Source organism: Cebidichthys violaceus, unplaced genomic scaffold, assembly GCF_023349555.1.
Source record: "Cebidichthys violaceus isolate CVI_PGR_0920_01 unplaced genomic scaffold, fCebVio1.0.p SCAF_5, whole genome shotgun sequence".
NCBI classification, from domain to species: Eukaryota; Metazoa; Chordata; class Actinopteri; order Perciformes; family Stichaeidae; genus Cebidichthys; species Cebidichthys violaceus.
In genome coordinates, this window is record NW_027176705.1 from 5,113,689 (window position 1) to 5,185,777 (window position 72,089).

The 72,089-nt window shown below is 40.1% G+C and overlaps 5 protein-coding genes across 7 annotated transcripts in view; 2 read left to right on the forward strand and 3 right to left on the reverse strand.

Moving 5' to 3' along the window:
- Positions 1–10,506: 10,506 nt before the first annotated feature.
- On the reverse strand, positions 10,507–24,982 carry LOC137887687 (AN1-type zinc finger protein 3-like). 2 transcript variants are annotated; one of them, XM_068730838.1, is made up of 6 exons: positions 24,616–24,982; positions 19,245–19,285; positions 18,763–18,963; positions 17,240–17,302; positions 15,238–15,447; positions 10,507–12,634 (listed from the first exon to the last, which is right to left on the reverse strand). In XM_068730838.1, the coding sequence occupies exons 1-6, from the start codon at positions 24,696–24,698 to the stop codon at positions 12,480–12,482; spliced, it is 753 nt and encodes a 250-aa protein (XP_068586939.1). In that variant the 5' UTR covers positions 24,699–24,982; the 3' UTR covers positions 10,507–12,479. The 2 variants fall into 2 exon arrangements, with proteins under 2 accessions (XP_068586939.1, XP_068586938.1); XM_068730837.1 differs by having other exon boundaries at positions 17,240–17,305.
- An 11,684-nt stretch (positions 24,983–36,666) lies between these two features.
- On the reverse strand, positions 36,667–44,672 carry slc7a9 (solute carrier family 7 member 9). Its single transcript, XM_068730676.1, has 12 exons — positions 44,538–44,672; positions 42,736–42,883; positions 41,620–41,862; positions 40,686–40,811; positions 40,472–40,571; positions 38,945–38,989; positions 38,671–38,794; positions 38,344–38,447; positions 37,975–38,071; positions 37,544–37,693; positions 36,982–37,156; positions 36,667–36,829 (listed from the first exon to the last, which is right to left on the reverse strand). The coding sequence occupies exons 1-12, from the start codon at positions 44,670–44,672 to the stop codon at positions 36,768–36,770; spliced, it is 1,509 nt and encodes a 502-aa protein (XP_068586777.1). The 3' UTR covers positions 36,667–36,767.
- Positions 44,673–48,873: 4,201 nt separating this feature from the next.
- nudt19 (nudix (nucleoside diphosphate linked moiety X)-type motif 19) lies at positions 48,874–52,650 on the forward strand. Its single transcript, XM_068731096.1, has 3 exons — positions 48,874–49,769; positions 50,034–50,241; positions 50,929–52,650. The coding sequence occupies exons 1-3, from the start codon at positions 48,981–48,983 to the stop codon at positions 51,147–51,149; spliced, it is 1,218 nt and encodes a 405-aa protein (XP_068587197.1). The 5' UTR covers positions 48,874–48,980; the 3' UTR covers positions 51,150–52,650.
- A 3,935-nt stretch (positions 52,651–56,585) lies between these two features.
- si:ch73-167i17.6 (regulator of G-protein signaling 9-binding protein) lies at positions 56,586–58,763 on the reverse strand. Its single transcript, XM_068730728.1, has one exon. It carries the CDS (start codon positions 58,143–58,145, stop codon positions 57,405–57,407), a length of 741 nt encoding a protein of 246 aa, XP_068586829.1. The 5' UTR covers positions 58,146–58,763; the 3' UTR covers positions 56,586–57,404.
- An 8,851-nt stretch (positions 58,764–67,614) lies between these two features.
- Positions 67,615–72,089, forward strand: part of zdhhc7 (zinc finger DHHC-type palmitoyltransferase 7) — an 11,690-nt gene continuing 7,215 nt past the window's right edge. For both annotated transcript variants that reach the window (XM_068730876.1, XM_068730877.1), the window contains exons 1-2: positions 67,615–67,759; positions 68,812–68,907. The gene's annotated coding sequence lies outside the window, so the exon portion shown is untranslated. The remainder of the gene's footprint in view (positions 67,760–68,811; positions 68,908–72,089) is intronic.

A 72,089-nucleotide genomic window follows, 5' to 3' on the forward strand; every position in this document is an offset into this window, starting at 1 on the left:
GCCTGACATGTAACACAACATATAGGACCACCAAAGGACAATGTTAAAGATCTCTCAACATCAAATAGCCTACTCAAGACCAGCAAGAAAGGGTGCATTTGTCATCTGTTGAGCAACCTCATTCTTGTAAACATTGTACATGCAATCCAAAAGTTTGTCGTCTTGTTTCCTGTTTGTGCTGTGACTTCTAGGTAAGATTTGGGAACGTGTAGTTTTGTGCTGAAGTCTTTAAATCCAATTGCTGTCCAGACCGTTTCCCCTCCGAAAAGAAGACATGAAAAGCAGAACAGGGCTTTTCTGTTTTTCTTTTGAACCACTCGTGGTTAAATTATCTTTTTTCTTGAGATATTATTAAGTCATCCGGTCGATCTGGTCCAATTTTTGAGTTTTTGCTTCAGGGGTAAAAGGCTAAATCGTACAGTAGTTAAATAATCCACACGAGTCATACTGTTGTAACGTTAACGTTAGTACAATTTCAGTCCCTCTTTAGCTAGCTAGCAAGACGTGCACACACTTGCGCCATTTAAATCAACTAATGGGAGGCTTTTATGGGCCCTGGCCATCAGGCCCAACTCACTATCTGAAAGTTCAGGTTGAACGAGCGCACACGGGCGCATACGGTTTGTCAGTCTCGAGCTACAAATGCAGTAAGGCCAGTTCTGCTGGGCCCCACCAAGCGGAATGATGAAAATGATTGCAAAATTTGCAAAATTGCAAAAAATGTATGAAGTAGACAAAGTTGAGTTTGCCATTATTGTGTCCGAAGTAGAGAAAAACCTATAACTTCTTCTGTACAACAGCGCCCTCTGGCGGGGTCGTGCCCCACGGGCCTCTAATGCAAAAACGCTGATGAACATGTGTAATTTAGTTCATTGTTGGGACAGCCACGATAACTTTATTCTACAACCTGATAATGCTGATTTTTCAACCAGCAGTTATGGCATCATAATGCCAGCTCGGCAGAATAAAGCTCCGTCTGTCATGACAATTAGTAGAACTCAGTGACGTGCGCTGAGGTTCGTGGCTGGTGAGACACTGACACTACATAAATCAGATTTACAAATATATGAACCCAATAGAGTAGCTTAAATCACCATTCAATTGGCAGCTTGCACATTGACTACTGGTTGTTTTTCATATTTCATATCAGCATTCTTTACACACACATAGGTAAGGTATATATTTGATTCCACCGGGAGCGTGTGCGCTGCGACCTGCCCCACCGATCTGCCCCACCGGGAGCGTTTGTGAGATTCCGCGATAATCTGCGTAACAACCACGGACGTACAAAGAGAACAACAAACACATAAAAGGTTACTTTACCTGTCCGACGTTGAATTGCTGTTGATTTGTTCATATTTCCTTGTTTTTTGAGACATTTTTAAGCTTGGATATATAATCTTACATTTGTGTGGTCAAAGCAAATTATAAGAAGAAGAAGAGAAGTGTAGAAGAAGAGCAACGACAGAACAAGCTTTTGCCCCTCTGTGCTTTTTCACTGCGGTTTAATGTCAGATCAGCAACACTAAATATGTCCTACACAGACGTGAAATACATTACATATTCTATGGAAAGAAAGGACATATAATAAAAGTGTCTACAAATATTACAGTGGTGACAAACAGTGAGAAAGCAGAAGGCACGCGCTCAACCCAGTTTGTGAGGGATTGCGCAATCTGAGGTGAGGCACAGCTCATCGCTGCCTCACCTCACGTGTCTCCTCTGTTTGAAATGATTGGAATCATACAGAAATCACATTTATAGCACAGATCAGTAGAGAAATAATAATATTTATTTTATTTTGGCATTATTTGTTTTTTACTTGTCGTGATGACAAGTGAAGCTCTGCCTCACCTGCCTCCTCTGACCACACGTCCCTGGTAGAACTATATACTGAAGGCCTTTCCCTACCACTGGTGACTCTCTTTGCAGCCATCTGAAGGCAGGAGGTATCTGTTCTATCGTCCTGTCAAGCCAAAACTACGCATAACAGATCCGCTGGTTAGATATTGTTCAACCAGACCGTTGTAAAATACTGTAAAAACAGAACCCTCCGTGCTTATGTGCACATCAATTGTGATGTTTTTATAAATAATTCTACACAATTTCTTCTGCACTTCAATGCTGTAAAACCAAAAACAGAGTTAAAAGAGAACAAATATTGGACATACATTCAGGTGTACAGAATCGCAACTCCGTAACTGCTGGATATGTAACTAAGCAACTAATTGCCATATCGACTTGTTAAAGTTGTGTTTATAACTTGTTAATGTTGTGTTCATAACTTGTTAATTTTGCCCCCAAAGGGCAAAAAAATCAGTTATGCAGGTTTAAATCATTATATTTGTGCCATCCACATCAGACTTTCAAAATAGCCCAGAGTGTAATCTGCAGTGAAAAGGATTGCCAATGGCGTATTGCCAAAGCACATTATTATGCTTTGGCGATGGTTGAGGGTCATAAATGTTACCTGCTCAGCAAAGCGGAGTATTTCCTGGGGTGATTACTGGGGTGTTATTATTTATGATGACCCTCAATCATTCTTGTGCAGGCAGCTGATAGTAGAAAAATAGGTCAATGACGTCACCTGTTTTGTGTGATCAGCCATAGTGAAACACAAAAAAGGCATCACAGAGCCTCAGAGGCTACAGAGTGATGGGTTCTTAACATCACTGAAAAAACTCACCCAGGCTGATATTTACCACATATATACTTTAAACGTCCACACATACACACAAAGAGCAGATGCACTTATATGCACTGAAACATATAGACACAAATACACACACACTTCATGGGGTTTATCCTGACTTTCCTGATCCCATTTCAGGAGATGGGCCTCTGCTTGGACCGGTTTCCCACTTTGGAGAGAGAGAAATGGAAATGGATTGTAGTGCTGTCCTCTGATTGATAAACCATGTATGTGGTTTTCACGGCTAACCCTGTGTTTCTAAAGGTGAGGTGGTAAAATGTCTTGGTCGTAAAATGTCTTAGATAAAGCTGATACTGTAGGACTCTTGATGTGATGCAGCAGTGTGTGTATGTGTGTGTGTGTGTGTGTGTGTGTGTGTGTGTGTGTGTGTGTGTGTGTGTGTGTATGCATACCGGTGTGCGTTTACACACTTATTTCATTCAGCTCTTGAGTAGCTTCCTCTATCTAAGGAGGGAGTAAACGCAGCAATGCCACTCTGTTGTATCTTGCATGTCAAACAAGGACATCAAGTCGCAAGAGTTTTATGAAATGGATTTTTTTTTTTTCTTTCTCAGCTGTTACCCTCTGATAGATCACATGCACAAATACACAGCTTTGACGCGTGTGACTTTACATGAACTAACAAAATGGCAGTGGATTAATATTTGGTACTGTTCTCCTAGTATGATTATATAAAATGTGTGCTCAAAGAACAGAAAGAAAAAAAGAAAGGATAAAGAGGGAACAGTGAGTTTTATATATTGATGTACTTGACATTTCTGGGAATGGATCATGAGCACAGTCTCAGAAAGGACTGTATAGACATGGTGAGATACAAAGGATTTTTTTTGGGGCACAGACAATGATTTCAGCTAGGAGCATTTGAAGGCATGCAATACTCCCACATTCCTACAGGAATCAAGAAAGACTTTTTACTTTCGCCTCATCAGAATCGTCAGGGTAACTCAGGACATACAATATCCAAGCTGCAGGTATTTTGCAGCCACTTTTATAACACCAGCTGTGCTCAGTTCAGTGAGAACTACAAAACCAATACACTTTGGGAGACTTGAATGTAAAGTAATCAAAAGCTAAGTAAAACTTTCAACAAGAGTAAACACTCAGGTTTTCACAAAAATTCCCAGCACCATTCAAGAATCATATCTTTTAAATGTGAGATGAAGTGAACAGCATTTGGTAACATTTTGGGGGATGAGATCAACTAAGCATGCACTATGTGCTCCCCTAAGCACATGAAGTGTGATACACACAGGGATGATCACTGACAGTGAAAAATCATTGTAATAAAAATCATACCAGTAGGACAATGCCAAAATACAGTTTATGTTCAGCGTAAGACAGGAAGTGGTTCAATGGCTACCAGAGGGACACTTGCAGACAGAAGATGTGACAATCCAATATACGAATGGTGTCACCCAGTGCTGATATTCAGACAAAATAAATGGGAGTTCAGATCATCTCCAATATAGATCTCTCTTTTGTATGTCTGTAAAATACAGATTTTCAATCTTAAAGGAAGGGTTTTAAGCACTTTAAAAGTATAAAAAAAGAAGAAGAAAAAAATCTATCATCAAAGGCTATGGTATTGTGTTCTGCACTATAAGCAAATAAAGTTACTGAGAAATATAGTCTGTTCTTCCAGCAGCTGCTCCGCTCAGGTGCTAACAGTGGATTGTGACTCAGCTGGATAGAGGTAGTACCCATATGTGAATGGCTGTAGGTTTTGCATGGAAAGACCAGCATGTTCCTGAAAAAAAAATGACTGCAAATGAAAAATATCTTTCAAAATCTATTTCTTGTCATATAGTGAACTGATCCTCTCTAGAGGACATTAGGTGGGTGCAAAGCAATTTTTATTCTAAATCATATTATGAAAATATCCAAAATACAATGGTAAGAAATGATTCCTATGAGTCCACTGTTGCGGCTTTTGATTTGCAAATACTGATCACAGATGGAAGCTCACACCATGAAGATTACCTCCATCAACAATAAACAATAGCAAAAGTTTGTAACATTTTATGATGCACGTATCTATAATATAATACAGATACATCCATACTGCATTATAACAAATGCAAAATAGATGTAAAGAATCTGTTTCAATAGATACGTTTCAATAGAATAAGCCTTAAAGCCTTAACAAATAATTGCCTGTATTTGATTTGTTTTTCATAAAAATGTAGCCTGCTTGATCAAATTAAAATTGCTATACAGGGTTTGAAAAATGACACACTTTTGGTTGCTTCAAAAAACTAATAAGAAATTACACGTCTGCTGCTCGTGAAGTTGTACACATGCACATATCCTTATCAAAATCAGTTCCATTTGGCAAAAGGTTAGAAATAAAACCAGTTGCAGTATGAGACACTTCAATCCACTAAAATTCTTTCTTGTATTTTCTGATGTTATTTTTGAGACATCCAAGAATGTGGGGTCTGTGGGTCGCAGACCGACAGTATTCCCAGTCAGTTGGTGATGTTCTTTTAACATGGCTGTGTAGGCTGTGTACTTGTGCCACCACACTTCCACTTTGAAAGCCTGTCATGCTCTCTCAAGGTTATGAATCTGGACTCTGGTGTTGGGATCAACAAATGGCATGATTTGTGTCCGGTCCTTGTCAGAGCCCTACAGAAAAGTGTGTTCACTGGATTCAATCCAACACAGCCTGACTTAGCTTGAAGCAGAGAATGACCTTTACACTTCTTAATCCATTATGGCAACAGAAAGCACACTGATGTTCATAAGACTCAATGCAACATGTAACATCTTATAAACGTTGTATACGTCGTACGTATTAACAAGGTTAAATGTCATTGTTTTAAACCCCCCCATAATAAGAACTGGATTTTGCAATGCTAATGCTAGAAGTGATAGCAAGTGCTTAGCACAGTCTTGAATTGTCTTCTGTATTGTCACTCTTAAATGGTATTGCTTCAAGTATTATAGTTCCATTAAATATGAAGACTTTCAAGAAAACACTTTTTTCTTATATAATATGCAACATTCACAGCTTTAATATAGCAGCTAACAACTATTTGCGATGTAAAGAAATAGTGGAGTAATGTCTATCTGAGCAGAGAATCTAGTCACTCTCCCTCTGTGTATGTTGTTATCCGAGATTCCATATTCTTTGTTGACATAGTCGGGACGGCTGCATGTGCTTTTGGTGCATGTTAGTGCAAGAGTTGCTCTGCAAGGCTCTCGTATGGCGGTTACAGCTGATAATGCCGTCCCAACTGACATCATCGTTGGAAGCATAGCAACCATCCTCTGGTTCCCCCTCAGGTAAACACTATTAACTCTGCCAGCACTTGTCGTTGTTGGCACTGTCACTGTACAGGCAATAAATTGCTCCCAAACTCGTATAATTACAAAAGTGATAAAGCAGAGGCTAGGATATCCTTACTTTTAGTCATGGGCCAAGCTCCAAAAAATGTTTGAAACCATTCCCTAACATTACCGTAATGCAACTTCATGGCATATTCTGTTAGACCCTCCCTGCCTGGTAAATGTGCATATCCTTTAAACTCCACAGGTCTGCATAAAAATACCAAGTCTTGTGTCAAATCATATGATCTGATATCTGACATAATCAGAGTTGTTTTCTCAGCTCAAAAAAAGCTCAAAGCCAAGAGCCGGAGAAGAGATCATACACTTGTTTTCACAGGCAGAGTAGGATTATTCAAATGGAGTTAATATTTTAGCATGTTATTTTGTCATTTTCATTGCATGGTAACACTTAAGCACATGTAGTGTTTACTGGACAATACGTGGTACTAACAAAAGGGATGCATTACAGCTGCCAATTTTAAACAGATGTCAGAAAGTTGATAAAAGTGGATATTCTGCCCCCAAAAAGCCAATGTGGTTGTTTAAATCCACTGAAGCACAACGTGGGCTGTATGTTTTGCTCCAGCTGTCAAAGCTGCTTCTTTGCTCCAAACTGGATTCAAATTTTTTAACCTCTGGGTCTCGGGAACAGACCATGGATATACCAGCGGCAGAAGTAGAGCAGAACATTACACCAATGAGTAAGAAAGAGCGGAAAGCTAAGAGAGGACAGTTTAGAGATAAGGCTTTGGAAGACGAAGGATAGGTGAGAAAGACGAGAGAGAGACGAGAGATCCATACAAGCTGCACATTTTGGCTTCTGTTTAGAGAATTGAGAAACAGGAAATCAATAGCGGCAGCCACCCAGACAGTCAAATAATGGAGGCTTTAAACTGGCACACTGCAAACGATGACTACACATTAATAAGGAAAATGCTATTTGGGGGGAATAAGATGCTATCGTTGGTTTGGGCCTTGTTGTGGAATGAGAAATAGACAAAGAGTGGGTGCTGCAAAAATATGAAATGCAACGCAAACATATCTAAGCAAAAATGCTCCTGCTGATGATAGCTCTCTCTCTCTCTTTGTGCAAGTGATTAAAACATGACAGTGTGCTGTTTATCCTATAGCTTTACCTCACAGTGGTCTAATGTGAAATCAATATTACTATGTGCAAGATTGAACAGCAGAAAATGTTGCATAAAAAACCTTAACGATTGAACAGAAGGTCTTCAAGATATCTGCAACCAGTACAGAGTTTTCTGCAAAGCCTTGAACCCTTTTTAGTAAGGGTTGAATTAGATTAGTCTAGCAGAGTTGTTTTAAATGTTATTGACTGTGGGGATTGTTTAGCCTTCGGTTTTCTTAAACTATAAGGTGTGAAGCAGGTCATTAATCAGGTAAATACAGGCTGATGATATAATACGCCTCTCTCTCTCTCACTATACTGAACAGTTTGATTGCAAAATGGACATAAAATCAAAGCAGAAAATTATACACACAGCCGTTAACACTTAAGATCAAAAAAGCTTTGAGAAACTGAGCTCACCTTCTTGCAATTTGAAACCTTTCGCCTTCTCTCCTTGCGTCCTATAGAGGCCTCTCTCGCTGAAATACAGAACTCCCAGTTCGTCAGTATTTCTTCATTATAGTCTCACCCTTTCCACTGGGTTAGCTCACTCTGTTAAAGTCATCCTAAAATTGAAGAGAAGTGTGCAGTCAGCTTCCTCCTTAAAGGTCACATGGAAAAGAATGTCCGACTGACAGTAATGGCTACACTGGGATTGGATCTTCCACGCCGCTGTTAATTTCCTCTTAAACCTGACCAAATGTCAGCAGCATGCCTGTTTGAGGTTCCTGCAGCATATTGTCAGTTTGTGGTGGTTAAAGATGGTTGGGATGGTAATGAGCGGTGCTAGAGTCATTAGCTATGGTTTTGGGAAGGGATTATGCCGTATGTGTCTCTGGATATAGAGTCACACTCAAAGAATATTAAAGAACGCATCTCAACTCATAATGCATGCTAACAATAGGTAGGCATCTAAGGCAACATCTGCAGGAATGCATGGCGATGAATGCATTTCAAAGTGATTATTTAATGATAGTTAGAATATTTTAAGACGCTTACAGAACGTTACCACAGTTTAATATGTGTGAGGCACTCGGGGCAACAGAAAGAAGCTGTGAACACCTTTATGGTAAACTTGTTATAGCAAATAATGGCAAATTATACATCTAACCCATACGGTCCATTATCATTAATTTGGAGTCGCGATTCTGGATAGTTAATGAATGTAAGTCCAATATCCACTCTCTTTTAGCTCCTAAGGGAAAATGTCGGCACACACGCTGCTAAATGCTCCACTATGTTCACCAGCTAGTCTCTAACTGTGTCTGTCTGCCGTTTGGTGCTGGGCAGGTAGTGGACCGTGTGTTTACAGCATCAGAGCTAAAAACAGCTGCCGACTGCACCTGAACACAACACCAAATAGAGCAGCGAGAGTGAGGAAAGAAAAATGTGTTGGTTTTGGCATCATTTAAGCAGGAATTTAGACCTTTATGTTGTCTTATAATTTCATGACTCATTTTCTCTGCAGCTGTTTTGTAACTGTAACTCCTGAATCGATTAAGTGAAATTCAACCAAAGCGACAAAGCCTTTTACTCCTATGGTGTCCTGGTATATTCATGGCTAGATTCCTATTATGACACATTTGAAGAATAGTATTATTAAATCTTTTTTATTCCATAAGCTCTGTTATTCGTGTCATTTATTTGCTTAATAGATGAGGAAGAAACATCACGTCAAAGTGGATATAATTAATGCAATTACAGACAGTGCTCAACAAACTCATGAAGACTAATAAGCGACTTTACCATTACACTGAGTAAGATCAGCGCTGCCTGGAAATAAGACTATGACGCATGAGACGGTGAAACTGATCCTGTGATTACTTTGGACATTGTTACCTTCCATTGTGTTTACTGTATATCTGAGATCATTCTCCCACTAATGTAGGAGTCAAAGTGGTGCCTTCTTTTTGAAGTAGAAACTAAAACACCCGTATTTCTCTCACTGGTGTTCACTCACACTTGTTCAGCACAAAATACTGGTTTCAACAGTGGAGACATGAAGGCACAGATAGAGTAGCAAGAGAGTCTAAGAGTGCAAAAAAAAAAAAAAGAAGCAAAATCCAATACAAGGATGGTGTATAAAACTAATGTTAGCCAATCACGGCGATAAGACTAGCAGGCGTCCTTGTTTGTTGAGCTGTAAGGAGATTACTTACCACTGGCCACATCATCTTATCCCCCAAATCCCCCTCTAAAACTAGGCAGCCTCCAGCAAACATGCTTCTCGTTCCAACCCAATCCTGGCACTGAGCTTCATCCTGTGTGTCAGGCTATAATCAAGACAACATAAAACACAAGAGAGTGCACACACTGACAACCAAAACAAAGAGAGGGCTCAAAAAAGCCAGAGGGAGGCTTAAGATTATAAGAAAAACCCAATGTATTCCAGCCAAATTCAAAAGAATGAAAAACAGGTCCATGACTACTCATTAGAAATAATCGGGAGTCGGGTCAGAAAAGATATCAGCATTTAGAGAAGTTCTGTAAGTCAACATAAGGCATGCTTTTGTACAACTAAGAGCATAGAGGGAGCCCCAAATTGATCATATAGAAATTATATATTTGAAGTAAAAAAAAAATTATCAAACAAATCAGTCTTTGAGATCTCCTGGGATACTGTCTGCATGTCAAATAACACCAAGGCTGAGAAACTGATGGAAAAATTGACACGGATGTAAAATGAGAAGGACACACAGGACTTTAAGATAATTAAATGCTGTCTGTAACCCTTGTAACACCTCGACAAAGGAGAAACTTCACATTTAGATGCTAACTTCCTTAGTTTTTGCAGAGTTTATGTGAGAGATTACGCTCAGGCTGACGACGGGCCAGCTTCAACGTTTGAAGATGCTTTTTGATCATTGCTACATGTGTTTCCTTTTTCCACAACATTAATTAGTGCAGCCGGCCCACAAGGCTCATTGCCACACACACACACACACACACACACACACACACACACACACACACACACACACACACACACACACACACACACACACACACACACACACACACACACACACACACACACACACACACACACACACACACACACACACACACACACGTAAATGAGTGTTTATAACAACCCTCTGTGAGCATTAAACAGTTGTTTACATCACTTTAAAATGAATTGGCAGGATGATGACATGCTGCAAGAAGGCTTCAACTCTTAACCCTAACCTCAACTCACATCCAGTGCAAATGCAAAAAGTGTATATATGCTGATTCCACTCTTAAATTTCCTCTTGCAGAGAGCGACTGCAACATTGACTCTTGTCCTTCATCTTTCCATCCATCAATAAGCACACTAGAGATGTTCACGCTTTGTCTAATCCAGTTTATTCTTTCTCAGTAAAAGAAAAAGTTGGAAAGGGAAGCATAAAGTAAAAACAATGGAAACAAAAATATAGAATTTTCCACGTTCATCTTCCCGTTTTATAACCACATTACAACCAAAAAAAAGCAGTTCTACACTAAAGTGTAAGTGAAAAGCAAAAAAGGGGTTAAATAAGGGTTTCAGAATATTCATTCATTATGCATTTTCTGTTCATTCCTTCCATAGTCCACCAGGAAAACGTTTGGGAAGTAATTATTTGCTGATTTTAACTTTCAGCGCACTGCTCACCCCGGCCACCCCCTCCCTCCCTCCTCTACAGCAAGAAAGAGGGAGGGGGAGACAGAGAGGGTGACATACGGAAAAAGTAGAGCAATCAATAAGGTGAAAGATGAGATAAGAAAAGTGAAAGGCAGGAGGAGGAGAATGCTTGTGAGCTCATCGTGCTAGCTGGAAATGAAAACACGGGGCCTAAAAGGAAGGAGGGAAAGGAAAGTACTGACAACCAAAGAACAGTTCCGTATCAAATTACCTAAATGTGGATAATTGTAATGAAGGCCTAAGACATGATGCGAAACCTGAACTATAACAACCATCACACGTCTTGAACAGGAACCTCTGAGTGGCGCTCTGCCTTTTCAGCTTCAGTCCAAACTCAACAGCAATGTCTGATCTTGCCTGCTTGTGCTCAATGTGAACAACAGCCGAGCACATAAAACAACAAAAGGTGTGAGAGGGAGAGAGAGAGTGCGTATTTGTAAAAAGTATAGAGACGCATACAACGCACACATTTCAGGGTCAGTCATAAATCGTACGCAGATTTCCATAAACGTCCGTCCTGTTAATGTTGTCGTCCTGAAGTTTGTACACATCCAGCACACATAATCCACATGTTGGTAAAAACAGACGTGTGGAGAGGACACGTCTTCGTGCGGGAAATAGGGAGATGAAGAATGAGACGAAAAGAGGACGACAGAGAAAATCTGCCACAAATTAAGTCTCGATCAATCACATCCCAACGTTGAGGACAGATCAGTGTGCAATCCAAGGACAACCAGCTCACTTCTACGCGTTTGAATCCGGCTCACACTGCAAGTTCTGAATCTGGAATTACAATAATCACCCCAGTTTAACAGAGCAGAAACACCTTCTGAATAATCTTAAAAAAAACAAAGGAGTAAACGGGTGTCCTGTAGAGGAAGGGAGAAGGATGCAAGTGGGTGAGGGGAGGGGTGAAGATTGGGCTTTGATATCCTGATATCCTGAGGTGGATGATTAACAGATGTTTCTAAGGGATATATGGGGTAGTGGACGGCCAGGGGGTAAGACACTGACTTAAACTGAGGCTGGCTTGCTTGGTTTGCTTCACAAAGTCCATACTTGGCGCAGAGTACAAAGCAGCTCTGTCTGATTTTGAGGTAAAGAGCACAGTCTATAAACAGCGCCAAAGCAGAAGTGTACACAAAGGGTAACCATCCTTTTCTCCTCCTTCTCCTTGTCAATCTTTGTTTTCTTGTTTTGTTTTGTTTTTTGAGGTAAAGAGTATAGTCTTAAACTGGCTTCCGGGACAAACATTTGTATAAAGCATTGTATTTTCTTCTCGTCATCTTACTCTGCTCACACTTGTGTAGTCAGGAGCTTGCAAAAAAAGTTAAGAAATTGTATATTTCCTTTGCTCTTTATTGTTCCGTCATTCCTGGGTTGCGATTTTTCCAAAAGGCATCTTAGCAGCAGGGATATGATCAAGCCAACAGAAGCAGAAAAACAACGGGGGTACGGGGTAACAGTGGGATTTAAAAAGAGCAAGCATAATTTAAAAGAAAGGGTGGAGGTTCGTATCCAAAAAACCTGCAAAAATCTTGAAAAACAAAATGAGAAGAAAACAAAATAAAAAAAATCAAATCCCTGTCGGTGCTAAGACACCGTCTGAACACTGAGATTCTTCTTAAGGGGGCGGCCGCTCAGGAGCACTCTTCTCCGATACGCTGGCATGAGCGGCCCACCTTGCGGTCGAGCTTGACCATCTTCAGGACCGCCTCCTGGCGACCGCGGCCCAGGTGGTCAAACAGACACTCGTGCTGCTCGGGAAGTCGATGGAGCATACAGAAGACATAACCTGGGGGGTGGGTGAGGGGGTATGGGTGTACAAGAGGGAGAGTGTCAGCAAATATACAAATATCACTGCAGCTGTACTTCCAACTTAGAACTAAAAAACAGAACGCAAAAGAATATAGTACGATGTATAAACAGTGCATTAAATGTAGATTTCTACATACAGCCAAATTATTTGAACATGTTTTAAACCCCTACAAATTATACAAAAGGTAAAAAAGCACTACAGGTTGGCGAACACATCTCTATCATACAAGTCTTTTTAAATGGCCAAGGACCGATAATATTTACTGTGCTGCAACCACGCCTTTGTAAAAAGGTCTGGTTACCAGAGAAGACATTCTGGTTAATAGCTTCCTCTTTTGACTCCATTCAACAAAAGGCAGACAACCCTCATCTCTCTCATTGACTCTCTGTCTTCTAATGCAGCACGCTCAACAAAAGGCCCGGCCACTGTAGGAGGCTCGTTAAGCTCAGAGAAGCTCGTTAGCTCTCATCGTCTTAAATTCATTCATTAATACACATAATAACACTGCTGGCATTCAGCGAGTGGTGATTAAAAACACAGTTTGACAGCTGGTTGCTATGCAATTAAAATCTATGTGATTACAGTGCACGTGAATGGAGTGGAAGGGAGAAAGTTGTGTAACATTTTGAGGCTTTTAAATAAGGGATGGGGTGCTAGACACTGGGGGAATCAAAAGTACTTCCAGTTGCTTTACTGCAATGAAAGTACAGAAAAATGCCTTGATGACAGTACAAATGTAGAGGACCAATGGAAGATACTTGCACAACAAATACTATGTACAATATGATGTACATATCACTCTATTTTAAAATGTAAAACAAACAAATTCAAACGATGCCTCAAGGTATTCATTTTCAGGTGCCAGAAAACAACGGATTTCCATTCCACCCTTTGTACCAAATTTAACGGCACCAACTGATGATAAGCAAGCTATTTAGGACTTTTTTACTACACTACTTTCTAAGTTAGAGATACTAGACTTATTTTGTTATTCCCTTATCAGAAACCCCCAAAAGTTTCCGCCAAGCTCACTGCAGGTGTTTTTGCAACTGAACAGCGAATCGAGTTTTAAAACATCAATGAGCTAGGAGGAAATTTAGGTTTTCAAAGTTTTTATTGTATAAAATCCAAGCTGTCTTAAATATATATTCTACCTGAGGTGCAAATGGCAAAAAAGCAATTTCATGAGAGCGCGCACACACACACACACACACACACACACACACACACACACACACACACACACACACACACACACACACGCACACACACACACACACACAAATCCTTTAAACATAACCACTTATTATAGTTAAGACATTAATTAAAAGGCTAATTATGCTATTATAATATATAACTTTTTACCATTCCTGCTGTTGCACAACGTGCAGCATGCTGGGAAGGCCAAATTGATTGCCGCCATTGTCTGATTATAACGTACCGTATAACTGAATGATTTCTGACTTAAACTACAGTAAATTCAGAAGACTTATCTTCACATGCTGGAGTGATTATCAACGGTTACTGGTTATGGAAACAGCATTTCTCTCATTTTCGGACCATTGCTTGCAAAGTGAAAGACAAGGGAAAGTACCAGTCAGGAATAAGGTTCTGCTTCTGTTGGATCTCAGACGAGAACCTGACGATCTAATTAGCTTTTAAAGTTCCGTTTCATACTAAGACCTAGTCAGATGAATATTATAGCCACTGCGGAACAGCAAAAGTCTACCGAGTGTGACAACATTGGATCAGATACTCCATCAGAGCTTTATTTTCTTCCCCCATTTACTATCTGAAAAGCGTCCGTGCTTTCAACTCATTATCAGACCTTCTTGGCTTACACTGTGAAACATTTTGCAGAAGCATTAGCAAAGTAATCTGCAATTAAAGCAATAGACCGATATCACCATAATTGCCACCATTTCCCCTTCAGTCTGTAAAAGCATGTTTTCATAGTGAGCATTGGACTATTAAGGATGGATGGCCCGTGCATTAAGCAGCGCCTGGTGGAAAAAAAATGCAAGTCAATTTCCAATTTAGAAATTGTTGCGTGGGTTTAAGCAGATGGTCTTTAAGCAGCGAAGAGCTGTGACTTTTTAAGTACTTTAATTTGTATGCAAACAAGTTGATTAGCAAGCTAAGTATTGCTTTAAACTACATTAGTGTTCGTGGTAATTGGCTTATGTTTTATGTGCAATGTGAAGCATTCAGGCTTTCTGTAATGGTCCCCCAAGGCTAGCAGAGGCACTCTTCTGATCAGACATTTTCGTCAACACAAAAACACATGGTGAGGGAGTGATGCATTTCAGTGCACTCTATGTAAAATCCTCAAAACTATGACCAATTTAACCAACACGTAGTGTGTGTATTTAGGAGGGCAATATTAACCACTGAAAAAGTAATTTACTCCCTTATGCACATGCAAGACACACAAGGTCTTTAATAATAGCTACCACTCCTTAATGCGTGTGCTCTTGTGTGTGAGCCGGTGCATGTACAGGTATTAGCGTACATCTGGTCATGGGTTAAAATATGTGTGCCGATGTATTGTTTAAGTGTGTAAAGTTGCATCATCGTACCACAGCGACAGGAACCCAGCTCTTGCTGAACCAGCTCCAGTTTGGTTTGGCAGCGATGGCAACGTTTGCGGCTCCGCTGTTTAGAGCCACTGCGAGACGAGGATGATGATGATGATGCAGACAAAGATGACGATGAAGACTCTTCACCCTCTGGCACGTCACCCACTCTTGCTCTCTTCTCGGGTGAAACGTCACTTTCCGACTCTGAGGCTGGAGAAAAAAGAAGGAGAAAAAGCTCCATAAGCTATTTTTCATATTTAACAGTAAGAAAATATAAAGCAGAAGTTTCTGTATATACTGTTAATGCAGTGGACATCTGGAAGTTTGGAACAAAATGTAAATGAATAGTAAAACCTTGACTGCTCAACAGGGGGTATTAGACTCTTCTAGATATCTTTTTTTCCATTTCTATTTGGCTAAAACTTGACTATGCAATGCAACTAGACATCTCCATCCCACCTGTTTATACTCTACTGATCAACAAAAGGTAATAATGGCAAATTATTGTATTATATTTTGTTTTCTGTAGTAATTAATCAATCTGCAAGAAATGGTTTTGAATAAAATCTACCAATATACTTAAAGCCAAACCTTCTCCACCTTTTATTATTCCTCCTACACACATAATAATCCCAAAAAGCATTCATCTCCTGAGTGTCCAGGACTAGAATTTCAAGAGAAAATATCCAATAATAAGCTCCATAGCAAATTTATTTTAATATAAACTGGGAGAGAACAGTTGATGGAACGCTGGAACAAAAACACCTCTTTGTGTTAAATAAAAAGCTGCTTTGGAGACTAATGATTCTCCTGCATGTGACGACATTCAACCCAGCACCTTAGACCGGGAGAGCATGTAGCCAGTTTTCTCTGTTCGCCTGGAATTTCAACTCAGCTTTTTCTCATCAATCCTGAAGACTTTTTCTCTGGCTCGGCCGAATGCTGATCAGCACTCAATAAATCTCTGAGAACTAGGCCAAGCTGAGCAGCCAGATCCCCCTAGCAGGCCCCATCGATCCCTAAATGTGCTAGAGCGTGTGTGTCTGTACATGTGTAAGTGCATGTTGTGCCAGCCTTTTCGTTATCCTGGCAAATCTCTGTGGCCAATTTAAAGCGAATGAAATGTCAAAAACGCTCAAGTTTGACTGATTTGTTAAAAATAATTTGAACCATGAACTGATTTAAGAGTGTTAAAGGTTGCACAATAGTGCATCCGGGCTTTAAACCAAAACACATTCAGAGAGACAGTAAAAAAGTGAAAGGTCCACTCAGCCACATCACAAGGTTTAAATGATGCGGTGTGTGTATGTGTGCGCTCACATGATCCCGCTGCATTAGACAAGGGATCTACATGTTCACACACCATTGCTAAGCCTTGCCTGCTCTGCAGTTGTCTTAAGTCATGTGCAAGTTTTCCCATGTGTTAGTGCAGCAGGTAGTGTCAACCAATGGTGGAAGCACAATGAAGGGAAACTGTTTAGACACTCGCCTTGTTCAACTTATTTTAATAAATAATAATGCTACAGCGTACACCACCTCCATGTTTCAGCTCTGTCAGAAGAGCGTCACTGCGACCCGTCTTCTCACTTTCTCTTTAATAATGCAAGTCTATTTCTTAAATTGGTAGAATCAAACAGGCCCTTCTTCTTGTGATGTGACAGTGATTTAGATGTACACACACACACACACACACACACACACACAGACACACACACACACGCACACAGACACACACACACACACACACACACACACACACACACACACACAGTATATATAGTCTAGTAAGCGATTTACATTTGCACCTTTTTGCAGATACATTGCATCCCCAAAATCCTTCCCACTGCTGTTTCCACTGGAAGCACAATTAACCTGGCTATTTTGGATCAATTTGTTGACGTTTATGCTAATGGCTCCCCTATTCCAATACCTTAAGTGGACATGACAAGCACACAGTGCAAAACACAATAATGGACATTGTAATGGCAGAGCGGAGGCATACCTGACTCAAAGGAGCGTTTTGTGGGAGTGGAGAGTGAACTGAAGACTGTGTCTGTGCTGGATACTTCTGAAAGAGATACGGTGAGAAAAGGGGAGAAGATGAGAAAGAACAAATGAAAGAAAAGAGAGGACATAAGGACACTAGTTTCTTGTAAGACTTTGTTGTAATTTCTCTCATTTAAGTGTAAAACAAAATCAAATGTCTTCAGGCTATATTGATTTAGAACAGAGCGTTACATAATTCCACAATAAATCATCTAAAAACAGAGAATATTGTGGTACCGTTTTCTACGAGGTAGCAAGATTTTTTTTAAATCCTTTAATATGCCTTGAGCTTTTTTTTTTTCTTTCAGAAAAAGACTGCGATAGATATCTGGGAGGAAGGGGGCCGCAGTGTGCGGGTTTGTCAGTTAGTGAGTGAATAGAGTGCTGCAGAAACGAGTCCTAAAACCCAGAAATAAGTGAGAATGTTTGCACTTCTGCTTCCCTTGTCCCAAAGTCAATGGGTTTTTGGTTAGATGCCTGAGAAAAGATCTGTGGTTAAAACAAGCAAAAGAGATTTAAACTTTTTGTTCTATGACATAAAATACATCAGTAAATACCCGTCTCGTGATTTCGGAAGCTTTTGCGTGACTTAAAAAAAAAAAAAAAAGTGTTGCTTACAAGTGGCTAAATGAGGCGACAAATTGACATCAAGCCGATCGTCTGCCTTAACAGCTCTGGTGTGTATACTTGTGTGGTGCTGGTGGAGCACATTTACATTCTAATGTTAGCTTTTTACTTCTGCCGATTGTATTTATGCTTCAACAATCATAAAAGTAATGTTCATTTGTGAAGATTATCTTGCTGAACAAATCACATAAGTATCATTAGCTTATATTCTGCAATAATCCACAATTCAGTAAAAAAAAAAAAAAAAAAAAAAAATCACATTTGCTTTTTGTGCGATGCCAACTTTCGGGGGTTGGCCAATAAAAATATGTCGTCCCTGCAGCACTCTATTACCATGAGGGTCTTGTCTTTTTTTATCAGCTATAATCGTGTATTAGTGTATTGTACTAAAAAGCAGAGGACCACGTTAGTGTGGGGACGTGTTTTCACATCTATTTGGTGGCCATTTTATTGGCCCGTCCTGGATCGGCCTCTACAAATAACCTTGTCACTGTATAGCAATGACCGATGAACTGGCAATTGTAGGTGTCCTTTTAAAACCTTCACTTCTAAATGGATACCCTTTGCTATCATTCTCTCTATCTGTGCCACGAGGACAAATATAGCCAGGGCAGGGGCACTGCAGCTGCTGCTGGTAGAAACTAGTATCCGTCTTCTGCAGAGATGCCCTGAACTATGAGCTGCAACACTCTGGTCACTAAAATGAGAGATTGAGCATTAAAACACATTTCATAAATCTGCAGCACATTAGGCAAACGATCACTTCACATAGACTTTTGAGTTCTACACTTCAGAGTGAGAGTGCTCTATAGGTTCATGAAATAAAAAAAAAAAAATAAAAAAGAGGATTACCTGGTGTCCTACCATCCTGAGCAGGTAGAGATGGCGCTCCCGTCTCTCCTGGCAAAGGGTCTTCTGAGGAGTTAGGCATCGACATCAGTGACTGACTAATGCTGCTGTTTGTTTCAGTACAGAAGATGTCTGCTTGGTTGCTGCTGGAGCTTGAGGAGGCCTTTGGGGCACAATCATCATCTGGCTGTTTCTTCTGAATGTCTATGGAAAAAAAAAAGGTAACTGGTGAGATATTTGTGTGCATATGTGAAACATGTTTGGATACACCGATCAGATTTGGGGTATGCAGTGGTTGTTAACTCGGGCAGCATGCAGCAGTGTGGCATAAGGGGAACTCAGGTGCATCTTTGGATGCTATTCAATTCTATTTATAAACTGTGGTACACTGACACAGTTCTGTTTGAATCATATTCAAATGGATATAGTTTTAACGTAGCACACAGAGGGTATGCCAACCAGCACACAGAAAAACAAGAACTTACCTGCAAAACATTTTGAGCAGAGATTCATAGTTTTGCTCGATCTGAGGAAAAGAGCAGAGAGAGAAAACAACTGTGTTCATCAAATTGCTTGTGTAAGAATCCAAAAATTGCAGAGTGGGATGCAAAAAAAAAAAAAAAAAAGAAGTGTTTTGCTGATGGGTATCCACACAGCAAGAGTAACAACATGTTTCCACAACCCCCAAGTCCCTCGCTAAGACTTCATTTCTCATTTTTGGATCCTGGAAGGGAAACATTCAAGATGAAGCATTAAATTATTCACCGAATCTAAAACTGCGATGCTGTGTATGAGGCTGTCAACGCAAAAGTAGCAGACTAGAAGGGAGGCTACATCAACTGAGGTGTGACTTTCCTTTAGATCTAGTTCTGCACATCTTACAGGTACAGGAAATGTAAATATACAAATTCTAGGTACAAATTAAAAATCACTTGTTTTAGGGATTTACTCTGTCCAAGTTGTACACAGCTAACACGGCTAATTAAAAATTTTACGCCAAGATTCCTGAAGTCACTGTAAACAAGTGGTTGGTGAAGAAAGTCCAGCATCTCCTACAAGCTAAAGATCTACAGGAGTTGGTTGACCGAACTAGCAGGTAAATACTGTATTTGATAAACCAATATTGTGTGTTTGAACATTTCCAAACACAGACTCTTTGGAGACTGTTTTGGAATCTCCCTGCTTCTAGCTTTTAAATGAGCAGAATAAATTAATTATAACAATTTAAACAATTCTATTGATTTAAAGTCACACTCCCATTTATTATGTTTATAACTTTTTACATATGTAATGAGTTTAACCTTATTGATAGTAGTGAATATATAACATAATCAAATAGTTACATTGTCTAGATCAATGGTCAGTTGTCTCCGACTCATAAACATTGATTCTGTACAAAGTAGTAGCAGTACGGTGAAACAAGTCGGTCCGATTTTATTCAAATGAAAATCATAGGGCCTCATCTGTGTTGGCAATGTACACAACTGGTCTGATGAAGGTGAGCAAGAGGCATGAACGGAGAGCATTACAAACCTCATTAACTTGCCCTTTTTACCAGCTACAAACGCTTCTAAACATACTTTTCCCTTCCAAATCGTGGATACAGACATAAAATAGCTGTCGTTATGGGGTTGATTACCGAAGCCTTGCTGATTTCAGTGGCACAACTCTATCACAACAGATGGCTCTAGCTTTCCTCTGAGAGGGCTCCTCTCTCATTTCCTCCCCCAGCCCTCGTCCTTACTGTCTGCGCATTGAGTGTGACGGTCGCCGCTATCAGTCACATTCTATTTATTTTGGGTGCTTCGTTGCACACCTTTGTCCTCATTTCTAAATGTAGGGTCAGCTGCAGTCAACCTGAGGGCTGTCAGTCAGTCTGTTGGTGTGTGTGTGTGTGGTCTTGGGTATAAAACAGAAAAGGAGGAAGCAAGAAATAAGAATAGAGGAGAGACCTTAATCATGAGACACGGGCAGGGAGGAAGCCGGTACTGGGTGAACAACAAGTCATATCCTGTTGTCACCATTATAAATCAGAGGCAATCAACTCACGGATTAATTAAGGAACTAAAAGGGGTGAGAAAGGGTGAGAAAACGAACATGCTGCATGCTTGTTATGCTGAGTGGAGTTTGAACAGACAACACCGTTGGCCCACTGCTGTTACTAATGACAACATCTGATTGGAACAGACAGGAAGACGGGCTTGGTCGCCTTGGTGATGCAGTTTGAGTGACACGAAGGAGCAAAAGCCTTGGATGGGTGATAAACGTTTTGAAGGGATTAAGTTTAATTAAACACTACTGACAATAAAGTACAGAATAATTTCAGAAATGTGGATAGAAGTCTGTTAATAGAGAGTGCATTGTGCTGCTTGTGTACATGAATTAATTAGACAATGTTAAGTTTATCTATGGGGAATAAGATAGCGACAGAGAGAGGCTCAGCTGTGTTTAATGTTACAGGGGGAGGAGAGATTATACATTACGGTTCTACATTGTAACCTGGAAACATATCCAAAAGTTTTGCTTTGCTGATGGGGCCTTCAATAAAAACTGGAAGGGCAGCACGAGCTTTTTCAACACGTCCGTCAAGGATTAAAAATGGCAACTTCAATGTAAAAAACGCATGCATTCAACACCTTTAATATAAATCATTTTTGTTATTAATAGCAATATGTGGCCAATTAATAAAAGAGAGACAAGTCCTAGTTGAGCTTCACTTGACAAGGAGCTACAGAGACACATGTACACAACTAACAAGAGACCAACACATGCAATCCACACCTGCAACCAAAACGAATCTAACAACTGATAACATGAAACTTGCCCAAGCAGATTGTAAATAAATAGGCTTAAATCTGACACATTTGTGATTACTAATCCCGGATCTATTTCAGGTTCATCCTATCTGCAAATAAAAATCTCCCTCCACCAAATCAGGCATGCTACAATCTTAATTTCAATTTTACCAAAGAACTCTGCAAAAAGATCATCGTTAGGAGACGCAGAGAACTCCTCTGACACCATATAAAGAAAGGTAAACATAAGGAGTGAGTAACATTTTCTTTTTCCTTCTTCCATTGCCTGCTGTGTCAAAGATCACTTTGAGACAATCAAGCCTTCTGCTCTCGGGGAGAAATAACAAAACGAAGAAGAAGCTGCTAAATGTCAGATGTATTTACGGTTTATGAGCCACAGTGCATCAATCACAACCATACATGGTGCACCTGAATGTGCCTCTTCAACCAAGTATCGAGGCAGAAAGAGACATGTGGAAGTCAAAAAGAGACGACGCCATAAAACAACCTGAAGGAACTGCTGTCAAACATTAGGTCTGGAGCACACAAAACAACTCACAGGTGATCAACCACTTCCCACTAAATGACATAATGCAACAGTCCTCCTGTCCGACCAACACACTTTTCACTACAAAGCATGTGAGCAGGATGATCCAAGTCAGGGGCCGGATTTCTAAACCAAATCCATCATAACCAGACAATAAGGCCTGCTTAATATCACAGGCCTCTCCTAATACCGCTGACAAATTCAGCATCAGTGCATACTTCTCTCAGTGTACCCTCAATATCCCACAATCCATTGTGCTCTCGTCAATTGTGTAATGAGACATCCTGTCAGACTAATAGTCAGATAATATCACCACATATGTTTTACGTGTTCAGGTCCTCGTTAATTACTGGTAGATTATCACCTTGAAGGGAGCATGAACATGTTCCAGATAAATGGAAGTTAAACTGTATGGAGATATTAAACATTAGCCAAGCACACTGTTAAGATAAGGTTTATCTTTTAGTTAAATCAAACATCACAACTTGCACTGGATGATCTGGTGTCTTTGCCCATGTTTCCAGTGTCCGTGATCATAAACTTTGAAATATTCCATTTTAAGCGTTGACAGAGACTACAGGACTACATATTTAGTGTTAAAAGCGCCAGCTCAGCTTGGCCTTCATATCCTCTTATGTAGCAACCAACAATCATTTCCATTATGTCTTTGAATAAGGTATTTGATTAACCGATTGATTAATTGTCTGGTCTATAAAAATGTCAGACAAATTAGAAACCAATTATTCTATTAAAATATAAAATGTTGTTATGCCAACAGTTCATACTAGTGAACTTTAGCAAATGTTGCTTAAACTTAAACGATGAATCGGTATAAAGAATTGTTGAAGATACATTTTCTAGCGATTGATTTAATCAACTCATGTTTTGCTGCTAAAGAGGAAATAAACTCTACTACTGATGAGCTCACCTCCAATTATCTTTAACCACAGAAGTAGACAATGAGGGAGGTGCATCTTATAACCAGGGTTGACTCATACTCAGGCAACACTGTAACTGACAGCACTTCCAATTTATTTAGAGTTTAAAAATTACAGATAAATTAAAAAAATCGTCTCTCACATAATGTCTGAACATCATCAACTAACAATTTAATCAAACCAACACTGGAAACTACTGCATATATTAGGCATTCTGCAATAGTGACTCTCAAGGACGGACAGACTGATATTACAGTGAGAACAGTAGTGACAGAAAATTAAATAATCAGGGAACATATCACAGCGACCAGTTATAACAGTCTGGTGTAAATGTGAAGTTACGTTTAATGCAGAAAGTATAAAAGCTTGTAAGCAAACGTGGAACTTTTTGTGCTAGTTGTAATACTGTAACAAGACGCAGACATGCCATGACTTTGGTGCGATACAAATATGTTGAGGCCTGATGAACTCTGATCAAGTAGGTCATCAACAACACGGTCTCTGGTATTGAGATCGGTGCCCTGGTGTAAATAGAGAATTAGGTAGTAGAGAACAAACAATTCTACAAAAAAAATGTCCTTCATTGACCTGGTAAAGAGATATAATTTCCTTTTTCTTTTTAATTTAATTTGATGTAGAATGTATTTAACCAGGAAATGCCTCATTGAGATGAATAATCTCCTTTACATGAGAGCCAAGACAGCAGTACAGCATATAACAGTTGCAGACAATAACATTTCTTATCTTAATTCTCTCATTGGACCCCAAACGTGTAACGTTACAAACATAGTGCAGCAAGCCATATCTAAAGTGGGACCTCTGTACCAAACTTAGCTCATGATAACATTTAGGTTAGCCCACCATATACAAATAATCTCAATTTACAGTGCAATTGTGTCTATATATCCTATATGTAATACGTGTTACATTTTAAAGTGTTTACCTCTGCAAATGGACTGATATATGTATCAATTAGCCTCACATTGCAGAGTAAAATGGCTTTGAATGGTAACAGAAACACTTGCCTCAAACGTATACAATCGTGTGAATTGAACGTCAATTATTGTCACGAAACCTCAGGATATCTTGGGCTCATGTGACTGTCAACACGTGTCCCAATACACTAGACACGATAAGATGATTAACGTGCCTTAGGAAAACTAAAACAAACGTGTGTGCAACTATGAGTCAGTATATTAGCACATTTCCTGCTTTACAGCTAATTTGAACTGATGAAATGGCTAGTTTCCACCCAGGTCCAAATTAAGGTTTAACAAATGCCCTGTGTGATCTAAGTAACTGCTTCGTTATTAACTTTAAAACTAGCTAGTTCCTTACCGCTGTCACACTACCTGGGGGGGCTTATCCCCTCACCCGTACCCTGCTCTCTACCTATAGGTTACCGAGGCCAGCTGGTGATAGCTAGCAGCTAATGCTACAAAACAATGGGGAGGGGGGGTGATAACAAGAAAAGCAGCTCATCCCTGTTTGAGCTGCTAACGCTAATGGCTAGCGACTCTGCTAGCTGTTGTCAGAGAAAGAAAGCGCAAGACATTTGAGAGGTAGTTCGCCTTACCCCCAGAAACCACAGGGGCAGCGCGGGGGTACAACGTTAACGTTACTCGGTGGCTTGCTGCCCTCGCTCCCCGTGTCCCCCATGTCGGTCTTTCGTGTTGAGGCTCTCCGCGTTAGCAGGTGAATCCGGGGTTTGGAGTGAGGGCCTCGTATTTGTGTTCAGATCCCCCCCGGCTGTGACAAGTACAGAGTCAATGCCCCGGCCAGATTATCCTTCAAACGTTTCACTGGACGAGGAACGGTTTGCCGACACGAGCGGCCACTGACTCCGTAGAATTATAACAGCTTAAAATCGGCGTTGAAATACCAGAGCCGTCAAAGCCAACGACGGGCAGAGCCACCGGGGAATCCTGGGCCGATCAGCTGGAGTGAGGCGCAAACCACTGCTGTACAGGGGAGGTGTGTCGGTAACTAGACGGACAAATGTTACACTGATGTGACAGAAAATGAAAACAAAATAATACAGTTGTAATATTTTGAGTAGTATACATGATAAAATACCACTTGAACTCGGTCAATTATCCATTTTAAAGGTTTCATTTTAAAAGGTACTTGCGTTAACATGGTATGATCCGTACAAAACTATCTTCCTACAACTAAAGCCGTTAACACCATGTTACAGTATTCTCTGCTGTTTCAGGCACATTTCATGTCGGAAAAGATTTAATTCAGTCTATATTTTCTTCACTTGCCTCAGTAATATCTTCTGTTTTTGAACTGGACCCACATTTTAGTAGTAATGATATGCCACACCCGTCATTGTGCCTGTGTCTGTTGCTTTGAAACACATGAAGCTTTTTGAAAAGCATGTTTTCTGCTTCCTGAAAGCAGATTCATGGTGAAAATATGCAATATACCTGCATGTTCTTTCATTGTATGTAGGCTGATGCAATTTACATAGCAACATGTGTGCAATAGGCTGAACTTTATTTTTTGTTATGCAAAATGTTTTAGTTTTGAGTTCAAACCAAATTCCATTTAGCTGCATTGGTTTCAGAATTCTGATGTTGTAGATGTTGCCTGACTGTCACAGTGTTATAGTTTACTTACACATTTAGGCACAACTCTGAAACCCATTATTTCCTACGGCTTGCACTGTGCAACGGTGGCATTTCGCCGCATTAAAGCATTTCCAAGTTTATAATATTTTCTTTTCACCTAAAATTACCATAACCCAAACCTTGACAGATTTCTGAACCCATTTTTATACTTGTTGGCTTTAGGATGGCAGTGTCTGCCGGTCATTCAGGATGTCCTTTTGTCTGTTTGTTCAGCACTTTATTGAACAGAGTTAATTAATATAACAACTGTTGGATGAATGGCCTCGAAATCTTTCTTTTCACCCGATGTTATGGTCTCACGAGGATGAATCCAAATAAGTAGCTAGTGATGACCCCTTGAATTTAATTTAGCACAAAAATCAGCAGGTCAGAATTTCCACATGTCCAACACAGTTCATGACAAGTCACATCTAAAGATCAAATTCCTCACAGCCTTAGCTGTAGGCTTATAGGCCTACTAACAGCCTTTACATGCAAAATGTCATATGCTAAACATCAACATGTAGCATCCATTAGGCCTCTCACATTTTGACTCATCAGGTAGATGCAGTGTAGTACCCAATTTTGGTCTTTGTCTCCTGGGTGATGAATGTTTTTGTGCCTATAGACCATTTCACAGGTGCCAAAGTAAACATTTCAAATGTGTCCCAGTTTATTTCCTATTGCAGTGCAAGGAATATGTGAAAGAAGGAAGGGTCATTATGTCATGAAAGTCACATTGTAGTATTCTGTAGTACTCTACATGAATTTGATTGTAATAGAGTTAGTTTTTTTTATCCGCATCAGCTGATAGCAAACATGGACCTCAGCTGTTGCCTATAGCAATGCAATTCCGCTGAAATGGCCTACATCAGTGGTGCTTTGTGATGGTGATTTGGCAATGCCTAATGAAGATCTCTGTAGGATCAATTAAAATAGCTGGGAGCTTTTAATACAGTGCAGATCTTTTGTTTAATTCTTGCCTCACTGACATGGCTTACTTATATAATAGAACTGAGACATTATTATTTTTATTAGATAGATAGATATATACTTTATTCATCCAGCAAGGGGAATTTTGTTCATTCCAGCAGCAAAAAATATACTTAAGCAATTAAAGTAACAGAGTAAAAAATAAAAATATTAAGTATTAAATGCACAATATATACAATAAAAATAACAGAGTAAAACATATTAATATAAAAAACGCACAGTATATACTGTTGGAGAAATTTATCATACTGTTCTCTTAGTTAACTTGTATTGCTTAAACCTGCAGAAATGCAGACGAGGCCAACTAGAATAATTTAAATTATCTCATGTCAAAGGTATTTTAGCATTTCTTTCTCTCTGTAGTGTTCTTTCTTATGTCACCACTTAAAGGTATTTTAGTATTTCTGACTTGCAGTAGCATCATCCTGATCTCACCACCTAACCCTCTCCCCACCAGAAGGCTGAGGACATGGCCTTGGTGGGTGCATCGGCAGACAGAGGAGGACGACATCTGTGAAAGGGGGGGGGAGGGAGAGGAGACGAGATAATGTGTATATATACTCTGTTTTGTACATTCATTGTTGTTAGACCTCCGAACTATCTGTGGTGAAAGAGCTCTATCCATTCAGCTGAATTATTTCAAACTGTCTGTTCTTTAAATATGATTTAATACTTTAAGAAGTTCGTCATCTGGTTATTTTTCACAGGGAGGTTAAAAATATTTTTTTCCACCACATATACAATTAAATAGTATAGTATTAAATTAAATTAACTAACTAAACAATAGTGAAAAGATTAACCACAGCAAACAAACAACAGTGTAACGGAGTTATAGTCTTGTGGATGATTTGGCCAGAGGTGATTTATTGAACAGTCTTATTGCAGTGGGCAGGAATGTTTTCCTGTATCTGTCCTTGTGACAGCAGAGCTGGTTGAGTCTGTTGGAGAAAGTGCTCTGCTGTCCCTGCAGTAGGTGGTGGAGAGGGTGGTCCGGGTTATCCAATATGGATAATAGTTTTTTCAGCGTCCTTCTCTCCACCACTTTTTCCAGACTGTCCTGTTTACAGCCAATAATGGAGCCGGCCTTCTTAACCAGTTTGTTAAGTCTGTTGGTGTCTCCGGCTCTAATACTGCTCCCCCAGCAGACTACGGAGTAGTATAGTGCACTGGTCACAACAGACTGTTAGAACATCTCCAACATCTTGCTGCACACGTTGAAGGATCGAAGTTTCCTCAAGAAAAAGATTTGACTCATCCCCTTCTTGTACACAGCGTTGATGTTGGTCTTCCAGTTTAGTCTGTTGTTGATGGAGACACCCAGGAACTTGTACTCCTCTACCATTTCCACATCCTCTCCCAGAACTCTCAGCGGTTGTGGAGCCGTCGCCTTCCTCCTGATGTCGACCACCGTCTCTCTGGTCTTGGCCACGTTCAGAAGCAGGTGATTTCTACCGGCCCACTCCACAAAGTCATCCACTACTGCCCTGTACCCCTCCTCCCGTCCGTCCCTTATATACCCGACCACTGCAGAGTCATCAGAGAACTTCTGCAAATGGCATGACCCTGAGTTGTACTGTAAGTCAGTGGTGTTCAAGGTGAACAGGAAGGGAGACAGGAACAGTTCCCTGTGGGGCTCCAGTATCACTGACCACCGTATCAGACAGCACACTGCCCAGTCGGACAAACTGTGGTCTGCCTGTGAGGTAGTCAGTGATCCAGGAGACGGTGGAAGCTTTAACCCCCACCACCCGCAGCTTCTCACTCAGCAGCAGTGGTTGGATGGTGTTGAAAGCACTGGAGAAATCAAAGAAAGTGATTCTCACAAAGCCACCGGTTCCATCCAGGTGCGACTGAACTCGTTGCAGCAGGTAGATGATGGCGTCGTCCACTCCCACATGAGGCTGGTATGCAAATTGCAGAGAGTCCAGTGAGAATGTCACCTGCGGTCGGAGGTGGGCCAAGACCAGCCTCTCCAGCACCTTCATCACATGAGATGTGAGGGCAACCGGTCGATAGTCGTTGAGGCCAGATGGAGCTGCAAACTAGGTGTGTTAACCTGTATGATGATGTTAGCACTAAAATAAAATCACCTCAATAATATGAATTTGAAATTGGTCTATATTTTTCCCTCATTTTTAGTTGCAGGTATTTACTCCACAAAACGTCTGCAACTTGTAATGACTGAAGAAACCAGATTCAGTATTTTGCTGACATCAAAGATGATTACAGCTGTCTGGTTTCCTGCTTGGGAATGGGGTTTCATGTACACAAATATTGATAGAGATGTCTGCGACAACAGAAATAGCATCAAAGAATCCTGTTTTTCACCTCAAAATGACTTTGAGAAGAATGCAACTCTTTACTTTAGAGCCAGGAGGTTTGGATTCCCCTCAGTAAAACCTGCCAAGGAGTAGCTTCTGTCTGCAGGGAAGGACAAGTGGGCCCTGGGTGGAATGAAGATAGATAGCTGATAGTTCATTAGCTAGTTAAGCACAGGGAGGGGTATACTGCAGAGGATTGCAGAATCTCATTTTTCAGTGTTGCTTAGAGCCCATATTCCAGTGCAGGGCCAAACAATGCTAGCAAAGGCATTGTTGTTATTTTCCTCTCAGTCTCAATCAAAGCAAACTTTTCTCTGTTGACCTATTGCTGCCTTAATATTTTGTATTTCGGATGGGATATTGTTTAAAATAAACAGGTAATGGTAATTCAGTGTAGAAAACATGGCCATGGCTGGCCCCAGTTTTGGCCCGTAGTGGAAAAGCGGTTGTTGCTTTTCTCCCCACAGTCCAGCCTCGGGCTGGTTATCCTCTTGAGATTTGCAGAACACCACTTCAAAGACAGATCCCCTCTCCCCTCATACTGTATACCCTCTCTCCCCTCCCCTGCTATAAACACGAGAACTTAAGGAATTAATTAGACACTGGATCAAACACGGGTTAGTAAATTCAGCTCACTGAAGATACCAGGAGTAGTGTAATCACATGTTGAGTATCGCTTGCCGTGCGGGGTATCTTTGAAATGCACGTGGAAGCCTGTATTTCATTTCAGATCCAGCATGACAGTATACACTGGCAGTCTCTTTACCCCTCTCTTATTCACTGAGGAATACAGTTATGGATATGTAGGCTTTGCGTCTTGCACTGAAGGACAGCAGCACAGCTCTGTACAAATACAAAAAAAATGTCCTTGATACAGCAACTGCTCCTTGAAGGTCTATTCTTTAAAGAGAGTTTCGGTCACAATGGCAACTCCCAAGTTCGGAAAATCTGTGAAACATTACATCATCCTGTTTATGCCAAATGTGAAGTTGAGTGAGTTGTTTTCCAGAACATTTTAAGTTTGAGTTTGAAGTAACCCAGTATGGTCTAATCTCTATCCAAGGTGTTACTTCAGCTCCATCTAGCCCCAGTGTAACCAATATAACATCTTTATTTATGGGTAGAGTAACAGATCGCAGCCTGCACTGTGCATCCTGATCACCCAGCTACACTTGCATTACTCCATGTGTCGATAAAGAGAGTTGATTCATGACTGCTAATATGAGAGGCGAGCTCTCTACAACAAGCTATAGATGGATTGAATGGGAAATCTATGTGAACACATTTGTCCATAAATGAAAGTCTTTCTTATCTTTTAATGCCATGCCGAAATAGGCATGCTGTGTGTTATTGACTGGTGGACAAGCAACATGTCAGAGCTTGTAGATTTGTTTTGATGGGGTGTATCAGGAAACAGGATTACCTAGTTTAGTCAGATAACTGTGAACACAGTATTATTGATTTGAATAAGTGGGCTGAATATGTGGACTTTGTATATTGTTTCTAAAATTATATATCTAGTGATATTTACTGTTGGTCAAGTTTTAGGGATGATTCATAATAACAAAATTACATAACAATCCTGCTAGCAGTAAAAAAAAAAAACAATCTGATGTGAAAGACGGCTAATGCAGTCCATCTTAAATCATTATTCAAGTTCAGTTTCTCTTGTCATTCCTCTCGAAACATTTTTGCAATACACTTAGCAATGCAGCGTAATGTAAAGCTGTGTTTTGATTGAACTCAGTCAAATGATGCTAAGTGCAAATGCTTTTTTAATCAATGTGACATTTTTAGCTGCACAAATTCTCATTGACAGATGAGGAAAAACATATTTGACAAGAAGATCATAACTTGGCTGTGAGGCAGCAGTGGCTGTAGGTAATGTTTAGAAGTACACCTACTCTTACAACACAATGTCTTTCTTTACCTATTCGTGTCTATTAACCTCTTCCTCTCTCATTTTCCATCTCGCTTTCACTTTTACACACACACACACACACACACACACACACACACACACACACACCATCCAGCCCCCCACTGTGTGCAGAATGTGTAGTGAAGCCACCCATGCATCAGGCGGGGGAGCCAGCATAACCAGCCTCCCTACCATCTCACTATCTGCTGATCAAAGAGCCGCTAAACAGCAAGAAAGTACAGCGGGTGCAAGACTGGAGCATGCACAGCAACACAATTAGCAAGCACCACTTTTTAAAATATATTTATTTAAATTCCTCTCTTGATCCCTGACATTTCCACACACAAACACAGGCGTGCATATATGTGCATACAAATTTGGAAAGTATAAACACAAACATGCAAATACCTCTACTTGTATTACACAATTTTTACACACACACACACACACACACACACACACACACACACACACACACACACACACACACACACAGACAAAGATGAACTGAGGTTTCACCTGAGAGTGACTGTTCACGATGGCATCCACTGATCTCTAAGTTGCTCAATTAAAGTTAGTGAAGAACCTTAACAGGGCGAGGAGAGGGTAGGAGGAGGAAGATCAAAGGAAATACAGAGAAAATCCTGGCAGGAGAAAGAGAGAGAAAGAGGAAGAGGAATGTGTGAGAGAGGGCACAGGGAGTCGGTTGTGAGTGAGAGAAAGGCAGGGATGAAGACAGTGAAAGTGATGGATAGTAAGAGAGGCAGAATGTGTACTAAAAGAAAGAGAGAGAGAGATGGCATGGCAGCATAGACAAAAAAGTCACCCTGATATTCAGGTTTCTGTTGTAATTAATTGTCTCTGATGTTGGAGTCATTGCAGAAGTCATTTTTATTGTAAAACCCCCTAAGCTGACAGACTGAGAAAACAGAGGTCAATTCATGTCATTAGCAATTGATCAGCAGCAGTATCCAACGCCTTGGGCGTGACTCTTCCACACCTGGAAATGGTTGAAACATGAGGCAAACAAACAAATCCACATTTTAAGATTGGTGAGCAACTGTGTTTTGTGTGTTTGACAGAGAGAGAAAGAGAGAGAGAGAGAGAGAGAGAGAGAGAGAGAGAGAGAGAGAGAGAGAGAGAGAGAGAGAGAGAGAGAGAGAATAGGCAACTCAAGGTGCCAAAATGATAAATTAATAGAATATTTAATAAATGAAATCAATATGTGGCTTCTCCCACACAATGCTTGATAATTAAAGCAAGACTATATGAGTTTGCAACACAAAAGAACACATTCATCTCACAAACTTTACATAATCGCCTTTTGAGTAAATCTGCAGTTTTTTCCATCTGGCTGGAAAAACAAGACAGACAAACAGGCATTCACAGTGGCAAGAGAAAGGCTGTCAAAGTTATTAATGAAACATTTGTGAGAGAACAGTCATTTGAAACATAATAATTCAAATGAAGAGCATTTTTTCATAATGTTCTTAACACTAAAGGCAATGCCAGGACATTTCTGGGAGCAGTGCCAGGTGGGGGTGAGCCACAAATCTGGGGAATGTGTCTGGGAGAAGTGGATGTGGATCCTCTACTGTAAAAGGATCACAGTGTACATGAAACGGCTCTGCCTCACTTCACTCCCACTGCTTATTCAAGTGTGCCCTCCAATGGAGGAAAACAGGTCATGTTGACAAAATAGACTCCTCTACTGGATGTTAAAGTGATACTTGGCTCTTTTTTCCCACCTGTGTTAGGGCTCTGCGGAATTGTTATTTCTCACTGTGAGACTTAATTCGCTCTGCCCTCAGGTGACAAATTCAGTGAGCTGAGTATATTTACAGTTAAACTCTGAATTTGCAGGCACTTCTAACCATTAGGTCTAAATGAATTCAACAAAATGCTCAATGGAGCAAACAGTGAATAAGTCAAATATCAGAATCGGAAGGACGTGAGATCAACCCTGAGCTTCTGTAGCCCAGGAAATTAGAAACCCAAACTTTTGGAAATTGAATTATCTTTCTTGAAGTATTATTTCTGATAATCCAGAAACAATCAGAACAAGCGACTTCATTTGTAGCATATGTTCATTACTGACACATTATAATGCAGTTTTTTGGAAAGGTCGCTGAATGATTGCGGGGTTCCAAATGCTAATTCAGTAACTGATTGGAAAAGCTCAGTAATGTGATGATAATAATATGCAGATGAGTCCTCATCAGAGCTGTCTATCCATTAATGAGATGATATTTGAATGTACTGTACGTGTGTGTGTGTGTGTGTGTGTGTGTGTGTGTGTGTGTGTGTGAGTCCATTTAGGCATAAGGCCACATACATATGTACAGAAAGTGTGTGTGTTCAAGTGCACATTCACTTTCATCAGAATATTTAGCATATTAATGTTCAATCAATCTACCACTGCACTAATGCAAAGTGTAATTAAGACAAGCCATAGCTGGAAATAAACAGAAAGGAAGCAACTGAACTTGATTATATCACAACCAGCTTACACGACCAGTTCATCTCTTTTTAGGAAAGTTCTACAGCCTGGAAAACTTTGAAGAGTTTTGCATGTTCAGAATGGGTTGTAATGCAGGTCAGCGTTAGACACTGTATATAGCGTTTTTGATTATCTCATTTTTCAGAAAAAATAAATGCTGGTTCGTATTAAAGGTATAATATGTAGTCACATAATCGCCCCTCCTCTCCGGCTGAAATAAACAAATCCACACCTCCTCACACACCTGCGAGGAGGTGCCGGATTTTTAATGAATGTATCCCAAGGCACGCCTCGTCCTGCTGTGTCCTGTCTGCTGTCTCTGTCTGTCTGTGTCAGGCCTGTGAGGTCTGTAGTGTCGGGACACCGAGGGGTGTGACAAAGCAGCAGTGTTTGACCTGGGAATGAGAACAGGCTGCATAGCCAGCTTTTTGGGTCAGGGTTACACCTGCACGTGAGGTCCAAATGCTTTTTGCCCGAAACACAGCAAAATAAGAAAAAAATTTAAAATATAGACAGAGGGCAGTATCCCTGTAGATACAAACACTGACACACATTTCTAGGGGGTCATGATGATTGAGAGGTAATATTTTTGTATCAGTCGATACATTATTTTTAGGATATTGTTGCAATGTAAACATTAAAACTAAATTTCTGAATGTGAATTCATAGCAGCGGTGGAAAGTAACTAAACAGGCTTACTCAAGAGCTGTATTTTAATTGATAATAGAATATTAAAATGTCTTTGAAGTCACTATCTATCGCCGAATGAGGTGACACAATGAGGTTTGAGCCTTTATGGCCCAATGGTGAAAGCAACTGCATTTGCAGTGTTAAGAAATGGGCGTTTGTGGCGACTTTTGGGAAAAGGCGACACTGTTTGGATCCTAGAAAGATTTGTGGGCTTTTTTCTGATGGGTGACAATGTCAAACCAACAAAACACAATTTGTATGCACCTGATCAATGTAGCAGGCCTGTATTCATGACACTGAGCTGAGCAGTAATCTGCTTCATCTGCCTGGCCCCCACACCATCAGCAGTGGGATGAATGATTCCTCATATTGTCAAGCTCGCTGAGTCATTCATGACAATTCACACATATCCAACAGAGCCACAATTCCACTTCCCTGTGATCTAAGTGAGTTTAGTGTGTATCTTTGAACATGAATAATTATATTTCACAACCACAAATAGGTATCCTTCTTTAATGCCATCAAATCCCTGAGCTTCATTGACACTGAATGGAGAATTGTCTTGCATCGTCTCAAAAGCACCAAAACCACAAAGACACATAAGCATTAAGTTGTTTTTTTGTAAATTCAGAGTGATTTTACTTTTTTTCCCAGGACCCAAATGAAAAATGTTTTTTCTTTCATCTTGGGACCCAATGCCCATTAAAGAGTGATGAAACACAGTGTAACTGCATGTCTCTGTTCAGTGCAACATTTCAAAAAGCCCAAAAATATAGGAGGAGGAGACATGATTAAGCCAGGGTATTTATGTTACAGCCACTGTATGTGCACTGAATCACAACTCCATCTTTGAGCTGGCCATTGCCAAGAGAGTCCAGCAATCTTCTCAATACATACTCAGTCTTCATGTGGAACCTGTTGATTTCATTCTGCAGGACAACTGCATTCTTTGACAAAAGCAACCATGAACTATTAAATGGAGCCAAATGCAACAGGCTACATAACCAGGATGCTGCTTCTCTGAACAGTTCCAACCAGATTTTTTGCGAATGTCCTCTCATTCAGCACAGCCAATGTGGATTTAGTGTCACCTAGAAATGCTTCACTTTTAAACCCCGGGATTGCTAATAAGAAATCCTGGTTTACTCGATGGGTAGACTGTGTGCCACTAGAGGGCAACACAGACCAAATGCAGTTTCTGCAAAGGCCTGTATTCTTTATGAAACTACAGTGTTAACCTATAATGTGTACTAGCCAAAGACATATTACCTTTACTCAGATCTCCTCATTCTACCATCCAAGGTAGGATGTATGTATTATGACAACCAGGAAGACTTATGTTCCCAATCTTCACCCTTTGAATACAATTACAGCTTCCACTACCATTAATCATAATAACTTTTAAGTAATGTTTACATATTATTGGAAATATTAAATATCCATATATTGCTGCTAAATACAGTACTATTACTACTGTTTAAATATGATAATGAAAGCACATTATCAACATCATCATTTTGCAGTTCTGTTTAACAATGCTGTACTGACATCTGGTGGACAATTGGAACCTTGGTACAGTCAAATCAATCATTTTATAGCTCCTAATCATAACTGTGGCCACACACATGAGTAAAGATCTGAAAGTTCCCCACATCAAGCATCACACATAGCCCACAAATCCACAAATTCATATAAGTAGACCACAAAAGTTATTTGCATTTGCACTTGGTGAAGTTCATAATGTTTAGATTATCAGAAGTAGAGTCCAACATATTTTTGGAGAGTCTATTTGTGGTGTCTAGTCAAAAACATATATATCTCATAATACTTCATAATCACACAGCACTAGCCACGCTTGACTGTATTGCTAGTGAGCTTACACCCTACAATAGAAACAATGTCTGTTTCGCAAAGGATATTGAGCTAAATTAGCAGTCAGGTCAGGAAAACACAGGAGGGATATTTTTTCCAATGTCCACTTTATGCTCAACAAAATGTATACATTTAATAACCACCATAGCTTACACAATGCAACATTTCTTTCAGTATATTCCAGTGTGAAAGCATTATTAAATAATGCACAAACATCCTAAAAGAAACTCTGATGTTTCAGTTTACAACCACAGGAGCAACATAACATTTCTTTTCCACATTTTGTTGCATGATCTGCTGAGCCTCCATGTTGTCTTTGCAATGCATTTAAGATGTTTCCCCCTTCCCTTTGCTCAAGTGCTGATTCATGCCTAAATCAGCTATAAACAGCTATACATCATTTGGCCCAGTAAAAACTTTATTGCACGTTATGAAGAAATGTTTAACATATTTGCTTAATGATTCCTTTAAGTGCTGGTTATGTTCATAGTAAAGTTGTGTTTTTGTCAATGATTAATTTCTTCATGTGGAGAAAGACACCATGAGGATATGGTCAAACCCTCAGACTCATGCGCCTTTTAAATAGCATATCCAAGTGAATTCTAATAACAGCAGAGGTGTTCCTATAGGGCACTCTTAAGAAATGTGAATCCTCTTTTTTGTCCCTAAACCCACATGACAAATTATTTCATCTTACACTTGTACGTAGGTTTTTGAACACTGTGCATCCCTTTTTCTTTTGACATGCAGCTATTCAACAGAGGAGAGCTCTGATTTTTGGCTCTGGTCTGACCTGGTTGTCAGTTCGGTCCCCTCTCATTCAGTTTTCTCAGGAGGAACTACTTCCATCAGCAGCTGGAGATGCATGGTGATGGGCCCTACAGAGGAATGTAGGTCATGACGTCTCCATGACATCAGCACAATACAACGCTGTATTCAATTCGTTACTTTTCTACCTTTTAAGCACACTATTTCCAAATGTATTCTATACTGATGGTCAAGAACAAATACATATATTTCAATAACTTACTCATCAGTTTGCGTGCCCAGTTGACCTTCCGGTGGACGAAAGGGTAGTAGAGGAGAAGTCCACTAAAGATGAAGATAGTACAGTAGAGGTACTCCAGTTGTGGCTTATCAATGATGGGAGCCATGACTAAGTAGCAGGACACCAGGACTATTAGGCCTGGTATGACAATCGGCACCTTTGAGTAATCACACATTCACACACCCTCAAAACAAAATACAGCTTCAAATGGACACTTTCACTATTTCTGCAACTGAAAACTAATAATGCAATAGCCTATTGAAAATCCAAAATCAACTTGGTTGTATTTCAAACAACCAATAAGATCATTGCAACTGCATATGGGTGAGACAAAACAATACAGTATTTGCAAAAGATTATTTTAAACTTTCAAAAATAATGAAGCCTATACTTAGGTTTCTATTAAAAAATCTAGACCAGACTTGACTGTGTATAAAGATTAAGATTGCAGTTCCAAGTTAACCAGAACTCATAGTGTTTTGACACCTATAGTGTCAAAACACTATAAAAGAGGAGCTTCCTCCATAAAGACAGCAAGCCTCACCTTTACTGGTCGATGGAGCTCCTTCCTGGTGAAACGCATGACTATGAGAGCCAGTGCTGTCAGACCGTAAAACACCCATTGAGCAAAGCTGAAGTAGTTTATGAGGGTGTTAATGTCTGCTGGGATAATGTAGAAAATCGACAAAATACCCTAAAACAGACAGAGAAATGTATTGTTAACTGGAAAGGAAGTGAATAGATCAATTATCTGAATTTGAGTGATATATTGTAATATTGATAATATTGTTTATATATATATCATGCACTGTTGAAATTACAAAAAGTTTTTTTTGAGGAGCTTTGAATTGTAACAAACTGTACTCAACATAAGATGAACGACCATGCAGACGTTTATACATTAAAAAAGTTAGACAATCATAGAAGACCAAATTGTAAAATATACAAGGGGATCATTAAGTATGCAGGACTCACACTGAATATTAGAGCAGGGGCTGGAGTGTAGCGCTTCAGGCTAATATAGGATAAGATTTTAACCATGTGACCCTCTCTGCCAGATACATAGGCCAGTCTGTGAGAAGAGAGAAATATTTTTTGTGCTGTTAAGTTCTTGTTGAACTGTACTTTCTTGAGGTTTTTTTTCTATTTCTATTTCTATCCTCTTGTCTGTCAGTCTTTCGACTTCTAGCGCACATCAGTATTCTCTTTTTCCACTTTCAAACTCTGTTTACTTTCTTTCTCAAACATACAAATATGCACACCACATTTTACACATGCAGACAGAGGAAAATGTATTCTTTTACTTCTGTATTTCACAAATAATGTGACAGTTGTCTCTTTTACCTGCTAGCGGTGAAGCAGCTTCCATTGGCAGAGCCAAATGTAGAGAATACAACAAAGAGTGGAACAATCCAAGACAGTGGGTAAAGGACTCTATCTCCAAAAGTCTAAGGATGCACAAACAAATCCTTCAGTACTGAGCTGTTACAGAGGTTTGATCTACAATTATATTGAATAAACTAAATGTACACATACTGTAAAAATATGTGAAGAAATGACATGGCTACCGTAGGCAGTTCTCATTATGTAAATTCATTTTTAATTTAACACCACACTGACAAGTCATTACTGACTAATTCTCAAACCATGGCAACCTTCTATGCTTCTTACCAGGGCAACAGCTGGAGACAACAGCAGTTCAGTGGAGGTCATAACAGTGAAGTAAGCGACGTTGACCAACACGTAGCTGACAGATACCAAAGGGATCCCGATGAGGATGGCCAGTGGCAAGTTCCTGAGATAAGGGAGCGCAGCCTACCTTGTCAGACATGCTGCTTTGACTTTTTGTAATAAAAAACTGTTCTGATTTCACTTGTATAGGTACCTCTTAAAAACTACTTAGTAGTATAAGTATCTCTTAAAAACGAGTTGTAGTTTGTCTTACCTGGATGGGTTTTTCAGCTCTTCTGTAATGAAATTCAGTTGATTCCTAAGAAAACAAGAAACAAGTTAACTTTAAAGGTAGTCAAATGCCATACAATAAGAATTTAAACAACTCGGGGTGACTGTGGCTAAGTGGAGAGCAGGGCTGCCTTTCAATCAGAGGGTTGGTGGTTCGATCCCCGGCTTCTGCTCTACTAGTCTCATGACAATGTGTGCTTGAGCAAGACACTTAAATTGCTCCCGTAGATGTGTCTACGGTGTGTAGATAGATACTGAATGGTAAGTTGCTTTGGATTAAAGCGTCCGCTAAATGACAGTAATGTAACTTTAGGTATTTAATCACAGGCATTTGTCTTCTAAAGAATCTTAAAACTTTGATCACTCTCCTCTGCAAAGCACCACACTAAAATATGCTTAGACTCGCTCAGCCAACCAGACAGGCTTAGTTCTTCCCTGCAGTGCTAAGTAAGGGTTCACTGCCACCCCTTCAATGTCAGTGACATGGTATTTTGATATTCTACGCAATATTTCACACAGGCTTTGCCCTCTAATTGGCCTTATTGGTACAAAGGGGTATCGCCTTCACCCCTGCTGTGATCCCAACATGACAGCATGAAAATGCATTGTTCACATCAGGCCAAGAAAAAGTGACTGAATTGGAGAATGCAGGTGTCCCAAATGGACCTTACACATTACAAAGGAACCTCACTTGGGTTATAATGCTCTGTCACACACTCCAGCACCAGGAGGAAGCTAAAATCTCCCAGGTGGTCACAGCAGGAGAAACAAGCATTGTGCAACTCCAATGTTAAAGTGCACACACAGGCATAGGAGATTGACCAAGTCATGAAGAAGAGAATCTAACCAAAATTTTCTATAAGGTACTAACACCTCTCTAAACCAACACAGGCCTCTTTTACTGTGCAAAAACAGAAACTATTAGAAAACTATTCAACCAATGCACCCTTTAAGTACAATCAAAGGTGGGAAGACCATGACGGTTGGCTGACCTGAGGAATGGTGTTTTAGTAATGGTGCGCAGAAACCATCCCTGCATGTATCTGATATGCACAAGACCTGAGGGAACAGGTGGGGAAGTTGCTGCCACTCACTGGGCCCCACTGCACTGCCATGTTTCTGCAACCCAGTAACATGGTATCTCATCGCCATGTGGATGTAGCATACATACTGCTGTTGACCATGCTGGAGAGATTTTTATTAGTTGATGACAATCCATAACTTGTTTAACTGTTGTAACTGCACTTTGTGGAACATGTCCTATTCCTATAATAATAAGGTTGTACAAGGGTTGAATTCACACATTTGGAGAAAGGGCATGACTCTCGAGAGTATCTGAAAGGTTGAGAAGGCAGCAGTCAGCAGTGCTCCTAATATAGAGCCAGCATAGAGGGAAAAGGCTCATCGTCTCGGTTGAGAAAGTACACTTCAATGCACTGCTTTAGATAGGAACGTGGCCAATCCCATACATCATGTTAAAGGGCAAAGTGAAGTGAAGTATAACTGTTACCATCCATCATAAGCCCAAAGCCCATTATAAAACGCAAGTCCGATTGCTCCAATAGACGGTGACGTGCCATCAAATGCATTCGACAGATTCTCAGTGTTTCCTGGACACAAATATACAACAATACAGATAAACATATTATTTGTTATTATTTAACGTTTCACTAAAGAAATTGAAAGAGGAGTTGTATATAAGAGACACTGAACATTAGGCCCACCTCTCGCCAGCATTACCATGCCAGCTACAACTATGACAAGGATGATGAAAAGTTTGGCGACAGTGAAGAAGTTCTGCATGTAGCTCGCCAGTTTGACACTCAAACAGTTGACGGTGACGATCACAACTGAGAAGCAGAAGAAATTTAAGAAAATACAGTACAAGTGAAATAAATTGCATCCATAAGAGAAGACATATTATTTCTTAATTACCTCGGAAATTTCCCTTCCCCTTTTGACGTAGATTTGAACAATTTTATAAAATAAATATAATTTAATAAAAATGCAATTGTTTCCTTTGTCCTTTGTTGAAATAATGTGCAGAATGATTTATTATTGCATAGCTAGTCTAAGCCATCAGTAAATTACGTTGGCTCGTATTTCCCCAAGTCCCCAGAGAAGATAATTGCAAACTGTACTGAACATATTACATTATTCACCAGGTTAGCTGTCTTACATTTAACTTTAATATTAGATAATTTTCTTAATTTCTGGAAATTGCAAGTTTATTTCAAAATAATTGCCAATGTTTTTGGCAGGGAAACTCATCTAAACCTGCATTAGACATTTTGTGGCCACTAGGGGGCAGTATAAATCACCTATAAACACGCGCTCTCCTTTTACCTCTCTTTTGGTCTCCACCAATTCCTGAAGGGAATGTCTGGCCCTTTAGATGGTAAATGCTCCAGCTAGACACTAAGTGTGTCTGTCTGCTGTTTGGTGATGTAGTGTATAGTAGTGCAGTTAAGTTACAGGCCGTAAAACCAAAACAATGCAGAGGCAGTCTTGAGGTTTGTCACTGCGAGTGACTCGTTTCACATTACATTAAGTAATTTAATCCACTGTTCAACATCCATTACAAGAGCTTTAAATATGTGATCAATAAGTTGTGTGTAATATACTGCTTTTAATTTACTTGATTAAAGTGAGACTTACTTATAGCTGCTGCTGACAGACACTTGGTAACAACAAGAGGAGGAGTACAGCCAGGGTAGAAAGGAGTGGAGGCGTATTCTGCAAAGCTCAGAGTGATGATGGCGAAGGAGGAGGGCTTCAACACCATAATAGTGGTCCAGGAGTAAAGGTAGGCCAGGAGGGGGCCAAAAGCCTCCATTAGATACGAATACTCTCCCCCCGATTTGGTGATCATGGTGCCAAGTTCAGCATAGCACAGTGCTCCTGTGTAGCCACACACACAAATACACATAAACACAGAGACAGAGAGAAGAGGAGACATGTAACACAAACTCATAAGGGACTTTTATAATTGCTTCTGGTAGAAAATTTAAGAAAAGTTCTAAACTTTCTCCAACCAAGAAACATTTGGTTAAAGCAAACTCTCCATCCACCCGTAAAGCAAAATCGAATAACTTCATCCCCAGGAATCATAATGCAACCCAAATGAAAGAGTGGATTATAACACTAAAGGTTACTAAATACAATAATTTATGTGAAATATACTACAACCAATTTCACACGTAGTTGTTAGTTTCGATCCTTGGTTGGTGCATGTCCTGTGTCAAAGTCTCCCTGAGCAAGACACTGAACCCCTACAAATATATAATGATTAATTTTAGAAACAAAATACTGTAAATGAGCCAATTTTGTAGATGATATCAGATCCGGTGTTTTTACTGGGATATTATTTTGGTCTAAGGAGGAGTGGTCAAGTCAGCGTGCCAAGACAAATGAAAAGAAAACTATGGTGAAATAATAACATGTTGGAATGTCATAAAGGTTCAAATTTGATGACAGACAAACCAGAAGCTCATATTTTTTGATGACACAGATCTTGTCAATGTGTTAGCGATTACTGAAGTTAATTATTCCATGAGACAACAAGACAAGAGCTTAATCTTACAGCACTGACCTCAAAGAGTACAAAAATAAATGTGTATTACACCATGAGGCCTTTTGTTTGCGTGTATTACATAAATTGCTCTGTGAATCTCTGAGCCAGTTTTCATACAAAGGTTACAAATCAAAGTAGAGAGACAAACATATTTTATGCTGATTACTGTAAAGTGATATTGGTTTAGATGCCATTCTCACCTAGTGTGGCTAACACGCCACAAGCAGCCCAGATGAGAAGGCAAGGTCCCACAGCTCCAGAGTACAGCAGAACAGCCTTAGGAGAGATGAAGATGCCCGAGCCAATCATCGTCCCCACAATCAGACAGATGCCACTAAACAGGCCAATCTGAGCACAGAAACAATGGTAGATGTGTTGCTTCAATGCTCACAGTTCAATTTCTTGAATCTTCAGTGAAATTCAGCCAGAATCGGTCAAAAGGAAACTTTCCTCTTTACATGCTCTATGCTGTGCAATGGCAATAGTGTTTAATAGACTCTGGGATATATGTTGTGATAAAAAAATGTTATTCATGATGACGAAAACTTCAAATCAATCCTTCCTTCGATGGATAAAAGAATGAAAGCCCAAGTTGTCCTTAAATATGGTTTATTTCAACACAAATGTGGTCTTTCCAGCTAATTTGTTCAACAGGCAGTCCTGCAAACACGTCATTGGGGAGATAGCTAATAGGGTCGGTCTCAGTGTCTCCAATTTACCAGACAGAATCAGTCAGATATCAGGAGGGAAGCACATCTAATCTAAACTACCAGTTAGCCAGGCATCTTCCCACCAAAAGTCAGCCACGTAAAGACCATTGTGACCCGTCTACTTAATTAAGTGAAGACCAACCAAAGCTAAAAGGGGAGTGAATACTGGACATGTTGCAGTGCGTGTTACTGGATGTATATGAACAATGTTGAACACTTCAGCAATAAATGCTTGAGGAGCCAATAGTATCTTAAAGTTTTGTTTGTTATTATTCTTGCTTATTGAGTTTTTCAATATCTTCAACTCCTTTCTATTTAACTTTACAACTACTGACATATGGTTCTCTTTTTAGCCGTGCTAGTTTGATCCTGAGTGACAACTATGTGATTTTCTCACGGTCCTCAGAGGAAGAAGAAGCCTCCTGACTGTGGTGATCCCCTGACTTTTCCTCAAGAGCCACCATGAGACTGACACTTTTGGTTTTTAGCGGAAAAGTCTCAACTTCTGAATAGCTTCCTATGAAATTTGGTACACACAACCCTCTGACTTTTCATGTAATAATACCAGCAGGTCAATTGATGACCAAGTACTTTCAAGCTAATGATAGTCCCACCAGTTAATAATTAATTAGCTAATACTGGAACACTAAACTAAGATGGTAAACATTGCTAACAAAGAATGTTAGCATGCTGACATTTGCATTTTACTTAAAGTACCACTTTGTATGAGTTTAGCCGACAGAGCTGCTCGTATGGCTGTAGACTCGTCTTGTTTTACCTGAGCACACAAAAATAATCAATGACCACTATCATGGGACTCTCATTTTTGCAACTGGAATGTATGCTTAGGAAGAATCCAAATTCATCCCACACAAGCATGAACACATGTTGTGGATTTTATTATGATGGCCTGTTTTCTCATCTAAACTAACCAGATATGTCACCTTAAATACTTCTTAAATAGAGTGAGGGGAAATTATGTGGTGCTAATTTCTTAATTTTTTATAATACGGTTATGACACTCCTCTTCAATTTAGGGCTTAGGGAGCTTAGGGGGCCTGGACACCACCACTGAGTGGATCACTGTGGAGTTAATATGAAGAGACGGTTGTTGTGGTACTCCCTGGTACTCAGTTCCAGCCCCCATTATTGTAAAAAAAGTACAGATAATGGGATCCTACTGTGTGAACATCAAATGAGACTTGTTCTCAGGAACACACACACACACACACACACACACACACACACACACACACACACACACACACACACACATATGCTAACATACTCACATCTTTTTGAAGCACAGTAGCTTTCACAGGCTGCTTGTCTTTAGTCTGACAGTCCAAGCTGTGGCATGTGGAGCCGTTCTGCGACTCCTTCCTCATCCTGATGCTGCCTTCATCCATTTCAGTCTGCTGGTGCATGAGAAGACACAAATGAGTGCAGACATTCTACACCAGTTACATTAACTCTTTTTTTTAACAGCACAAGTTGCATTAGTGTACTGTATGTTGCATAGTAAATGTATCTAATCTAATCTAATTTAATCCTTGATAAGATTTTCAGAGAAACACTGTGCCCTTTTACCAACGGTGTAAAATTCCTCTCATCTAGCTAAACAATGAGGCTCACACAAGCACAGCAACTCAGTGAAAATCCACCAAAACCATTGGATTTACATAGTTCATTGATGTTACTGATTTGTAAAATAAGTTTGTTTGGCTTTGTACAGTGTTTCTTTTGGTTTCTAGATTATAAATAAATCACTGTGGTACAGTGGTTCTGAGCCGCTAATCTATAGCCACACTAAGTGATATCTTATACAGCATTATCTGTTTGTGGAGCAGCTCATAAAAGGGAGAACAGATTTAGTCTTTTAGAGGGACTTCATCTTCTGAAAAGCAGCTAAATTCATCTATTTCAATTTAGGGTGGATTTTCCCTTTGCTGTAAGAGGACGATCATAAATTCCAAGAAGTCATGTTTGTGTGAAGATTGTAAATCCAAACACTGCAAAGTTCAGTACAAGTATTGTGAGCCTATTTTTTTTAACTAAGGATAGATATATACTGTAGATAGATAGGAACAAAGAAAGATCAATAGACAGATAGAATTGCGAGTGAGACATCAAACACAGTGGTAAAGATCACACAGTCATCTGGATAGTTTTTAACTTACAATTGCTGTGTTAACGCATATATACATGACAACTCCTTGTCTTGTTCACTACACATAGTTGAAGACAGGAAGTTGATCTTGAACGTAAGAAGAATCTTTTAATTTGACAATGTCTTACACTAATTGATAGACTAATTGATACATTATTATAACTAAATCAATACATATGTCAACACATTTTCACTTACATGTGACGAAAACCACCTCAGTGATGCTAGATGAACCTCAAATGTTTTAAGTCCAGGTACAGTGAACCCACAAATGATACTGGGCCAAGTTAAATGAAGGAGAATAGGAGCAGGAATGTCTGATGCAAGTGAAAACCTGGGGCTCCTTGTGATTAAGCTCACTCCTCCAGTGGGAGGTTTCCAGATCTTATTGGTCACCCTGGACAGCCCTGCACGAAAGGGAGGTGGGTAAAGACAGGGCAGCAGAGTTGCTCTGTAGACAGTTACAGGACAGTTTCAATTTTCAACAGAAAACTCTGAAACACTTCCTCCTCTTTGAGCTTGCCTAGCCTTCCTTCACAATGCCTCTTTGATAAGGATATATGACACCCCTGCATGTGTGTGCATTCACATTTGTGAATGTGTGTGTTACATTACCTTTCTACTCTGCCTCTCCTTCTCCTCTCGTCTTCTCAAAGTCTCTCTCTGTCAGACAACTTGCATTTAACGCTGTAATATATTCCTTTCTGTTTATTTCCAGAGTAGACCATTTTGTCAGTGTATTATCAGATTTTATTATGAACATGTCTCCACTTCAGCATCAATTATGTTGAAAACTTCTGCTTCATTGATTTGGCTTGTGCATGTGTGTAAGCTCCAGCTTTTTGTTGCAGACTGTTAAAGCCATTGAAATGAGAAAGGTTTGAGCTAAGTATAAGAAAAACGTATCCATTTAGTTGGACAAAAATAAGAAATGTGTACACAACAATTTTCAGATCTGTGGATTGTTTTCTATAGCATTGAATGGTTTTGGGGACATGCTATGTTAAATGTCTTAACATTAAAAATCAAAGATAGAAATAGCCTTTGATAAATGTGCAGGGTGAGTATGATATAGTCTCAGTTCTAAACAGAAATAAGTAGAAGGTTTGCACAGTGCACTATTTATTCACACTATGTATAATACTGTAAATGTAAACCTAAGGTGGATCAAAGGTTACTGATTCAGGGTTCAATTTCTGTGTTTAGGCACTTAATCTCAAAGATGACATTCTCAAAAGAAAGATGCAGGACATTTTTACTGTGTAATCTGCCAATGATTTATATACTGTAACTGACTTACTCTGGTGGCTGCAGCTGTTGAGGCACTGAAAAACAAGGGACAATTTCATGCCATCTGCAGAAGTTCTCTGATGACTCTGCAGTGGTCGGGTGTATAAGGGACGGACGGGAGGAGGAGTACAGGGCAGTAGTGGGTGACTTTGTGGAGTGGGCCGGTAGAAATCACCTGCTTCTGAACGTGGCCAAGACCAGAGAGATGGTGGTCGACTTCAGGAGGAAGGCGACGGCTCCACAGCCGCTGAGAGTTCTGGGAGAGGACGTGGACATGGTGAAGGAGTACAAGTACCTGGGTGTCTCCATCGACAGCAGACTGAGCTGGAAGGCCAACATCAACGCTGTGTACAAGAAGGGGATGAGTCGACTCTTTTTCTTGAGGAAACTTCGATCCTTCAACGTGTGCAGCAAGATGTTGGAGATGTTCTACCAGTCTGTTGTGACCAGTGCACTGTACTTCGCCGTAGTCTGCTGGGGGAGCAGCATTGGAGCCGGAGACACCAACAGACTTGACAAACTGGTTAAGAAGGCCGGCTCCATTATTGGCTGTAAACAGGACAGTCTGGAACAGGTGGTGGAGAGGAGGACACTGAAGAAACTATCATCCATATTGGATAACCAGGACCACCCTCTCCACCACCTACTGCAGGGACAGCGGAGCACTTTCTCCAACAGAATGATCCAGCTCCGCTGTCATAAGGACAGGTACAGGAGAACATTCCTGCCTACTGCTATAAGACTGTACAATAAATCACCTCGGGCCAAATCAAATCGTTAAACCTCTGCACTACTGTTTATTTAGTTGATTTAATATTATTCTGTTCTATTCACTGTGTATATAGTGTGCATTTTTTATATAACATCTTTACTATATTATAACTGTATATATTGTGACATGTGTATTTTTCTTGTATTTTTCTTTTTCTTTTTATATAATATTAAGATTTTTTACCTGTGACCTATTGCTGCTCTGTAACCTATTGCTGCTTGTAACAAAATAATTTCCCCTCGCGGGATCAATAAAGTTAGTATCTATCTATCTATCTATCTAATTTTGTATGATGCCTGTAAGAGAATTTGAACAACTGCTGTAGACAGACGCCTCACCTGCTCATAATCTGCAAATACATTGGCATATGAACTCAGTAACCCTGAGAACAATTATTTATGACCCCCAAAAAAGTTTCACACATGTTCACCGGGTCTAAGAGACTAAGTGCATTTACAGCAACAATTCAGGCTTTTGAGCCCTTGCAATCTGCTTTTAGTGCTGCATATCAACTAACAGAGAAAGAAAATATTCCCTAAAATGTTTAAATAGTTTGTGACAAATCACAACTCATAGGCTGTAATTATTTTGTGGATTGTGATAATTCAATTAAACAGATTTGCAGAGAGCTGTCTGCGTGTTGCAATATCCTTACACTTAATTCCATAAAATGTAGTAGCCTATGCCAGAAAAAGATTTAGTACGTCGTAATACACAGTATGTCAATGCAGTACTTCAAAAACACCAGGATATCCTCCGTTCGCATTTTGTGCTACGCAATCCAGCATACTCTGACCTACAATCATCTGTGTAGCTGAAATAACAAGAGAGTAAAGGTTCATGGTGCAATTTTCTGACGCAAAAATCACCAAATGTTCCAATTAAATGCTAACTACATGCAACAGTACGGACTTTGCACTGTCCGTACAGTACAGACTGTACGGACAGCAAGGACTACGTACGAAAGCATATTTTTGCTCCATAAAAATAAGTAAAAAAGAAAAAGATAAAATATTATAAAAATAAAATATTTTACACATATTTCACATAACACGACGATAATGAATTCACAGTAACAAACCATCTGGCATTACACTCTTTGGTGTGATAGGGTTGCAACATGAAACACATGGTCAAAGATTGTAAAGTGGTAAAATGATAATGACAATTAAAAATCACCATGTCCATACATATTCATAATATAGGTTATATTGTATGAAATTAAATAATCTTTGCTAATACCTGTAAAAAACGCCTATTGGTCAGAGTCATGTCAACCGGAACAACGCCTGACCAATCCTAGCGCTTGAATGCTACGCGGGGCGGGTCTTGCCAAGAAACGCATTGGTCCTCCTTCAGACGCATGCGCAGCCATCGAGGCTTTCGTCATAGGGAAGTAAACGTGGTTTAATCTAAAGTACAGTGGCTGTGTCCTACAGCCGGCCGAGCAACGGGAAACACCTTTGAAAAGCGTTTAGTGAAAATTAAGAAAACAGTTTTAGGATGAACACCACGTTGAAGCACTGGAAGGAGGCGGCCACTCTTATTCTAGCCGCAGGTCACAAGCTCGGTGCGGACAGTTTAGCGTCAAGGACACCGCTGAGAGACGCTGCAGGTTCACCGCTGGGCAGCAGCCATGGACAGTCGCACAAATCCAGCTGTGACTACGACGTTTTACTGCTGAAACGAAGCAGTAAAAGTGGATTCATGCCCAATGCGTATGTGTTTCCCGGCGGCATGGTGCACTCGTCGGACTTTTCGAGTGAGTGGCTGGACATTTTCAAATCTTTCAGCAATTCTACCAATTTTGGTTTGAGAAGTGTCACCCAGCCGTCGGAGACCAGACCTCCAATGTTCGCCACAGACCGACTGAAACTGGGCTCCCCTATCCCGGGAGAGGTCGCCTTCCGGATCTGCGCCCTGAGGGAGACGTTTGAGGAGTCCGGTGTGCTCCTGTTTGTGTCCAAACTGGAGGAGAGAAGTTTGTTAAAAAGCTCAGAGGGCAAGTGTACCACGGATCGACAAGGCCCACTACAATACAAAGTAAACGATCTGTGCACTCGTGAACTCAACAAGTGGAGGGATCTGGTAAACCAGAACCCCTCTAACTTCATACAGATGTGCAGAGAGTTGGAGGTGTTGCCCAACATCTGGGCTTTGCAAGAGTGGGGCAACTGGCTGACTCCCGCGGGCCGATACGGTGTGAAAAGGTTTGACACGGCTTTCTTCATCTGCTGCCTGCAGGAGATCCCACAGACACTTCAAGATGAAAAGGAAATCGTGTCCTTTAGGGTGATTCATCTATTAAACACAACACAATCACATCAAATGTTTACCAAAGAGTTTTACAGGGAAATGTAGTTTTTTGTTTTGTTTATTTGGGCTAAAATAAATGATGAATTTTCTTCTAGCAAAAGCTATAAACTATTAGTTACAGCTTCTCAATTGTGGGTATGTTCTACTGTAAAACCTTCAGTATGTAAATACTACAATAAAAAGAGAATCAAAGGGATCTGTATCAACATTACTACTGCTCCCTCTCTCTGTGTTTTTCAGTGGTCCACTCCCTCAGAGGTTCTCCAGAGCTACCAGGCACAGGAGTTGTGGATCGCCCCTCCGCAGGTCTATGAGCTCAGCCGCATGTGCCGCGTACCTTTGCTGAATGACCTCCACAACTTCTCCAGCCAGCGTGCCACAGAGGGCTGCGAACAGCTGCTGCCTGTTATTTCCTTAAAAGATGAACACTACACAGCGCTGCTGCCAGGTGCTGATTGTCTATCTCACCTATAACCCACATTCAAACCAGCAGTGAAGCATGCCAACTGTATGTTCTAAGTCAATTACATATCTCTGCTCTAATATGATGAATGAATGTGAAGTTTCCTTATTGTCAACAAACCCCATGAATACACTAAGACCAACAATGAACTGATCCTACTAACAAGTATTATCTGTGTAGTCAAAGCCTGATGTCATTCTTTTATACCATAGAGCTCCATTGTTGTCCAAAACACTATTAAAAACACACCAGGGAGCCATTCTGTTGCACTGGGTGACATGCTATTTCATGATAATTATGATCATAATGCAGTCATTCCCAAATACTCCATCCTGATGCCGTACTTACTGACTATCACACCAAATCAGCTGCTGAATACTACAGTTAAGAAGGAATTTGCTTACAAACAGGGTGAGAAAGTTGGAGAGTATTGAGAAAGTGACTGATGTATTGTTGGTTTCGGTCTTTCATGGGATTTGTTGAATGTAAAATATAGAAATTGATCTTTTTTAGAATAGTGAAAACAACAGGTTGAGGTAGTTTAGCGCTAGTGACTGGATTCTACTATTTTCTAGCTAATGAGGTCGATGTTAGTGGTGAAACAGTAACATGAATGTTTATGATAGATTAACCATTTGTTGTTTTTTACCCATTTTACTCCACTCTTTGCAGGTGACAGATGCTACCCGATGGCCCCTTCAGGAGAAGCCGGGGTGGGTACCAGCACAGACCCTCAGCTGGAGGATCCTCAGGAGGAGGATTCTGCACTGCACCGCTTTGTGACCGTAGATCCGTACACTATAACTCTACAGATCTCCATCACTCCCAAGTACAATCATCTGCTACCTGTTTCAGAGCAGACCTTCCATTATGACTCAAAGAGTAAGCTTTGACTCGCCCTACCTGTTGTATGAGCCCCACAACTCCCCTGTGCACATACAGTGAAGCAAGACAAGTTTACTGCTTTTCATAGTATCAGATGGGCCCTTTTTACAGCAGACATTTTGACTTGTCATAGAAGGAAAAGCACAGATGTTGCTAATAACATAATGATCTTTTCTATTCATTGACCTGCATATTGTTCATTTACAAGCTCGCAAAAGATCAGTTAGCAAACCCGTTATCTCAGCTCATCGCTAACATTACTAAAAATGTGCACATTTTATTCAAAAGACGTATTTGTACCATCAACTCCTGTCAGCTAACCATTGCTCTTCTGTGGAGGAGTTTTTAGATGGAGGAGGTTGAGTTAAAGTGAATGGTGCAGCTGGCTCTCGGTTCTCTCAAAGGTCAGCACGGACCATTTGTGTGGATTATTTTGGCCTCCTCGCGAGGATCCTCTGATCTCAGCGACTCCATAGGGATTGATTTTGCCACAAAGTTTTACTGTTTTAAATCCTGGTGTGTCCAGGCTTTGAGCCGTGGCAGTGTGACACATGCACAATACCAGCAAACTGAAACAGCTTAATGGAATTTAGCCATAGTTGATTTTAATATTAACACCTGTTGCATTAACTACTGTGACATGTCAAAATGTCTTGGAAAGGTTTATTGTGTGCTTGTCAATGACAATGACTACATATTGAATGGACTGCATTAATGACGATTATTTATGATGATAATTTATTCTTTCTTCCATGTGACTGTTGTGTCATCAGATCTAGAGAGATCTGTCCCTCCACCAGCTCCCTTACTTGTTTTATTTTTAAGTAACACACATTTGTAATTGATGAATAAGAAGTTATTGCTAATGGCCTTATTGTACAAAGGTTTTACTCAGATACTAATTCCACATAATTTGAGGAGGCCACTTCAGGAGCATCGTCAGACCTTAAGTTGTTCAGGCGACATCTGTTTTAGTGTAAGCTGCTGAGTTTTGTTTGATTATGGAGCTCATTCCTTATAAAATATGCTGATTTTGTTATGATTGTTACATGTGATCGTGCCAAAAATTACAAAGGACAACACTGGCCTAGGGCTGCGAGATGTGACCAAAATTTTCTATCCCGATATAGGTGATTTCATATCTCGATAACTATCTTTTTTGCAGTTTTCTGGTAATTTTATATATCAATAATCCAGATGAAATAACCACATGGTTTTGTATACTGTTGTGTGAATTAAATACTTGACAAATGAAAAGCACTGACTATTTTTCTTACTTAATTAAAAACTTTGCAAAATTATCAGATTTCCGGACAAATTTGGGTTAGTTTGTGCTTGTTATTATAATTTAGATTAAGGAATAGTGTTTCACAATATCTTGATTCATGACTTCATCATAATATGATTCCATTAAAAGATGATAAATTATCATATTGAAATTTCGCCTATCGCCCTACATTGGCCCACTCGTGAGGTATTAAGAATTATGTTCTTTGTGGAAATAAATTACTCTTAAAGAACTTCCTTGCCAGACCTTGACTTTATGTTTTATTTTGCTCCACACTTTATTATGAAGTAACCATATTATTTTCACCAATTTGAGCTTGTAACCATAGGAACTGTAAATATATCACAGCGATTTCGAGGTGTGTGTGTGTGTGTGTGTGTGTGTGTGTGTGTGTGTGTGTATGTGTGTGTGTGTGTATGTGTGTGTGTGTGTGTCATCAGTTATGGTGATCCCTCTCAGGAGGAGTGCATATGTCTGGTGGAGACACTGCGGGGCTTCAACCCTTTCTCCTTTGGGTGTCTTCCCTGCTCACAGCAGTGTCCTCCATGGCATTTTGATAACTCATAAGAAAACATCTTTGTCAAATGGATTGTACCCTGTGTCTGCCATTTATAAATTAATTTATTATTAAATGGATCAATGTATTCATTATTAATTTGATCTTTTTACTGATGCTCTCTCACACTGCTGTTAGGAGAATTGTGCTTATGATGGTTTGTGATGCTCACAGTGAGTGAACTGAAGAAAACAGAATAATGAGACTTGACAATATCTATATCACAATGCTCTAAAAAGGCGATTTATACAAAGTAACTGTGTAGATGCAGTCACAATATCTACACAACCATTACTCGTAGCTCAATAGTGCTCATAACCAGACTTCTGTTTTTTGTATCTAGGCCTCTATTTACTTTTTTTACAACACTCAAGGTGATTAAATACACAAGAAACTTATCGTATTGAAGTGTTAAAATCTAAATCATTTGTTAATATAAATTTGTTCTTTTAAGCACAATACATTTAAGTATACATATAGGATATATATTTAAGGAACACAGTTTATGGCCATGAATCTATTTGGCACAGAAACACTTTAGATGTGACAGACCAGTGGGCTGTGAGAGAGGAAGAGAGGGACAGATCTATATATAGAGTGATTAAATGTATTGATTTTGGATTTGTCTGATTCTCTTCATCAAAAAGAAAATGTTGCAGCTTGCTCGTCTTCCAGCAAAGGTTCCCTGAAGTCACCCTGACCTGGTTGGAACATTTTCTTCTAAATTGCTGAGGCATACAGGTCAGCACGACTCAATCTGATTTTCATCTCTTCTGACACATTTCATCTGTCGGTGTGGGCGCGGGGGGGGGGGGGGGTGCTGAGGTTTTTGGTCCCCTGTTCAGCTCTGCCCTCCTCTGTCCTCACACCACAACTTCCCCTCTGCTTCAGAGTGCTGTGTTTGTGTAGGATGGTGGTGACAGAAAGGGGGCGAGTTGAAATAGCATTGCTCAACCTTCTGTGCTGTTAGCGGTGGAGAGTCTGTTGAGGGTTTCTATGGCAACACTCAGCCTTGGAAACCCACCGTCTTCGTCCAGATGAGGTGATGATGCTGTGGTCCGTCTCTGCCCAGTGTGCAGCTTGCCTCTCTGTCAGCCAGTCTGCTCAGTTTGTTTGTTTCCATGCAACGGATTGAAGTTAGTAAATGTTCCTGTCATATAAGCCAAACCAATGTAAAGAAAGTCAATTTACACCTGTACACACTGACACTTTTTTTTTTATACCTAATGATGCACATGCTCTAAAACTTTGATGCTGTTTCTATTTTGAGAAGCAGCTTGCCTAACAGAGATTGCAATGAAATTGTTTCGGCGTGCCTGAAACTTTCTCAAAGTTGAATCAAAGTAGACTTTATCGTGAGCATTAGTCGTTTACTTGAAACTTGAGGCAGGGATTTTAAATGGTTTCAAAAGGCTTTATCTCCTCCACTATTTCATTCCCCTCCCTTTCTTCCCCATGTTTAATTAATCACATTTATATTTTTGGAACTCTGGATGACAATGTAAGTCTGTTGTGAATATCAAAGAGGTTCATGACTCACTGTTAGCAGAGCTTAGTGCGTCTGTGAGACGACAACAAGGATAAACAAGATGTCAGAAAGCCTTTTGTGAATCGGGTGTGAGCAAAGCACGCTACTGATTTTTATGCATCAAAGTCCTACCAAAAAATGCTCTCCCCTCTGTGCTTTTAGGAGTCGAGTGTTCTTACATTTCAGCTTTCTTTTTTTTTTCTAAAACAATAATCTATTAATGTTTCTCTTTAGGTCTCCAACCTCAAGAGGGTGAGGAGAGACAGACAGCCTGGAATAAGAGATTAAAAAGGAAAAGGCATTTAAGTAGTCTGCTGAATAAACATTTAATGTCCCAAATGATTGCTATCCTTATCTGCAACTTCAATATTTTAAACATGCCAGATTCTTCTTTCAATACAAGAAAAATTTAATTTCGTTCCATTACTCCCACAAGGAGTCAGGCTTCTCCCCAGAAGAGGAGGGTAGCTTTAATTAAATCTGATCCTTTGAGATTATTGCATGCTTCCAAAGCCGGCAACTAAGGCTAAGAGGTCTTTAAATGCCAGGGGTCTATTTATGCAGTTATCGGGGAAACCCTTCAGGGTTGGGGGAAGAGATCATTAAAGTCAATTTAGAGCTCATTTGATGTGCAACTGTTGAACTGCGAGCAGTTACAATAGACTTCTAATTAGAATTCACATTGGAGCATTAATTCAAATGTATTTTTAAAGTGATGATGACAAGTAAGAGTTACAGACATTTTTCAGCAACCGCAGATGATGCATAGACATGGATGTATTTATCCTGAGGTCACATGTTTTGCTGCCTGAAAGCACCGCCAAACTAGCTGATGTACTTTTTTTTTTTTAATGAATCGTTAAACAGAGGATAGACACCAAATGCTGACAGATACTGTGGATTTACATATCAGCTACTTCTGTTTAATAGTAGTTCTTAATAACCCTTTACATACTTCTGATGTACTGCTTTTATCTTTAAATCTCACTCTAACATTTTTTACCTGAAAATATTCAATATCTCCTTTTAATACAGCCCCATGCCTTGCAAACAGTGAGTAGTTTTTTTCAGTAAATTCCCTTACAATAATGTGCCAAAAACTATATAATTTACTCTAAACTTTGAGAATGTTTAATTTATTAATTGGATAAATCTTCTCAATTCTAGTTTTGGAAAATCTAATTAAAACTATTATGGACCCTGTTAAAGAGATGCGTTTCAAATATATAGTTTGGAGGAAAAACCTTGTTGCTGAACCTTACATTTTAAACATTTTGGATATCCCTATATGTATTCACAAGTTTTACTGTTCCATTACTGTGAAAAGAAGTTAACATAATTGGCATTATAGATGATAGGAAGGTAGGTGTGAAAGAAAATGTATCTGCCCACAGATATTGCATCTTTTTTTCTTTCTAAATCCTTAATACAGTAAGGGAAACACATGATCATCCATACAAGAGCTTTGTATAATTTCCTTTTCTTCTTTTTAAAAAAATAAATAAAATCATAGCTAAATAGCCAGTGTTGTCAGAGTCATGTTGTGTTTTTTTCTATTAATTATATTATTGATCTTTGATAGCATTAAGACTTCTAACTTGAAGCTATTTCTGAGCAGACCTCAGTTGACCGACTCCCAGCCCCTTAAACTAACTAAGACTTTGGCTCTGACAGCCATCCACTGTCAGTTCATTTACATTTCCAGGAATACCTTCAAAGACTCTTACAACTAAAACCATTAGGGAGTTAAAGCATCTGCGTGTCTCCCATCTATTTTAAATCTAACAGTATTTTAAACCCAAGGTGGTTATGTCCTCAAAATACCTCCGTGTAGTCCGACATATGTATCACAAACTTTTCAGTGATTACAAACTGGACTCATCTATAGTCATCAGTTTAAACTCAATAGTCCCCAAAGCCCTACACATAAAAGAGATCTGACAGAAAACTGCTTTGGCATTGGCTGTAAAACACTTGGGAGCTATTTCTTCAAACTGAGAGCACATCTTCGAGTGTGTTTAAAAATTTTATTATAATAAATATACTTATGTATGTACATTATCTGACACCGCAGTCTGTATGAACAAACCCTCTATTCACATGTTGCAATGTATACATTCAACACTGTTTGCAAGAAAACCCTGAAAAGGAACATGAACAGGCTTACAGTGCATTATTAAAAGACTGTGGACTTCTCTTAGGTCCCCAAGGTTCTTTCATGAAGCACATTGTGATTTGATGCAATGAAGTAAAATGTAGGCTTACAACAATCTGGCTATACAGATTTTATGATGTATTAAAACTGTGCTAACAGGAGTGTGGAACAGTGCGGATTTGATTACATCCAACTGGATCACTCTATAATACTTCCCATACAACATGACCCTTTACTTCTCTGACTAGATGGTCCCCTGCTCGTTTGACCACGTCTGACTTTGCTGGATTGAATTCATAAATTTAAAGCATCAATGCAGCAGAACACCAAGAGGAATACTTAACAGTAGGCTACATTTACGCTTGAGCTTTTCCACTAATCCACTTGGATTACGTGTTGTTTGCATCATCCTGATGGCCAGACACTGTCACGTAATTTCATGACATTTTTTTTTTCCTCTTCCAAAAATACACGACCCCTTGGCTTCTCAAATTGTGCCCGACGCCCATTCTATTGTTCTACATTATAACTAGTGCAACTCTTCGACTCCACCGAATACATTCACAAAATGCGAGAAAGACGAATAACTTCGCGTGTCCATATTTTTTTTTTTCAGCACCTCAAATAAAAAGCTCTTTCTCTCTCTTGTGGAGCTGCTGGCTTTTAATACCACGGAGACGCGCTCGTGGGCAGCCGCGCAGGGGTGTCCTTCAGAGTGGGCTGTTGGTTAGACAGCTCAGGACATATTGATGACCAAATATCCTAGAACCAGAGCGACCGTAACAATGACAAAGAATACAAGCACAGCGCAGATCGACGCAAAGCCAGCATCCCTGTTGCCTCCCCCTTCCTCCTCTTTGGGCTCCTCTTCGCAGATGGAGATGACACCCACGGAGGAATTGCCCACACTCATGTTGGACTTCAGCTCCGCGCCTGCCTCTTGCTTCGCCTCGACGGCCCACGGCGCCACCTGCACCTTCATCTCCATCTCCTCCATCATCTGGCTCACGTGGGAGATCTCGGACTGCAGGTCCCGGAGGTCCGCCGTGTCGATGTTGCTGTCCGCCTCGTACTTCATGTTCTGGACACTCATGGCCCGGGCTGCCACGGTGGTGGTGCTACCGGTCATCCCCGTCTGGATAAGGTGTCTCGTGGGCACCTTGAGGGGGAAATCCTGCCCTATCTCCAGGGACCTTTTCATGTCCACCTCCAGGAGCTCCATGCTGCTCGAGAACAGCACCCATAGGCGCTCGTACTCGGTTCGGTCATCCTTGCTGATGGTTTTGTCTTTGAGCAGAGAGGTCAGTTTAGTCCTGTTGGCTACGGCCAGCTCCTGGGCCTTTTTGCGGGTCCTCTTCAGCTCCTCGCGCAGGTTCTGCGAATCTGACGTGCTTCCCAGAGCGATGACCAAATGCCTGTAGCAAGCAGTCACTTTGTTCAAAGCGTCCAGCATTGTTTTGCACTCATCTTTCCCCATGGTTGATTAAATATCTACTCTCCAAAAAAATATGAAATAATAAACAAAAGAAGCTTGACGAGAAATGGCGAGCTGTTAGTGACGGTGCTTCATCCACGGTCATTGGTTTAGTTTCAAAAGGAGCACACCCCCAGCTCTACAAATCCCCTCAACGCACTAGTCAGAGCAAATTCCTCTCTATCCATGCTCCTTCCTGTCTGCAAGCAGGCACAGAGAGCGGCTTAGATATTAATGCGTCCGTAAATGGCTTTAGGCTACCTTTGCGCTTCCCCACTCGAGATCAGACAGCGGCGGAGCGCCTCTCCTGCAGGGCGGATGCTGAGTGGATGTGAAACAATCCAACCTCCCCTTTTTTTAGGAGATTGAGATCCAGATTCAGCTACAGGTGACCCAACATCCGCTCTCCTGCTGTTTGTGGAGAGAACACGGAGCCTTTCTCGCCAGCAGCTTAAAATAAAGTCCGTTAATGTGCAACGATGACGCGCGGCTGGGGAAATGGAGATCTTCACTGAGAGTTAAGGAGATAAAAATGCTTCAAAGCGTCCATAATAGGGTGCCAAACATTGTGTTTTGGTTTGTATATCGGTGTGGGGAGCTGTCCGCTTCTGCACCCAAATGATGAGGTTTAAATACCAGTAAGCGCCTTCTGAGGTCACATGTGTGCACTAAACAGAGCCATGCAGGCAGGGAAACAAATCATCTGCGCTCCTATTGGTTTGGTCCCACAGACGTCTCTTTGAAATGCGTCCAGTCATTGGCTGTGCTGTCCCTAATGTGGGCAGTGCTGTGATGTCTCTCAGCTGGCATATCAAATCACAAAGTCCTAACCTATCTGCCACTACCTGCCAGTTGTCATCAGGATTCCTGTATGTGTTGTCAGCTATATTTCCGGAGACAATAGAAGCAATGGCTGGTTGCTGACAAAATATTCAGCCTTTTTATATTCATCTTTGCATTTAAAAACAGTACTGGAAGAGCAAATGTCTTTGAACCACCCTACATCAGCTTATTAAAAACATATTTAATTTACAGAAGTGTAGAGAATGAGTAGTAACTGTGTGAGGTGTGTGCATAAGTGCCAAGAATAATTATTCTCTACATGTTTGCATGCCTCACAGTCCATTAGACACAGACCTGCCTGCACACGGTGTCGGGCCAGAAAGGATGCCGGTTGTTGGTCACAGTGTCGGTTGGATAATGTGTTGTTTACCTTCTTGGCTCCTGCTGTGTTGAGAGGTGAGAGGCAGATAAGACTCTGTGGTGTTTGCTGGTTTGCTCTTTTTGCATTATTGAGGCGGATGATGCCTAATGATCCATTGACTGCAGTGTAACGCTAATGGACTTGAATGCAGAGGATGCCTAAGGAACTGAGGGAGAGGCTCATTGTTTGCTTTATTGTTGCATGGGGATTTATTCATCTATTTTATTTGAATATCCCATTGAAAAGTCATGCATATTCCTTCAAATTGAATGCATTATTATGTATGCACGACCATCTATAACTCCCTATTTCATAATAAGATTAATTCAATCTTGCAATATGTGCCTCGGCTCTATGTTTTTATGCTGTGAGCTGTAATGTTCGGTATATTTTAACTGCTGCAAGCCATGCCAGCGATATCTGTCAAATAACAAATATCTTGGCTGAGTCAGATGTTTTGTTATGATCTTGGCTAATGGATCTTTTTTTTCCATTGAACATGTTTCCATGGCAACCTCTCACCTCTTGGCAAGCATTCTTCAGTAATTTTTCCTCAAGCTATTCAATTACTGTCTTTCATGTTGTATTTAGAATTACAGTTTAGCTGTGATCGAAAGAAAGATTCATGAGTAGCAGTTGGATTAATTGTACAACGTGAACTTGTGGTTCTATGGCCTTTTTGGAAGCTAACTTTTCTTATCGTCTATCTAACATTAAAAAAAATTATCATGGTAGTGTGTAGTTTCTCATTAAAAAACATTTTACAAAGAACGTACATTGCAGCGTCCTGGAATTTCATTCTCTCAGCTCACAAAACAGCAAGTTATTCCAATCCTGAGTTAACAAATGCAGAAACACAGTGAAAGTCCGAAGACAAACATGACCCGTGACCTGTTGACTACAAATTTGGGAATTTGTAATTGTTCAATCTCTTCTTATACAGATGATCACCTTTACTTGGAACTGCTAACGGCATAGAGTAAGAATTGCAGGATTATGTCGTAAAATTGGCTCTGGTGTCTGTCTGTCTGCTTACCTATAATAAGATTGCTGATAAGCTGGCTTGTTAGATTCAAGTGTTAGGATGAGTCACACATGCTGTGGTCTGATTGCTCTCAGAAAGATCACATCATGGAAAACTCAATGTGATTTCCTGTGCAGAGGCTCTCTGTGGTTTTCTGTTTCACAGAAGAGTAACAAGATAGTGAGGAGCTCCAGATGTTGATGTTTTTACACGGACGAATGCTTTACACTGACTCCTGAAATGACAAATAAATCCTGAGAAATCTTTTTTTTAATGAAAAATATTTGTTTGATTAATTATTGTCCTGCCATTTTGTAAGAACAAATACCATACATTGCAAAAATAATTCCTGATAGGCTATTCCAGTTAAACCAAAAGCAATATTAATCATCAAGAATAATCAATAATAATGGGCACATTTTTGTTGTCATAATAATGCAAGTTAGCATTATTTAGTAGGCTATAAGCACACAAAAGTAGCAGTGGGAATCTTCCACATTGTGATCGTAGGCTACTATTACATTTCTGTGCTAAATATGGATGGAATGATTGGATGATTCAAAGATCACATATATGTCAAATTAAGGCCATGGTCACAGTCCACATTGGGTGACATAGCAGCATTTGTGACTGCTGTTTGACATCTGTCTGATACATCAATCCATCCCTTCCACTGCTAGAATATTTTAAAAAGGGACCAGATGTGTTTGTGTTCATAGCAGGAGCCACACATCCTTTGATTTGTGTCACATTACCAAGTGGTGTTTGCTTTTGGACAAAGTGTTTTTGTTTACATATGATCCCATACACAGAGTAGATCTGGTTATTATCCTTCAATCCAGATGCAAATTGTGTAAAAATATTTTTTTTGGAAAAACTAGCTTAGATCATAGTATATGATACCACTCACATGAAAAATGACAGCCAACTGTCCTGAAAAAGAATCAGAATATATGGCATGCTTGGTTTAGTCAAGCCTGGAATTAAAATGAAAGATGAGCAAAAACACCCCCAGGTTCAAGAGGTTAAGATGAAAAGGAAACCAAAGGAGAGAAAAACTACTTGGCATAGGGCGGTTTTCAAATGATGCTATAAAATGATCTATAAAGACCATAATCCAGATTAGCAGGTTCCTAAAGGTCCAAGGATTAGCAATATAATGCCCTCAGATGTATCTTTTAATGGAGGCTGTCGTCCGTCTCTCACACATTTCCATCATATGTAATCAATGGTTTAGGCAGAAAATAGAGCCTGCTTGCACTCACTACACTTTGTGTGATATAATGGTCAAAAGAGGAAAGACATAAAGATGTTTTCCCCAATAATGCCCCAAGCAAACACATTAGAAAACTCTTGAATAACCTCTGTCAGCTGTCTTGATAATCCCAGTAAAAAGCTCCTACACTGACTGCCCTTTGCTCTAACATTCAAGTTTCTATAGAAGGCCCACACTAACCTTTGACTGGCGCAGTCACCATAATGTGCTGCTTCTACTAAATGTTCAAACACGATTGTATCCGTTTTGTTATTTAATAAAAGGTTTATCGGATTTGTCTAAACCTAACGTGTGTAAGGGAAAAAAAACTGTAGCCCCCAAAGTAAACCCACATAAACTCAGGGGAGAACATGAAACTCCTCATAGAGAGGACTCAGTCAGTGAAGTATTGCTTTTTCTTGCTTTAAGGCAGTAGTAACCACTAACCACTGAGCTACTGTGTGGTCAAACTATCATCCAAAATCCTGTTTTAAAAGCATTTGACTCCACTAAATTTGACATATTACTTAGCCATGCCCACATCTGAGATTAAGTGTGTCTAGAATAGGATTAGAACTCTGTGTATCTGACATGATCATGCAAAACTAATTTGATGTGCTGTTACTGGTGAAGAACAAATATCCCTTAAAAGCCAAAGATATCTTTGGCATCAGGTTTAGATTTGGAAGCACGTTGTTGCTTGGTTTAAGTGGTTTGGGATCCAGGCGGACGAGGGAGCCCAGAGACGGAGCCTGTTTGTGGAAGTATGAGGAAGATGCAGTCAGTTAGAAACAGAGGCAGAGCATCGACAGGAGAGAGAGTGGAAGAGAGGGGGCGAGTGAGAACCAGAGAAAGAGGAAGTCTATCTTTGTTGAATTATTGATGGACCTCATCCACTATGTGGTCTCTTACACGGCGCAGCATGCAGCAGCGGGGTGAACCGTGAGTCACGCTTCAACTCCACGAAGGTCCAGAGAGGGCCTCCACTCAACCGTGACTTACACACACACACACACACACACACACACACACACACACACACACACACAATAATGCTCCTCTCTCCACTCCCTATGACAATGAAAGCTAAGCTTACCTTAAAAGCCCTCATATAAACTTTGTATTGATCTTGGCAAATGTGATGCAGCACTTTCACTGTGTCTGTATGTGTGTGTGTCTGTATGTGTGTGTGTGTGTGTGTGTGTGTGTGTGTGTGTGTGTGTGTGTGTGTGTGTGTGTGTGTGTGTGTGTGTGGAGCAGGCTGAATTTACGATAAAAAGCTACCCTTTTGCCATGCTGAAGATGCAGTCATCATTAAAGACCCACTGTTGTTAAAACTGCATGCAATGCAGCAGCGATGTTTCTAAAAAACATAATTAGTATTCGATCTTTTCGGAAATACGCTTATTCACTTTCTGGCAGAGTTAGATGAGAAGATTGACACCAATCTGTCTAGAAAATATAGCATGAAATAGCATGAAGCTTATATATAATGGAAAGACATGAGGGCGGTATCAATCTTCTCATTAAACTCTCCGCCAGAAAGCGAATTAGTGTATTTCCCAAAATGTCAAAGTTTTCCTTCTAATTATACATTCTCATTTGATTTGAGATGGGCCGGCCAATGAGTCGTGGTTGTGTTTTTAAATTGAGTTAAATTTCCTTGACCAGAGGTATAAGACATGGGCTGGCACTAAAACATGAACGTCGTTTTTTTTAACGTAGAGTGGAGTAAGACGCTCTGGTGTGCTACAGTATACTACGAAGTACTTTCCATGCTAAACGGAGATGAGCCAAAAGGATGCACAGCATCTGCTCAGTCAAGGCTTAGCCCTAATCCTATCATATCAAGGTAAACTTAGGCGAACCCGGGGGATGAGAAAATGAAAAGTGATATATCTCTAATAAAAAATCTAACAAATACAGTCTGCCGCTTGCCATCTTCTGGTGTGTGTGTCAAGGAGGTACTTGTTTGTCCTCTCCCCAAAGCCTTGATGTAAACTAATGTGCAAGTCCCTAAACTAGGACAGTCCAGGGAAGAGAGGAAACAACCATCACATTCAAAAGATGTCTTTCACTAGGCTCTCAAAAGACATTCAACTCTACCGAAAAAATAATGTAAGAGCTTTCTAGAGGTACATTAGTGACCTTTAACAAGCTCGAGCTGTTTTTTGTGGCTTATTTGTAAAGCTCATTGTACTCCATTGTACTTTGCTACTGCTTGTGCACACTTCAACCAAGCATACAAGGAGAGCTGATGGCCATGAGACTAAAGGTTCTTGGCCCTGTCCGTTTCACTGTTGCGGTTTTAGAAAAGCCAACAGATTGCCCCGCTCAGAAAATCCTCTCTGAAAGGCTTCTAGGTCGGATTTGTGTGGATGGGGCGAAGGTGGGTGCAGCAGAGATAAGCCTGTGCAAGGTTAGAGGCCATTCCATCGCGGCATGTCTCTGTGTCATTCCTCATACGTCAGTCAAGACTTTGATTCTTCTGCTCTGATGTACTGTCAGTCTGCCGTTTCCTGTTCATGTTTGTCTTCCTAAAGGAGATTTTCTGTGTGAAATATGAATGAGCAGAATTCATTAGTCAATACTATATACTGTAATGCATTTACAAACTGAGAGATGAAGACTACAAAGAATCATCTTCATCCTCAACCTAAAGGTATTTTTGTCTTTTTCTGAAGTGAACCATGATTTAATTGACGATATTTATGCATTCACCCAGAAGGGTCACTAAAGCTAATTTAGGAATTGTCAAATATCTCATTAACACATTTGTGTGTTCTAATTTAATTAGATTTTTTCAAGATTAGCTACATCGAGTTCTATTATTCCTATATACTGTGAATACATCCATGTACTTTCAATGATTGCATATACCCACCATACATTGCAACCAACTGCAGCTACGCCCTTTTCTCTTCTTCTTCCTTCTCCTTCTCTCGCTCTCTTTTTACCACAGATAAACTGATGTCAGGTAGCGGTGTTTAATTCACAAGCACCAAGGAAATTCCTCTTGAGGTGTTTCTCTCTTTAAGAATTTATGAAGACTTTTCTGCTTTCTCTTTTTATTTTTAACTAGACATTTGCCTCACATTATACGTCCCAACAGGCCTCCACACTCTGACATCTCTCAATGGAGCTCAGGCCTGGTACCTTTGTCTTATAGCATAAAACACAATTTATATTTGGAAGGGGGAAATGTGCAAGTGTGAAGAGTTAGTTTGTATATATATATATATATATATATATATATATATATATATATATATATATATATATATATATATATACCGGGAGTACTGCTTTAAGAAAACATTGGTGTTTAAAGTGAATTTATTCAAGATTTTCATTCCTATAGTTCAGTTTCGTCAGTCTATTGTATTGCTCCTTAACATTACACTCCACATGCATGTTGAATCATTTTTATTAAGTACAAATAAACACATTGATTGTCTCTGTGTGACTAAATTAATCTGAATGTAATACAATAGACAATGCCAAAAGTATAGATTGAAATGCATTCTATCAAAATGAATTGGTTTGCTGAGGTAATCATATGTGATGCTGTGCTAACAGATTCTTTAAACACCCATAGTTTATTAATCTGTCAGCTGTGGCTTTGTTCCACCACTGATGGACAGATTTATGTGACGATCATCTTTTCAAAATGTCTTTTTTTCTCTCTCATCCCCTCTGATGTAAGCAAAGCCCCACGTCTTCTTTCCCCTTTCCACTCCTGCAGCAACACACACCCTAAACCACGGACCAGCTACAGTCACAAAACAGACTTGCTCCAAACCACTCTGCTCTCCACTCCACTTTGCTTCACTTGATTTCACTCCAAAAGCCAGCATGCCAACAGAGGGGTGGGGGTGAGGGGGTACTGCACCACAACAATAATGCACATGGGAATCCAAGGCCCCCGGCGGGAGATTTTGTTTGTTACATGAGCACTTAGCATTCATTATTTAATTGGAGACAAGACTCCTGATTACGTCAAGAGTTAAAGTCAAATACCCCTCCTTGTCTCAAATGCTGTTCTCCCTAATGCATATTCTGGATGTTTTAGGGAAAGTACAGTATAACAGGTGGGGAGAGTCTTTAGGAGGATGCAGAAGACAGTTTACATGCAGCCGTTGTGACTGCTCTTTTGGTACTCAGTCAGATGCTCATCTAGCCATAATGGAGAGAGTGAGAAAAGCAGTTCTGGAAATGGAAACGGCTTCAGTCCGCTCATTCAGCCTTTAAGCTGCTTTAGAGGATTGCTGGGTATTTTTTCTCCTCCTCTCTCTAAAACAGACAGCTGATATTGGCTCTGAACCAGAACAGGAGAGAGCAGAAGCCCTGAGCTTTCACTGCGCAGCTGCACACACAAGGCAGAGAAGGGCCAAGCTGCTTTGTCTTGGCTTTATAATCCACTCTTGGGAAAGACATGTGACAGCAGAGACTGGCCAGGAAGGTCATGCTGCTCCCTGCTGGGGACATGCTGCTACAAGTGGGCCCCTTTCCCTTGATGACCACGAGAGACCCTGGTCAGGTCAAACTAAATATTTCACTCAGTGTGTTTCTCTTCAGCTGTCAATCACAAAATACCTGTTGTTACATCACTGACTGGACCAGAAGTGTAGCATGCATGGAAGTTTTAGCCTCAGTAGAACAAATACAGCTTTATGCTTTGCTGAATTCCTCATGCACAGGCTTTTGCTAAAATTGAAGGTTATGGTGCACTGCAGAAATGTCCAGAGGATTCAGTGGTATTGGTCTTTTGAGAGAGACTGGGTTCAGATCAGACAAGCAAGAGAACTGTAAAATATTCATCCATTTTCTATACCTGCTTATCCTGGTCAAGGGTGGGGCGCTGGAGCAGTTCAAGAGCAGGTTGATTTGAAAAGTATCCATGCAACCTTAGCGGTGACGGAAATTAATACAGACTTGATGTTCACTGGAAAGGGTTACACAATTCAAGTTTTGATCATGAAAATGAATGAGAATCAGTGGCTTATTATTGGAATGGTGGGGAAAAAATATACCCAGAAACCTTGAACTTCAAGTGACACATTTGAAAATTGTCTTCAGAAGTGTAAGGTACATTCAAAAACACTGGTATGGCGCCTTAATGCAAGTCACTGCTTTTCTTTTAATGCATCCGCAGGGCCTTCCCCTTGTCCCATGCATGAGCACGAACAACCCCGGTTGCTGACTGGCTGGAATAGTGTTGTGTTGCTCGGTTCAAGCCACTTGGTTTGTTTCCTGTTTACAGAGGCCCCGGCTGTGTGTGAACACCAGATGTTTTACTCAGTGCACAACCCTAAGTGGACCGTGATGAGATATTTGCTGAATTTGACGAAAAAGTGTATTGGATTAGAATCGGTGACTTCTTAAAACGCGAATGACCCTATTCAGAGCCAGTGTTCGGTTTGTCCATTCTGGGTTACTGTAGAAACATGGCGGACCCGCTCTGTATGTAGAAATAAACAACTTTCTAAGGTAACAAAAACACAATGAATCTCATTTTTAGGTGATTATACACTTAAAACTAAATCATTAATAGTAATATATTACATTTCTGCCAACACACTGTTCCTTTAAATTGAAATGAGGGCACACATCTTCAGTTCAAGGCAATTACTAATCTCTAACATATTAATAATAAATAATCTGATTTAACAAATATATACATGCATGCATCAAACATTTAACAACTGCACTTTTACAAACTACAAGTTATCTCAATCATGATAGCTAGACCTTTAAACTGCAGTACTTCAATGCAGTGTAGTTTCTCCAAGTTTACTCGTGGAGTGTCACTCTAATGTTACTGTATTTAGCAAATTAGCACCTGCGAGTGGAGAACTGAGATTATCAGTTTTGTAGTTGCAACTGTGTCCCAATCCACGAGGTGACGCTGTTTAACTAACAATCATTACCGCGGACATTCACGAACGGTAACGGAGAAACCCGAGGCTAACCCCGGAAGCTCCGTCGTTACTGGTGGCTGTCAGCCCGTTGTTGGAGCGATGTGTTACTGCTGCCGAGGGTACGGCTGCGTTACAACTGGAGTTTAGCCCAAACACAAGCCTTGAAGATGTATTAAGACTGCTTTCCCAACAAAACAAATTAGAAATATCAAGGTATGTCATTCAGCTGTCGCTCGGGAGGCTCTGCTTTTGCGCTTGTCGCTCGGCATATAGCATGCTAGCTGTGTTAGCTTTGGCTAGTTAGCGAGCGAGATTTACCATCCAGTCCGCATGCATATGAAGTGTCAGGCCAACAAGCTGTGCGTGCGCGTGCGCGCGCGCGCGCGTGTGTGTGTGTGTGTGTGTGTGTGTGTGTGTGTGTGTGTGTGTGTGTGTGTGTTTGCGTGCGTGTTTGTGTGCGCGTGCACGTTTGTGTTGAGTCTCAGTCACGACCTTTACAGTTATCGTAAAGAAGGGCTCTCTAACGTCACACCTCTCTAACTAACGTTAATCTGTTGAGGTGCTTCCGTTTGTGGTTTGTCTGGTTAAATCACGTCTTATCTGGCCGGATCTGATGTTGGACAGTCTTAGTTATCCACTTACACTATTAAATTGATGTAAAAATGTCACTTACATCTCAGTGTGGAAACTATTGTAATAGTAATTAAGAAAAACACGTTTGATGGTGGTTGTTGGTATCAGTAAGTGTTGCATGTCGGTGTTCCTGCTGTAGTTTGGTGGTTTGGACAGAGACCTTAGCTACATCGAGGTGGTCAAAACCCTCTGGACAGGATTCATTACCACTCCAGACTCATTAGAGGAAAGTCAGTCAACAGACTACAAACAGAAAATATTTGCAGTGTCACCACATTGCTATGAATAGTCAGTTTGGGAGGAAGCAAGCATTGTACAAACTGTGACAATGTGTGGTAATCTCTTAGAACAGCGCTGTGATAACTCCTTCCTGCATCGAGTTTATCATGTTTTGATTTTGTTGAAACTTTTATTCAGCTGTATGGTCATGATGGAGGCTGTGGTTTTTGATCCAGATGAGCTGTATAGCATTATACTACACTCCATATAAATACAGTTTCAACAAAAACAAAACATGACATTCAATTTTAGTACACTCCATTAGGGTTTAGCTCGGTGTATAATGAACTGGTATAATGAATATGTTTGTAATTTAAGATGAAACACGTTTGTGTTTGTGTGTCCTTTTTCAGGTGTTGGCCTCCGTGCCAGCCTACTCGTCTTCATCCTGAATGCTGGTCCAGGAGGTACACGCCACAGCATGTTATTGTGAGGAGAGACCATATTAGGTAGGTTGCCCCACAGTTTTCAGCTAAAAGAGTGCCATTCCTCATTTTGTCTTTCACTTGTGAAAAGGACATTCTATAGGGAGATACTGAAATTTGTTTTGGTCTGAACACAAACCTGTGACACTGAATGCTTATGGCTTTATACATTTAAAAGTATAATGTTTACTGTATTTGTGCAACAAATTGTGTATTGAGTTTTCAACGGCTTTTATTTGGTTGTTGATATTGTAGGTCTAATGTTTTTTACAGAGGAAGCCATATAAGTAACAGGTCATGTATTGGTTGTGTATGTAATACTACTGGCTATTAGATGTTTTTTCATGTATTCAGTTGTGTCAACATTCTCACCCAGAGGTGGTTTTATTTTGAGTTCTCACTGTTTTCAGTAGCATTGACATCAGGTTGGCCCTTAAGTTGTTTATGCAATTTGGAAATGTGACAGTGAAACATAAACTCATGTAGAAAATCGAAACCCATTTGTTTCAGGGATATTTTTGGCTGTTGTTTCATGTAATTTTCTTTGACAGTCGATGCCAGCTATGACTTAGTGTGTGATGCCTCTGCGACAGAGTCTGGACAACCAGTCTGCTTTTTTGGATCTTTCTTTCATTGACCACAGAAAAATGAATACGCCTTAAACTAGTCAAGAGCGTTTTCTGTCTTTGCAGAACAGTAATTTTTCTTGAGATTTTTTTTCATTTTCTAATCAGGCATAATAAGGAGAATGGGTTTTTACTAGTACTCTAACTGTCCAAAAATGTCTACTGGCATTGCTAGCATTTTCCAGCATTTTTCCTAAACTTCTACGGTTTCCTTCCATCGTTGGCTTTATGAATATAAACAATCAACAATCTTCAGTATAACCTCCTTCAGACACATGTAGCACGACCTATGTGCTCGTGCATGTTCTATCAATTATTCCCCGTACAACTCACTCTACAGTGGTTGATTTTACTGATTGAGCCCCTTCTTGTGTCTCATACTTACTAACATTTTATCCTGCCTTTGCGACTCACTATTCTAATTGAATCCTGCAAAGCAAACTTATGAGCCCGATGAATCGGCCACTAATCACTGTGATTAAAGGCCCGTGCGCACTCACAGAGGTGTTTTCAGTTATTCTGACTATTAGACCTCTAGTCTGATGGAAGTTGGATGGAGCAATGTTGTGATTTAAGTAATTTACTGTTTGTATTGTGATGTTAGATTTTAATGTCAGTGGCACAGATTTAAAGTCGGTACCAATTATATTTTCACAGAGAACTTCCATTGTTGTGTCACCAGCGGCGACAAGTCTTTAACCAATCCAATTTAAGTGCTGCGTGAAGATTACAAGCTTAACCAGCCTCTGACACTTTACCTGTCTTAGTGCATATCATTTTGAAAGCCAAGAGCAGCAGACCCACCAATTATACTTACACTAAATGTGTGACCTGAACTGGACTTTTAGCTGGCCCTCTGTTTCTCTGTCTGTCAGGAAGACATCTTTTGTGGGTGTGAGGTTGCAGCTCTGCAGGCCAAACGCATCTCATCTCTGTTGGCATTTCCATTTTTACAAGCAATTTAGATGACACCCACTGACATGGAAAGCATTTGGATGCAAGCAGGAACAAACAGCAGGGTGGTGCTTGGAAGGCCGCCTTAGCGCTGCACCACCCATCTCGCTGAAAATGTCTCATTTGATTAAAAAGCTGAGCAAAAGGAAGCAGTCATTTGCTTCAAAGCATTACATCAGAGTCTACCACAACAATGCGTCAACGAATGCAATAAGTGCCTCTAACTAACAACTTTAGTCAATTCTGTGTCTAAACATCAGATATTTAGGCAATCTTGTTTTAACTGTCGCTGACATTTCAGAAATAGATAGGCTGTGTCATGAGAGCACAACATGTGTGCATACAAGTTTATAATGCCTTTCCTGTATTAGACAAGTGAGGTATCTCACAGCTATGTCAATACAGTCTATTTATATTTTGTATTATACAGTTAAATACACTCTTATCTGCTACATTGGTATCAGTAGCTACCTGAATTTAATCTTGTCCCTTTCACTTATGGAGTATGCTTAATTTGGGCAGAGAGATTGTTTTTGACCTCATACAATCATACAGTACATTACAATGTGAGTTTTCTTTTTACACCAGAATAATTTAATCACAAATAAGTATGTGAAGTATGTGTTTAATTGGTTCATATTGTCTCAGTGAGTCACAATGAAGTCTGCCAGCAGGAGATACTGAGTCTGTAGATTATTATTAGCCCGTATTCCTCACATGTTCCTCAGCTGCAGGATCAGTTTCCTGAAGGGATCAGGTCAGCCATTGATTTATCTTAACGTTGCGGACATTATTGTCTCACGGGTGGGTCATGGACGTTCTCTTGTGACCGTGACATAAATACAGAGGAACTCCAATGACTCAGGTCTGTTGTGATAACAGCTGCATGGCTCAAAGTTGACTCACCCTTGCTCTACATTTACATTTGCCCCGCTTGTGGTGCGGTTCAAGGATGGTGAGCAAGATGTCTGTATAGCTCCTGGCTAGTTTGCATTAAACATGGAGAGAAAAAAAAAAGATATTCAGGGTTCACATGTGAAGTTTTCTGGTGATTTTGTGACAAAATATCCCCAAAGTTTAACTGTGGGTTTTCTCTGAAAGGACACCCAAGGCTGTAAACTGCCTCTTTGACGTGTATTTCATGAATGACTGGTTCATTTTTCTTGATTTAGTCTGCACTTCGTACTGTATAGAGCAGGGGCTCTCAAACTTTTTGGGGCCAGGGACACCTCACCTTACAGGGGTTAAAACCATCCTAAATACTTCAGACCTGTTTCATAGTGACATAAACACATCTGTATTTGAATCATGTTAGTACCACTTATATACTTTTAAACAAAGTGTAATTTTATATAAATTTGAATTTGGACTCAACTTGACAGCTTTTTTTTTTTCTTTACCAAGTTATTGATCTCAAAAGCTTTAAGAAAATGAAAAGTAGTAATACTGGCATAGTGCTAATAAATCCAGACGTTTCATGCTGACTTCCAGTAAGTGCTTCAAATTTAAAATGATGAACTTATTGCTGTGTGTCATAATCGTATCAGAGTTTCTATTGGCCCAAAGCTAATGTGGGTGGGAGTAATGGACACAGTATGCTTGTCTATTGCTGCAGACGGTCCCCAT

What these genes read in the sequence shown, in the direction of transcription:
- LOC137887687 (XM_068730837.1), bottom strand. Translation starts at nt 24,698, where the DNA reads ATGGGGGACACGGGGAGCGAGGGCAGCAAGCCACCGAGTAACGTTAAC. An exon ending in TGCCCCTGTGGTTTCTGGGG is followed by an intron (nt 19,286 to 24,615) that starts GTAAGGCGAACT and finishes TCTTTTCCTCAG; the next exon opens with ATCGAGCAAAACTATGAATC. An exon ending in CTGCTCAAAATGTTTTGCAG is followed by an intron (nt 18,964 to 19,244) that starts GTAAGTTCTTGT and finishes TTTTTTCCATAG; the next exon opens with ACATTCAGAAGAAACAGCCA.
- slc7a9 (XM_068730676.1), bottom strand. Translation starts at nt 44,672, where the DNA reads ATGCACCAGCAGACTGAAATGGATGAAGGCAGCATCAGGATGAGGAAG. An exon ending in TGTCTCCAGCTGTTGCCCTG is followed by an intron (nt 38,448 to 38,670) that starts GTAAGAAGCATA and finishes GTGCATCCTTAG; the next exon opens with ACTTTTGGAGATAGAGTCCT. An exon ending in AGCTGCTTCACCGCTAGCAG is followed by an intron (nt 38,072 to 38,343) that starts GTAAAAGAGACA and finishes CTCTTCTCACAG; the next exon opens with ACTGGCCTATGTATCTGGCA.
- nudt19 (XM_068731096.1), top strand. Translation starts at nt 48,981, where the DNA reads ATGAACACCACGTTGAAGCACTGGAAGGAGGCGGCCACTCTTATTCTA. An exon ending in AGGAAATCGTGTCCTTTAGG is followed by an intron (nt 49,770 to 50,033) that starts GTGATTCATCTA and finishes TGTGTTTTTCAG; the next exon opens with TGGTCCACTCCCTCAGAGGT. An exon ending in CTACACAGCGCTGCTGCCAG is followed by an intron (nt 50,242 to 50,928) that starts GTGCTGATTGTC and finishes CACTCTTTGCAG; the next exon opens with GTGACAGATGCTACCCGATG.
- si:ch73-167i17.6 (XM_068730728.1), bottom strand. Translation starts at nt 58,145, where the DNA reads ATGGGGAAAGATGAGTGCAAAACAATGCTGGACGCTTTGAACAAAGTG.